Below are 71093 nucleotides of genomic sequence, written 5' to 3'. Positions count from 1 at the left end.
ACAGCGCCGCCGCAGGGCCAGTCACCCCAACATGACAGATCCAAACGGTCTGAAAAACAGAGTCCCGAGCAGCCAACCAGGGCCCGCCAGCAACACGCTGGGCCCGAGGAGCAGGGCCAGTTATCCCAGTAACTGGCCCCCCACCAATCATCTCAGCATAGACAGAACCAGTCTGACCAATCATCAGAACGCACTGAGAAACAGCCAGGGCACAAACCGGAGCAGAGAGGAGGACTCCCTCTCAAAGAGTCCTGGATCTGGCTCCAGTGGAGCGTCGGACTGGCGTGGCGTTCAGACTCTTGGGAATCGTACTGGCAACTCTAAAGGTTCCTCTGTTCCTTTCTACAGCACACTGGGAGCCCCACAGTTTGGTCCTCGTTCTCCGCCCTCTCCCCGCTCCAGACTGTCCAATCAAAAGTCAGTCAGGAACCAGCTGCTCAGAGCCCGAGCTTACCGATTGGCCAGGGAACGCAGTGAGGTCACAACAGATGAGGAGGTGCGAGGAGAGGGGGAGAGGGAAGGAATGGAGGACGTGGACGATGGCCGATGGGCGGGGCGGTACTGTAGCCGGAACGAGAGAAGACGCCACCTGGCGCTGTCACGGCAACACAGAGAGAGGAGGGGAGGGGGGGAGGAGCAGGCCGGTGGACTGCAGGGCTCGCTGTCGTCTCAGACGGTGCTGGAGCTGAGCCACATGAAGCAGAACCGGCTGAGGAACAGCAAGCTGCTCGATGATTGGACAACTGTGGAGGAGCTGCTGACTCATGGGACACGGGTGGAGAGCGACAATCAGCTATGTCCTAGCCCTTTGTTATCTGTTACTACTGTCTGATGGGAAAAGCTCCGACACACTGTCGGTTACTACCCATTGATGGAAATCTCCAATCCGACACTCAGACCCAGATTCACTGAAGGTTTGCGTGGTGAGAAGTGCAGACGTACAAAGTGTACACACTGAAATCACCGAATCAGAAAGACGAGTTTGTGTTTACATAAAATTGGTCATGGTTGTCACCCATCAGTTACATGTACATCACATTATTGTGAACACTGTCAAGATCTGATCCACAAGTTCACGAACAACACAACAACACAACAACACAACAATACACTGGTGGATTGGTTTTATTGCCACAGCAGTTAATGGCAGATATTCAGAAGACGCTTTGCTGGCATCATGTTGACTGACAACCTTCAGTGTCACAAAGCTATGATTATTTTATTTGAGGGTTAAAGGTGTTCGCTAACAAACTGCAACTTATTTAGCTTGTTAGCTAGAGCTGCACAATTAATCGAAATACGCTCGAAATGGTAACCGGACCGGGAGTGCTGCAGAGATGTCCTGGCCTACAAGTCAAAGGGAGTACGTTACTGCAGAACCACAGATAAGTTCAAACTGCTTAGCTTTACGCACAAATACCAGCTGGTTAGAGTTGAGGGCTGTCCACATCAGGAACAACAACTATAGCGATAACGACGTGAGCATCCACACTGATGAACAACAATGTTCTGATAACAGCGGCGCCAAGCACAGACTGCTCCAGCTGTGTCGGCAGCTTAGGTAAATGGATGCTGATGAGCTGTTTCTGTTGTGTGCTGCACAGACAAACAAAGAGAAAACCCCCCAGGACATGGTTTTATGAAATTCTTCAAAGATGAGGAGTTAGAAGAATTCAGCACTCTGTTAGGAGAGTTGTCGTCTTTTGAAGTTTTATTCATACATTTGGCTCAACATCAATTATCCTGGCGATCATTATGAAGGCCTCAAAACAAACTTCAGAGACTCCATCATCACCAAAGATGGTTTGGCAGTATGTCTCAGGTTGTATTAAGAACCAAGACTGCATTATCAGACCATCTATATAGCGTCTCCTCAATGCCATCAATTTGCTTTACATAACAGAGGTTAGAAACTGACATTATAATCACTCCCGTGACATTATTTAGCAGGAAAATTTTCCCAAAATCAAACTGATTGACGGCCTTGTGGCTGTCAGTGTTTCTATCGTTCTTCAAACCGCTCTAAAAGTGATCCCAATGATATCGTTCCCCGCTGTTAATGTCGTTATAGTTGTGACTCTGCCATCCACTGCAGCTGGAACGATTTTTAAAACGTTACATTTGTAGTTATTGTTATAGTTGTGGATTTTGGTGCGGACGGCCCTTTAGGAAGACATCATGTTTTGGCTTAAAATACCTGTCTTAGTCACCACGATCACAGACGGAGACGGTACGAATTCCCAAGAAAAATAGCCAAATTTAACGCCACAAAAACAGCTTGAAATATCTGCAGGTGTCCTTAAAAAATATCCAGTGGTGCGACTCAAACTGCGGTCAGCTGTTTGGCAGCCTTGTTGGATTGTAGTAACGACACCACCTCCATCCCCTCGACCTCCTGATGAGAAAGTCGGCTGATAATCATATAATGTGAGCGTGATGTGACACGTTTGGTACAAATGTCAGCCTCGGATGTATCTGTGGTTTGCAGAAACGTTAACTGACAATATATCCTGCAATTCCGTTATATTACCGTGTGTTGTAGTTTCCGGTTTCACCACTCTGTCGGTGTTATTTTGCACTAGCTGTTGATTAAGGTTGTTTAACCTGCAGTTATCACCTAATCATGATGTTTTGTCTATTACCTTTTGATTGTTGCTTGGTGATTACCGTTAGCTTAAGTGTTCAAAGATTGGGGACAACACAGTAATAAAAAACACATTCAGAATAGTGCTTTTCACAGGAAGTAGAAAAGTAATTTTCTACAAATACTTTGGTGTGAACTTGATAAATCGCAGGCTCATGTCTTTGTGGTGCAAACAAACATCGACAGCTTTATTATCAACCTAGCTTAGTTTTATCGTGTCGTTCAGTGTGAACTTTGCATCCTAACTTGAGAGAGAACTTATGTATAGCTGGTGCAGCGGGCCGCAGAAATAAAATTTTTAAAAAAAAAAGACAATCAAAAACATTCAAGAAACAATATACTGTATCAGAGGCTGTTTGCGAGAAAGAGCTGCTGAGAGACAGACGAGGTGAAGATGAAGAACCAAAACTATGAGCTAAAAGACACTAAACTTTTTGTTGAAAATTTGGGGTGTCTGTGCAATGTTAAAATTGAAAATATATATAAAGGCCCTAATATACACTAAAATGGATGCTTGCAAACTACGATTAAATCAACAAAACTTAACTTGTGACAATATGATTAAACTCGTGCTGCAATCTTAGTGAATCTGGATCTCAGTGATGTTATTTACAGTCTGGCAGGAAGTTCTGACCAACTTGTTCATGTGTCACTTCAAATGGGTTCAAAATGTTAAGAACAGTGGAAGAACTGAGACAGAAATCCTGAGTATGACAATCTCAGCAACCCCGGAGAAACTGACTGAATCTGAGCTGAGTTTAAACCAAACAACAGCCTCTGAACCAACGCTTGTTAAAGAAATGAGTTTCTGCAGGATTGGACACTAAAGAGCTGCATGAGCTGCGGACTCATCAGCGTTAACAGACTCACTGGATGGACCGGTTGGATTCTTCACACACCAGACCGCCTGTGACCGGTCTGAAACCATCACACCATCGGACGTGTTGCCTTGTGGAAAAAGTGTCTCCATCTCCTTTTCTGGTTTTACTGCCTTTGTTTCCGTCTCTGTGCCATAAAACGTCGAGGTCGACTCTTGAGATCACTAAACTGTTGGGACGCTCTGCTCGCTGTGAGCTTGTTAGAGGATTTCTGCACCTTTATGATCAAACAGCCTCTAAATCCACCGAGACGCTCATTCACCAGACGTTTGTTTTTTTAGTCACCACTTGCACCGGTTTCTCCTGAGTGGTTCACCATTTTAATCTCCATGCACTCACACACACTTGGAGTGTAAATAAATGATCCACTACAGAGAGGGCTCACAAGTCTCCATCAGCACCGTGTGCAACCGGGTTTCCATCTGGAAAGACTTCTATTGGTATCCTGCTGCATTCAGTGGGTTTATTGTTTTGTTTAGCAAATGAAAGTTGGCCTGTTGAGCTGTTTTTCAGAAATCACTTAAAAAAATAGTTTGACATTTTGTGCGATGAATGTGAAGCTACAGGTAAGAGACGGTTAGCTTAGACTGGAAGCAGCGCAAAACAGTTAGGCTGGCTGGATCAAAACATGTTAAAAGCACTATGTACTATGTCTACTGTTAACATAATACACAGAGCGAACTGTGAAAAGTATTTAAATTAAGCACCACGATACCTAGAAGCATACGGTAGATAGACAGATTACTGGGGAGCGTACTTATGTTCCCCAGGTCCTATGTTCCCGTTTTTCCCAAAAAAGGTCCTATGTTCCCCGGTTTGTTCATCAACCGGCAACAGTGGGGAACATAGGACCCTTTTTTTAGAAAAAGGGTCCTATGTTCCCCGGTCATATCCAAAGCGGGGAACATAGGACCCGGGGAACATAGGACCCGGGGAACATAGGACCCGGGGAACATAGGACCCGGGGAACATAGGGATGATCCCGATTACTGTTAGTAACGTCAGCTAGCCACATGCTAACGTTAGGTCACTATAACTCCTTGAGATTTTATCACAAATTGGAGAGAATGATGAACAGTTCTACTATTATGTGTATATGCAGAACTTTTCAGGAAGCCAGCTAAGCTAGCTGACAGGCTAACCTCGCTATTTAAAAGGATTAAAAATGCTAAAAACATGATATACAAAAACAAACAGGAAACTATTAAACTATACAAAGTGACCTATGATAAGTGAAGTATTTTAACTAAGTCAGGGATGAAACAGCACCGAGATAACGACAGACTTTTGCACCGTGCAGTTTGTAAAGGAGATATACGTGGAGAAGAGCATATTTTACAAAATGTCGAACTATTCCTTTACTTTATTTCAGTTCCTGACATTTGTGAAAACTAAACATCGACACCTGAAGTGATGAACAGAGTGACGCGACTTGGTTACATATCACCATGTTCAGCTACGAAAAAACAGACATCAGCAGCAAATTCAACCAAATGAAGAAACATTTGTATCTTTAAATGACTGAACGAGACTTTAATCCAGCTCACCGGGTTCTGTGTGTGAAAGGTGAAGGAGTCCCGCATCACGACCACTGGAGGACGTCGGTGACAAATATAAACACCTCTGTTGTCTTGTCACAAGGGCTGCTATAAGCCAATATAGAAGAAAGGTGTGGTTGGATTAATCAGAGAAATATTAATCAGGGTTAAATGTTATGATGTAATAATGTGTTATATGATGAAACTGTTCAATGCAATTTTGTTAAAAATGAGAAAATGTCCATTTATTTTCATATTCTGTCGAGGTTAGAGAGAAATGAAATCCTGAGGACCGTTCAGGTCACAAAGTTGGACTCATCAAATGAATATATTTAATGGTTTCTTTTTCTAAACTGTGTGTGTGTGTGTGTGTGTGTGTGACAGAGAGAGAGTATAAAGTTTGATACAAACTTGTTGGTAGTGTTTAGCCAAAGATATTGTGTGACTTTGGTTTGTGGACAATCTAGAACAAATATCACTGTCTGATGTAAAAGTATATTTTATAATCATATTAGTTTTTTAATATACTTTATTCTTTATTTCGCCTCGAGTAGATTACTTCTGGTTTTTCGCCAACATCCTGCTTTGCTCGTGTAAATACGTAGATGTTAGTGTACAATCTGTCGTTAGCATAAACAAGCTTTATTATTACAGTCTGAACCTAGCATGCTAACTCCTGATTAGCACAGAACAGCATAGCATTCCATTGACTGTCCAAAGAGTTAGAAGTGCTGAAGTCAGTTCAAACTGTTGTTTTTTCCACAGACTGGGTTTTTATTTTAATGCTGTGAAACCACATATAACCTAATCTGAGCCGAGTAACAGGCATGGCGGCTCACTGACTGCAGAATCTGATTGACGAGCAATTGGACTAAATAAATATGAATAAATCTGTGAAGCATGCAGCCAGATAACTACGTATCTTAGCTTGTTTCATCTGTCTGTCTGAGGAAAAAGGGAAGTCTTTTAACAGGATTCTTACAAAAGATATTTCATTTCACTGTGAAAATCCCCGAATATGTTTCCATCTGTTTCTTTTGTTTTTCAACATTTAAGGGTCGTCGTCTTTTCTTTTTAAAAGTCAGATGAAAAGACGGAAATCAGTCTCATGTCTGAAGCTGGAGTCAAGATGTCGTTAGCCTAGCTTAGCATTTTGACTGAAAACGGGGGGAAACAGCCAAGAACCTTCTTTAAAAAACATCAGTGTTTCTATCTGCCGAGGACGTCTGTGCACGGGGAGCCGGACGCCGTCGATGAGCTCGGACACGATGGTACCAAACAAAGACTTCAGATGAGATACAACAGGTTAATTAGGGATTTTTGGAGGTGTTAGGAGGTATCAGGTCAAGCTCACAGCCGCCACTCTTTATGCTAAGCTAGGCTAATTCCAGCTCTGTATTCAACAAACAGATATGAGATTAATTATCATCTTAATGTCTGAACACTTTTATTTCCCTAAATGTTTTAAAATGTTCTTTAAAGAGTTAATCTGAGAGGTTACCTGAGTTTTGAAAAACTAACTTTACTTTCGAGACTTAACATTTGCTTTTTGTCTTCAAGATAAACTAAATGAAAAATATTTAATTCAGAAACTCGTCTCCTGTTATGAAACTTTGAGGCACTTGAGATTACGTTCTTCAGGTCGTGTGAATCTGGTCCTAAATCTTCAGTTTGTTGTCAGTTTCGGGGCTGTGTGCAATAATCAGAGGCGTAGCTGCCGTGCCGCCGGCCTGCAGCTTGTTGTCGGTCAGCTCTGAGGGACTGCGTCCGTCTGAACAACTGCGCTGTACCGTCTCGTGCTCAGGTGTGTGTCTGCGTGTGTGTGTGATGAGCTCATGAGGAGACGGGGAGGGTTGTGTGTGACACGTTCGATTATATTACAGTTTTTGTGTCTGTTTGTTTTCATGCACCCTGTGACCTCACAAATGTACACAAAGTTTGAATCATGATGTCTGTGAAGTGTCGGCCCCGAGCAGCAGCGACAGGGAGCAGTGATGGAAAATGTAAAACAATGTCAGTAAACTGTGAATATTTAAATCTGAGTGTGTCGATTCAGCTTTCTTTAAAATGGATTTTCAAGGTGTCTTCTGTCCCTAAACTCATTAACATCACAGCGGGGAGGCCGACACATCCCGACTGATTGTCTCCAGTACGAGCTCCTGCAGTTCCTTCAGTGCAGCTGGATAGTGTCCTTCATTAGGCTCCTCTCGTCTGGTAAAAAGGCTATAATTTGACTCTGTCAGTGAATAATTGGTGATGGTGATTAATAGGCCCTTTGTACAGAAGACATTCTGACAGCTCGCAGCAGGTGTAAATAATATAATGAATGTTGGCTCAATTTTTATTCAGCTGCTTCAGTTTCAAGGTCCTGATACTGTGCACGCTGGCTCAGCGAGCGCCGACAACAGCGGATAAAAAAAGGACACGGACTGAATGAATGATGACGTCCATGAATGTGTGACTTCAACGTCGCTCGTCACTTCCAGAGGAGAAAACATGAGATGTGTGCGGAGCGACGACGAGACTGTAACCTTCCTCACATTCATGCATGAAACAGAAACAGAAATGTCTGATTGGGCGGCTGCAGGACGAACTTAAAGTCATCTCCTCTTCTTCTTCGGTGGTTTAACGGCACCGACTGGAGAATCGCCTCCATCAACCAATGAACTCATATCAACTTAAAGGGAGTGAATGGAGATCAATCATGTTTTATTTTCCTGATTTTGAGGAAATTTAGTTAAAATTACAGCTACTTTTGGACAGAAAAGCTGCTGCGGTCACGGCTCAGTTTCAGACTTGAATCAACACGTTTATCAGAATCAGAACCAGACAGACTTAATCGATCCCTGAGGGGAAACTGGGTTCGATTACATAAGCTCCTAGAATAGAAATGTCACAGTGTCGAGAAATCATTTCAAAAAGTATTTAAATAGAAACACATACAGATATATGCCTCATACGACACTGTAACTATAGTGTCAATAATATACGGATGTGTAGTCTGTAACCTAAAACCCAGAAATCAGTTAGCAGGTTAGCACTTCCTGTTCCCTCATCTCCAAGTCTGTGAGTCTGTTGAATGTGTTTTCAGTGAAATGTGTCACAAATTTGAGATTATTTTCTGCAATAATTCAAAATGTTTTTCTGGAGGGAACCAGAGCGATGCTAACTTCAGTTAGCCTACAAAAATATGTCATCCCTGCACCGTTCTGTAGAGTAACATTGACAATAATTCATATGTTGAAACAACAGAATAATAACTGCAGGTGGTGTTGCACAATAACAAGCTGTTATGAAGTACTGCAGATATATTACAGCCGGTGTTACACAGACTGAACTTCTCCTTTTCTCACAAATCAACATGTCTGCTGTGAAGCCGTCACCACCGTCACACTAATGATGGTCCTGTGAATTATTTTGGGACACTGACAGCTGAACATGATCGACCTGCACCTGCATCACACCTTCACTGTTTAAATGCCGACTTCAAAGGATGTAGAAATAATAAGAGGATTGTTTGTATCCCTGTCAGACACGAAGTCGTTCCTGTGAACAGATGATCAGAGGTTAACGGGTCAGTTCCTTCAGTTCAGATTAAATTCTGGTTTTGATTCATCTCCTGATCCGTCATCGCTCCATCGTAAACCGAACAGTGACTGACAGCCGTGATGGCTCTTCAGTCCTGCTCTGTGACCGTTACTATAGCAACTGGTGTTTCTACGGCAGCTGATCTCTCAGCTCCTGGCCTCGTCACCATGGTGATGTTTTGTGGAGGACGGTGGGACACTCGTCAGCAGCAGCAGCAGCAGGAACAGTACAGCACCTGGACCGACTGTGAGTGCAGGTGAGTCTCCAGACTGATCTGATGTCAGTGTGGACGCTTTAAAGAACAAATCTCACAATCTGCTGTGATGCTTCAGTAACACACTGGACTCCACACAGCCTCCTGTTGTTCTTCTGCATCTGACCTGAGGAATCCGACAGTAAACTGCGTCATCACTCCAACATGTGGTGAGGCAGGGCGACCTCTGCTGGTCGTTACGTTGAACTACAACCACCGGAAACCAAAAAACCTACAGGATCATTAAAGGAAAGAAAACTGCAGCTGTGAGAGAAACATGAAAAAGAACGCAATCATCTCACAACAGTTTTATCTCCTTCATACAGTCATGTGAAGCTTCAGTCATGGTACTATCACCTGATACCAATGAACCTGTTTACCTGTGGAAAGATCCAATCAGGTGTTTTTGGATTGTTCCACATCTTTCCCAGTCTTTGGTTGCTGCTGTCCCAACTGGTTTGTAACGTACCGCTGCCATCAAATTCAGAACAAGCATTTATTTACAAAAATCAATGGAGCTGATGAGGTCAGACATTAAATATATTGTGTGTGCTGTTTTCCACAGTCCACAAAACATTTCTGGAGCTTCACAGCAACTGAAGTAGCTGCAGACTTGTTTTAAAACAGAAAGATGAAACAGAAAAACATCAAATTCAGATCAGGTTGATCTCTGTGATCACAGCAGACGAGCTGATGGAGACATCTGATGTTTAAGTCGTCTCCAGTTGCTTCAGCTGTTCAGCAGAACGCTGCAACTCTGTTTTACTGTGAAGCTCCAGAAATGTTCTGTGGACTACGAGACTTCACCTGACTTTATATCATCAGGAGGAGATGATGGCTGAGCCTGACTTTATATCATCAGGAGGAGATGATGGCTGAGCCTGACTTTATATCATCAGGAGGAGATGATGGCTGAGCCTGACTTTATATCATCAGGAGGAGATGATGGCTGAGCCTGACTTTATATCATCAGGAGGAGATGATGGCTGAGCCTGACTTTATATCATCAGGAGGAGATGATGACTCCATGAATCTGCCTATAAATCCTCAAAAGAGACGCTGCTTTTATTGCCTGAGAAATATCCGTTTTTTAAGTAAACTGCCAATAGGAGCTGCTAATCGCTAATTCACAACAGAAATGACGAGATGTTTTGTTTTCAGTTCACGCGGCGTCCCAGTGTTTTTGGAATAAGTGTTGTGACAGATATAAAATGTGTCTGCAGTGTTTCTTACAGGCCGACACCTCCACACTCGTTTGGCTTAATTAGACTTCCTCACAGGACTGAACTCACTGAGCTTAAGTGACTTAAACACCTTAAATCTTTATCACCCTTAAGTTGCAGTCACATCATCTTCTGTCCTACGAAGCCGCCCCGGCACCTTCCACCCACGGAAAAAGACGTTATGTCACCGCTCTGAAGGGATAATAAATAAAAATAGAGCTGTAAGGTTGGAGGAGTTATTCTGGGCGTCCTGGAGGCAAAAGGTCTGGTTCGTGTTCCTTTCTCATGTTTGTGAAAGTCTCCTCGCTGAATCATCAGTATAGAAAATCGAAACCGAGAGAAGAGAATATCCCAGATACAGACGAAGTCAAAGGGACAAGAAGAATTAAAACACTTTGTTCTGAACGATCAGAGATGAATTAAGTCGCTGCTGACGGGTTTTGTTCCCTGTGTGAACGTGTCACAGGTGTAAATGATGGCTGAAGTCTTAATGTTATTTATAAAAACCTGTGATTCACCTTCTGAACATGTCCGCTGAGACAACAACAGAGCACGCTCAATGTGTTCTCATTTGTAAGTTAAACAAAAAAAACTTCCAGCTCAGAATGAAGACATCAGACAAATGTCTGAACTCTCCTGACTCGGCCTTATTTGCAAAACCATAACTTCCAGAGGACATGTTAAGATAATTTGAGACTTTTTCAACCTTCTTAGAGTCTCAGTTGAGCTGCATTATGTGATTAGCCTAGCTTAGCATAAAGACTGTAAGCAGGGGGAAACTGCTAGCCTCGCTGCATCAACAGAGAAAAAACAAAACATCATCCAACATCTCCACAGCTGACAACACGGAGCTACAGGCCTCCAGCTCAGCTGCCTGTTACAGCTCAAAGAAATAATGAGAGAGAGAAAAAACGTATTTGTAACAAATTTATTCCATAAAATATACCTGAAAATATACTTGTATGTAGCTCTATGAAGCAGTGCTGCAGGCTGCGTCTCCACTGAGAGCTGCTGAACGAGGACGCTCACCTTCAGATGTTTGTTTGATTCAGTGGAAACGCAGCCGAACACAGAAACACAACAAACACATTCAAAAAATAGAAAAACCATCACGTATCAAAACGTAAGATTCTGATGCTGCAACACATCTTTAATCTGAACTGCTGAATTCTGGTAAATGATTTTTATAAAAGGGTAATCTGTTCGTAATTCAGAAATATTCAGATGTGTCTCCAATGTGATGAACCTCAAACTGCCTTTTCTAACACCTTCAAACCCTGATTCACATTTAAAACCATGGAAACCTTCAGTTAAACACATTAAATTCATTTCAATACGTGTTGTTTCTCGACTGCGTCCAAACCAGCAGGATGATCGTTTTTGGGGTAAATATTGAGCTTCATGCAAGAAACACTGCAGAGTTTAAACGTCAAATAAAATAAAATAAATAACAAATAAAACATAATGTAATATTATTATTTTGTTTCCCTTATCAGGGTGAATTTTTCATTTAAATTTAGATTTTATTGTTTTATCTCTCTCAGATCTGTGTCACTGAAACTCAAAACGAACAGAGCGAATCACTGAGCTCTATGCTGCAAATTGAGGGCGACGATTATGTTAATAATCAAACTTTACAAACAGACTCTGACTTGATGATTTATGAAGTTTGTGCAGTTGAAGTGTTGAATCAGAGAGACTGTATGAACATCTGTCCTGAGTGACCACCTGAGATCTGATGTCACCTCCTGCTCTGTATGAAACAAACCTGTCCATCAGTGGGACAAACAGACTCCATGTTTCTACTCAAAGACAGAAAGAAGTTCATGTTGAACATTTGCTGAATTCACAAGAAGGAACAAATAAGTCAGAATCAGTCAGAGACAGAGTTTCACACAGTTTATAAAGTGTCTCCAACTCAACAACTCACTAAATTGAGAGATTTGTTAAGGGAGTCTGGGGACAAAGAAGTCGCCTATACTGGTTACTGTTTAGTGTATTTGTAAAATGTGACATGTTTAGATCAATAAAATGTTTCTTCTTTCATAAATTGAGTGTAAATGGTGAAATCAGTGTAAACAGTGTGTTCAAACAGCTGCTAAATGTTGGCAGGTAAGACTACCACTCAACTCTTAAAATCACATCATTTGTTAAGGGAGTCTGGTGATGTTGAAACAGAAACACAAACAGCTGCTGCTAACAGAGCCAAAACATGTCATTTACATTCCCAGAGATCGGATCTCAAATGGTTCAGCAAGTGGACTTTCGATCTGTCTACGTGGGATCAGATCACTCAGGACAGATGTTAATATCAGGTCTGAACAGCTTCAGTCTTTTAAAGTTTTCTTGCATGAAGCCCGTTGAACCTTTTTTTTTTTTACTGGCTCTAAAAGTTAAATTTTGGTTTCAGCCTTTGAAAATCCACCTAATTAAAATATAAACTGCAGTAACGGAGGCGACAGTCGTGCTGTTAGAGAAGGACAGTTTGGATTCAGTGTCCTGTAACGAGCTGTGTGATGTGTTTTTAGGTATCAGGAAAAATACAATGTCAGAAATCTCTAACAGTCACAATGTTCTGAACATTTCAGGACCTGTTGGTTCTGTATGGATCCCCCACGGGGTCAAGTAAGAAATAAAAATACTGATGATACTTTTTGTAAACAGAATAAAATCTTTTGTCAGGATGCAGAGAAGAAGAAGCAGGAAAAGAGAGAGCTGCTCTGAAGAAGGCATCGCAGTAAGGCTGAATATATCTGAGTATTATTGTAACTGTGCATATTGTTGCACTTGTATAGTCGACGTCAGTGAGGAGGCGACAGGCGTAGAGGTGACACCGACTTCATATGATGTGAATCGCTTGTATCTGTACATGTGCATAGTCTATAATGTTAATGCTCATTCAATCCTCTGGTCAGATTTAATGCTTTATGATTTTCCCGTGTGTTTCGTCTCTAATGACTTCGTCTCGTCCCTTATTAATCGTTTCATAGCAGCGTTAAAAACCTCGTTCTTAACTCTTCACATCGGATCATTTCCTCCAAACAGACAGAAAACTTTCAACCTATCAGATTATTTACACTCTTCAGACCATTTACACTCTTCCTGCTCGTGTAAATCAAGTCCTCACATCTATATTTATCCCTTATCAGGTCATCCACTCCAAACCACACGCAGAAACACGTATTCATCACTGAAAAGCAGCAGATTTTTACATGAACGTATCTGATGGCGAGCTGAAGTAAAGACTAAAATGTTTTTATCAGATAGAAATCTGTGCAGCTGATGTGATGTGATGTGTGCGACAGGAGAAACGCTCTATAAGTGCTTTAATGTCTCGCGCTGATAAAAGGTTGAACAGTGATTTAATGCCTCTTTAACTGTTCACGTCACAAACTGCACCAGACACGACGCTTCAGTTCAAACTGTCACTGCAGGTGAGAAGAACCAAGATGCTGTTTTATGATTTAAAAAGTGCAATAAATACATTTCTTCCTAAAATCTAAACTGGAATCTTAATCTCAAAGTAAATCCTGTAAATAATCCCGATGATAATAATATAATAATAATAATAATCTGTTAAAAGTTATTTAAGATTTCACAGAAAAGTGCTAAACAGAGACGGAGTGCATCTTGGTTTCCTTCTGAGGATTCACAAGATGCAAAGCCATCTTCAAACTCTGCGTAGTTAAACTGATCAGCGAGAAAAGCAGCTGATCGACTGAAAACAACATTGATTATTCGTGTAGGATCACAGTGAAGTCAGAGCAACTCACACTTTGGAGTAGAAACCTTCTGATCTGAAACATCAGAGCGTGATCGCTGATCTCTGAGCTGCTTTAAGGCTTCAGGAGTGTGACTGAACAGATGAGTGATGCAAAGGTAATGACGAGTGTTACGGCCACTGAGACTCTGAAGAAGTTGCAATATTCTGATAAAAGAAGTTTTAAATTTGAGGAAAAGTCAAAATATGATGAGAAATAGTCATATGTGAAAACTGTTATGCCTTTTTATTACAACTATATTTTTTAAATATGAATTTTTCTGATGTAATGCATGAAACTGACCGAATCACTCGGCCTCTCACAGATATATTAGTGTTGTTGTGTGTGTTGTCTAATAAGCGCTGATATAAAAACTTTTTTTTACAGAACACGATGCAGAAAAAGATGCTCGGTGTAATTTGTAGTTGTTAAATTCAACAGTGATGTTCATCGTTTCACTGCTGATCTCATATTTGACAGGTTGGTTGTTAAACTGTGTCGCTGCCACTTTGTGTTTGATAAACGTTTATATTTTTATACGTTTATATTCTGCTGATATATCAATACTGCCCTAAAAATCCAGTATCGGTCCGACTCTAGTTTAAAGGATTACGTTATTTTAAGCCAAACCACGATCTTTATCTCAACCTGACCGAGTAGTTTTGGTGCCTTTATTTTGAAAGTGTAACAGGACGTTGCATGCTTGTTATGAAAACCACAATATGAGACTATAACGACTTCTTTCTCCAAACTATTTTCATTTCAACTTTTTCTTCATATTGTGTGTTTTTGCAACTGTTATGAGAAACAATATTTACATGTATTGACAAATATGATTTTCTCATGACGTATAAAATTAAAAACTATTTATTCTTAATATTAAGACTTTTAAACTCGCAGGTGTTTCCTCCGCTCAGCGGCCGCAGCACTCGTCTCATAGCGTAGTGATTGTACTCTGCAGTGTGTGTGTGTGTGTGTGTGTGTGTGTGTGTGTGTGCGTGCGTGTTGAGCTAGCCCTCCCCCTCGCTCTCCTCCAGGTTGTGTTTGACCAGAAACTCTTTGATGGTTGGCTGATTGTCTAGCCCCGCCCACTGCTCCTCCAGGTGCTGCAGAAGCTCCTCCCACCGGCGCTTGTCTCTTCCTGTCTGCCACGACAGCCGCACCACCGCCCGTAACAACGGCAACAGGAGGGGGTGTGGCCTGTCTATACGCTGCTGTGATGAGTCATGCTGGTCAGTCTGTGGGTGGGGCTTATCTGTGAGTGGGAGGGGCCTGTCCTCTGTGTGAGTCTCAGTCTCGGCGGGCGTCAGAACACGGAGGGCGTGGTCACAGTGATCCCGGGCCTCCTCCAGCTGGTCCACTTCCTGGAAACAGCTCGACAGCCCCACCAGGGTGAAGAACCAATGGGAGGAGGTCGGGGGTGGGGCCTGAGCCTGGTTGTCATAGTAACTTGCCCAGCCCAGTTTGTGTTGCAGTCTCTTGGCGTTGAGCAGCGGACCCAAGGCCTCCTGGTAACGTCCCACCCTCAACGACACAAGACAAACTCAAACTACCAACAGTGGAGCTACAAGTCAAGAAAACTATAAAGTCTGTCTCATTTATTTATCAAAAATACTCACAGAGATGGAAAAGGACATAACACAAGTTGCACCCGTATCATTTCATTATTCATTGTTTAAGATTTATATTGATATGACCTCTCCTTTCAATACTTCTTATTTGTCTGGTACGTTGTTGATACTTGTTTATTTTTGGGATGCTTTGAATGAAAATGACTAGATGAAGAACAGGACTGACAGGATTTACTGCCCGGCAGGCACCGAGGGGTCGGTTGCTCTAAAAAAAAAAAAAAATATATATATATATATATATATATATATATATATATATATATATATATATAGATAATTTCATGGCACCTGGAATTCAGAACTTTCCCAGTTCATTTCGTGGATTTTCTTGAAAAATTCATGTTGAAATTTTTGACATAATTTTATTTGTTTTTCAAGAAAATCCACGACATGAACAAGGAGGGCCGAGGTGAGTTGGTATGAAACGACCCAAACGTAAAGTCCAGTCCTTCAGAGCGCTGGGACTCATGTGTATCGCAGGCGATTCAGATCAAACTGAGCATAAACATCATTTTAATATTTCAGCTGGTCAGCAGTGTGATGTTTCGATGAGTTTGAGGTTGAGACAAAGTTTCATATGCGTTACCTGATGAGCAGCTGTCCGGCCTGCAGGTCAGTCAGGTAGAAGAACTGCCGGACACACAGCGCCGCCCGCAGGGTATTAAGGGAACACAGGTGATACAGATACTGTTCGAAGGCCCGGCTCCTCTTGGCGATCGTCTCCGCTGTGAAGTTCCTGCGCAGCTTCTTCCCTGCAGGCATTAAAACAGGAAGTGATTTCTCATCGCTACAGCAAACCAGAGACAGTCGGAGCAGCAGAATTCAGGACTTTCCACCTGAACCCTGCCAGGCTGAGGATTCAAACCAACAACCTCCTCATCACCAGCGTGCCTCTCTGAGTGCGAATGAAAACAGCCTCCGTGGCTTCACGGTCAAACAGATGAATTTTAACTTACGTGGGAAACAGACGCGCTCCATCTGGTCTCCATGGTTACGGCGCAGCGTGGCGTGGAGCCTCTGGAAGTCGGAGTACCGGCGGGTGATGATGGCCGGCGTCTTATCGCTGCCGCCGGACTGGATCACGTGGATGGTGTACAGCTGGAGGGAGACAGCGGCAGGCTGAACGGTCTCGTGTGGTTTTCTGTGAGCTGTCTGGGCTTCACATTGTTATTGATGAACGCAGAAAATGGAGGTTTGCGATATCTGTTAAATATCTCCTCTAGGCAGAAGCTACTTAGGCTGCCCAACTTTAAATAAGTCAGCCTGGAGATGAAGCTGAAAGGGCAGACTGACAGAAGTGGTGCATTCAAGTGCAATCGTAAAAATTACATCGTAAGTCAGTTCACAGTGAGGATGTTTGTAGATGTTGTTAGATTTTGTAATTTTTGACAACTAGAAATAAATCAGAAAACAGTCCCTGTGTAATAATCCTGTAACACACACACACACACACACACACACACACACTCATTATCATCATCGTCAGCTGTTTGAACTCACCACATATTTGGAGGAGCTTTCCTGAACCACGCTGGCATCCGTCACCTCGAACAACAAGTTGTCAGTCAGTCGCCTCCCGGCGGGGGTGGGGCTTCCTCCCCCGAGTCCACGAAGGCTCCTCCAGCTCTCCTGAAGCTGCCGCGTCAGCAGGGAGGAGGAGGAGGAGGGAGAGGGGGCTACTGGAGACACGCCCACAGGACTGGTGTCTGAGCAGGACAGGTGAGAGAGGGGTCAGGTGAGTGCCAATCTAAAGTGACTTTAAATCTACTGTACATGAATCTGTTGGTGAGTATGTAAGGAAACGTGTTTTAGAATAAAAAGTGAGCACTGGACCTCAATTAATAGAAACAGATTTGTTCCAACGATACTGTGAATAAAACTGTCAAAACATTGAGGCGCTTGTGTCGTTTGATCTGACCGACAGAATTGGACCTGGAACACTCGTATGAACTAATATCACAGGTAAGATTGTGAAAATGCTCGTACATGAGCATCATCGTGTTAAATGAGCAGAGCTCCACCTCACCTGCGCTGCTGAGCCCCTCCTCCATCGACTCTCCCAGGAAGTCGGAGTCACTGTCCGGCCCTGAGCCTTCGCCCTCAGCTCCATCCTCTCCTGCTCCTCCTCCTCCTCCTTCGCTGTCGAAGCACAGCGTCCCCCCGAGCCGATCAGTCACACACTCCTCCTCCTCCTCCAGCTCCGCCTCCCAGTCGTCCTCTTTAAACTCCTCCTCCTCCTCCTGGACGCCTCCTGCTTCCTGCTCAGGTCCCGCCCCCTGACCATCTTTAAACAGCGAGCGCTTCAGACGGTCCAGCAGCCGGGACGCCATGACGCCGCCTGGCCACCGCAGGGGGGAGGGGCTGAAGAAACAACAGGGAGACGTTAAGAGTTAAAGTTCAGTAATCATCTAACTGGGGTATAATCGAAAAATTGTTTTTTTATAATCGAAAATTGTTCTATTTTTTGCAGTAAAGTGACGTTAGAGTTTAGTTAGTTAGTTTAGCTTAGTTAGTTTAGTTTTAGTTTTAGTTTTAGTTTTTTAGTTTAGCTCCCTCAGGGGATCAGGCCCCTCCAGAGGCTCACCTCATAAATCTGAGGGCTCGTCAGTAGGGGTGTCACGATTCTCCAAATCCTCGATTCGATTTGATTTTCGATTTTAGGGTCATGATTCGATTCGATTCTCGATTTTTTTCTTTTTCTTACAGCACAGACGCCTATGCTATTTTCAGACTAGTCTAGTCTACGATCATTGGTTTTATTCATCAAATTTTGTACAGTAAATCTTATTTCAAAAGTTGGGCTACATGTAAGTGATGCAATTTCCATAATGTATCACATTAGGCACTAATGGTCAAATTTAAATTATTTATTTGCAATATAAAGGTAACAATCTTGTTTTCAACAACAAAAACAAACAACAATGAGACGCTTCCTTTAGCACTTCTGCCAGATTATCACTTGTGTGTGCTTCATAGATGGGGCGAGTTTGAAGGACTGGACTTTCAATCTCCCAATCTTTATTGACGTAGTGCGCTGTGACGGTGATGTAACTCTCAGTTGCTCTTGAGGTCCAGCCATCTGTTGTTAAGGCAACTAACTCTGCATTGCTCAGACCCCTCACAACTTTTTCTTTAACGTCTTCATACATGGAGGGAACCACTTTTGTTGTAAGATGCGACCTGCTGGGCATACTGTAGCGTGGCTCAAGTACGCTAATTAAATGTTTAAATCCCGTGTTTTCCACCACCGAGTAAGGCTGCAGGTCTGCTGCTATAAATAGCCCTATAGCGCTAGTTATAGCTTTTGCGCGAGCTGAGGTCTGTGGAAGTTTTATTGCAAACGAGGATTGAATAGTTGGCTGGACCAGTGATGGTGCTTTCCCAGCTGTCAAATCTACATCTTTGTGATGCCGGCGAATGTGTCCTGCCATGTTCGTAGTGTTTCCCGTGGCCGGGTATGGTACACGCGCATAGCATATCTTACACACTGTGGTCTTCTTGTCAACAACGCGAACGTCGTCGACATAACTCACCGGGAACGCAAAGTATTTCCATACATGTGATTTAAGAGAAGCAGGAGCTCAAGCTCCGGTGCCGCGTCTCCTCCTTTATCTGCACTCGCCATCGTGTCATAACCTGCAGGATAGGTAACTAGCGGCGTCGGCTACAATGTGCTGCGTCATTTGCGTAACTTTGCGTAGTGTGCGTAGCTTTGTACACGGGGAGGGGGGGGATCGTCGATCCTCTCTTTGACTTCGATGCTCGAGATCGTGACGTAATTTCGATCGATTTCGATAAAAAATCGAAATCGTGACACCCCTACTCGTCAGATAATTAATGGGAGAGGAAAGAAGAAAAAACTTTGGCTGATAATGAGTCATACACATCTGAAACGAGACAAAGCACGAAGTTTGGGCCGATCCAAACATTTCATCTCATCGGTGTCCCGTCCAACATATTCTCGATTCACAGTATTATCCCGATAATCATCAAAATAGTCTTAAAACATTAAAGTAAAAATAAGGAAACAGAGGCTTCAAAATAAATCAGGAAACTGATATAGGACTGTGCTTCAGTCAGCTAGACAGCTTTACCGAGTCCTTCATGTGAGGACATTTTATCCACCATGATCAGCTTATTGTTGGTGTTTTCATTGTGATAAAACCTTTTATTGTCTCGTCCCTACAAAGAGACCCAACCAGACCAAACCCACGAGCCAAAAGGCTGTGACTCACCGGCTTCATCCTCTTGTTGTGTACATTTTATTGACACACAAATATCAACAAATGTAAGTTTGCTGAAGTGTTACAGGAAGTTACTGAGGTGACTACATAAAAAATGAAGTTGCATTCAGGCGTACAGGACGCTGCGGGGTCTGATGAATCCTGTGGCATCAGATCTGGACTTAGACTCGTCTACTCGCCGATTCCTGTTCCAGCATTTTAGGCATTTCCGATGCTGGTGTCGCCATCGGAGCAACCCTGGTGCTTAATTACTTTCCACGACTGTCTTTAGGAGAAGTCTTTATCAACACAGAGTATTCTGCAGAGAGCAGTTTCCTTCGGCCTGATTAAAGCTTTGTGAAATCGATGTGTAGTGAGAGCTTTCCTCCACATCGCTGTGTGCAGCTAAAACAAGAGAAAGAGGTAAATGAACACGTCTCTGATGAGAGATCAGAGAAAGTCAGACCAGACACTCTTCATTCTTCATTTTATGTCCACAGTAAATATCAACGGGACGTTCACTTCCACAATCCAGGTCACTGAAAAAAACAACCGGTCACATTTCAGCTCCGCAGACAAACTGATCTACATCGGAAACAAACCGGGCCGAGCAGCAGCAGGCCGAGCTGGCTCCGGTTACAGAGCTGGCGGCCGCTCTGAATGGAAATCATGTCACACATTAATAATGCAGCAGCTTGCTCAGTCAGCCTGCAGCCAGGAGATCCACACACACAGCGAGTTCTCGGCCTGCAGAGCTTCACGGGATCCTTCCGTCACGCGTTCAACATTTTGAGCACATCAGGTGTCTCCGTTTAGGAGGACACACACCTGGCAGCCATCAGAACAGTTTGTCTTCCCTCCAACTCCAGGACACAAAAGTTCAGCCCGACCTGCCGGAAACAAACGTGAACCACCGACCTGCTCACACAACACAGGCGTCAAGACGACGGACGATATCAGCCGAGCACAGATACATCGTATCGGCGTATATGTTGCCTAACATGTGCTGATATGATCAATTTTTTCTGAAAGATCATAATTACAGTTGCACGATATGGATTATTTTAAGCCAATACCAATAACTGATCATTTTCTGCTTCTCGTGGCTGATACAGACGAGATAATCTCTTATACACACTGTAAAGAGAAAAGATGGATGATTTAATATCTAATCTTCTTCGTCTTCGTCTCTGTTTATTTGTTAACCAACTTTAAAGATGCAAACAGCCACATAACGTATCAGAGTTTTTAAGTCAATGAAAACAATCTTCTTCATATCATCAGCTCTCGTTATCAGCTTGAATTTCACAGATACAATAAATAGCGGATAATATAAATTTCCCAAATCTGGGGCCAATAATTTGTTATGTATCGTGCAACCATCATTATAATACTGAAAAAGTTGTTTGGGATCATTTATAGTATCTATTATACGGCTTATATCCTGACAGCCTGTGGCTTTTATATCTTTTTATATATAGTCTATACTGTTTATACTTAAACCTAATAATAAACTTTATTTATAGTCAACTGTCAAATGATGTTCACAGTTATAAGTGTTGTTAGTTATTCAACAGCACCTGTTTTAAATCATAATAGCATTATTTATGGCATCTTATTAAAAGACACACAACTAGAACTAATGTCCAATGTTTTAATAATCTTTTATTCATAAAGATAAATGTAGAAAAACTCTTTACTTCTTATTATAATGAAATCCCACTTTAGAAGATCTCTATATATTGTTAGAAAAAAGAAATCATCTATGTAAGGCCTTGATCCATTTCTATTTTATTTTCCCATTTCCTTTATTTATGATAATAAAACAGGGGGAAAGGGTTTTTAAAACATGTTTTTGCCTCTGTATTAAAGTTTTATGTCTTATTTTATGTGTTAAGAAGTTTCCTTTGTAACTGAATTTAATTGTTGCCTTACAGTTTGTAAATTTGAACACAATCACTACAAATCAGAGGACATGGAGGGAGTTTGGGTGGAAAAATGTAACCCATTATTTTATTACACCTAAAATACAGAGTAAACAAACTGTTGGAGAATATGTGGAAATAATGAGGCAGATCACACTCACACATTTTTGGGAATGTCATGAGATACAATCGTTTTGGGTAAATGTGTTATAATCGAGGACGTTCTGGGATATGTAACACCCAAGGAATGTAAAGTTATGTAACTTGGAAGAATAAATGATTATGTCACTGGTAGTGATCGATATCTAACCAAGATATTATTGATCAGTAGCAACAAACTGGTGCCAGACTGAACCCCCGACTGTGGAGCAGTGAGAAACTGTTAGAGGTCGATGTGGTGGAGAAGCTTCAGCTCAGACTGAGAGGAAATACTGAAGAAATGGATGATTCATGACACAGTGAGTAACTGATGAATTCATCTCAAGATGATGGACTCGTAAACTCCCTTTAGATCATGGACACTGGTAACCACGGCTGTTTGTATTTGTGTTTATTCTTCTCTTTTTACTTTGTCTTACTTTGTTTAATATTTCATATCCTTCCAGTTGTAAATTGACAATCTTACATGGATACTGTTTTTTGTTACATGCTCTGAAATGTCCAATAAAAATTAGAGTTACACATTTTGGGGGGGAAATTTTCTAAAAAAAAAAAAAATCATATATATGTGTGTGTATTATACATATATTTAAGTATATATATATATATATTTAAGTATATAAATATGTATATTCCAAAGCCTTGTTCCAGTTTAGGAGAACAGGAGTTTACGAGGCGTCCGTAAAGGTAGCGCACCGGTCAGTTAACTAGTTAGCTATAAGTATTGCGGTTAGCTAGCTGGTTAACACTCAGATTATAAAAGTAATTAACGTTAAGCGCAGTTACAGAGAAGCATGTTGATGAAGGGACCGTGGAGGTAAAGTAGCGAACAAGCTAACAACTTTGCTCTTTTCCTACCTGTTAATGTTTATAATGGGATGGTGACAGTAACTGACTCACTTAGTTAGCTAGCAGCCAGAGTTCAGTCACTGACCCACTAACCGGTGCCTGAAGCTTGTTCTGACGGGTCCAGTTAATCCTTCTCAAGTAGAACTAAAGTTTAAATCTCAAACTGGCGGATTAAAACCGGACGGTCCTGTTTCTGTTCTGGCTGAATGAAGGGGCTGTGGTGCTAACGGCTAACGAGCTAACAAGTTAGTTTGCTGTCAGTGTGTTCTGGTCTTTATGGACCCAGAACCGACTCACGGAGCACTGGGACGTTTGGATCACTCACCCCGGGCTCGACGCTGACTGTCTGCGCTCCTGTTAGTCCATGTCAGCGGGGGAATGCAGCGCTTGAAGCTCCGGTCAGGACCTCCGGGCTGGACCGTCCTGCTGCTGGTTGTGGGGTCCACAGCTGACTGACTCTGTCCCGGATTCCTCAAACGATCCCCGGCCGCAGCCTGCAGGGGGAGGCGGGACCGGCCGGATGTCCGACAGCCACCATATAAGGAGATGCACTGCTCTACACAGGACAGCAGGGGGCGGTAAGGAACAACAACAACAACAACAACAACATCAACAACAACAACAACAACAACAACAACATCAACAACAACAACAACAACAATAATGATAATAATAACAACTTTATTTGTACGGCACCTTTCAACAACAACAATATTAATAATAATAATAATAACAATAACAACAATAATAATAATAATAATGATAATAATAATAATAATAATAATAATAATACCTTTGTTTGTGATGCACCTTTCATGCCAAGATGCAGTCCAAAGTGCTTCACAAAAGGATCAAAGTAAACAATGACAATAAGTTAAAATAAAGCAACATTAGCAGGAAGTTAAAGAAAAACAAGCAGACATACAAACGAATAATTAAAAATAACTGATCATGACACAATAAAAGAATAGCAGTGATGTAATGAAACAAAAATACTTAAATATAAGTCCTGCTTTGATATCAATTGATATTATCAATGCTGTCAGAAGAACAGTACAGTTACTTATGTCAAATTAGCAATACTACAGTATAAAAATGAGCAAAATACCCAGACAACACCATGTCTGAACAGCTCATCAGGTGTAATCCAAGTCTCCAGACGCCCCGAGGTCACAAACTGATTTTAAAAGATGTTATTTACAGCATTATTCTGTAAGATGAGCTCTTCACTTCAGCTGCAGCTTTGTGATCTCGGGGCTTCTGCAGACTTGGATTACAGCAGACGAGCTGTATGGAGACATTTCATGTTTCTCTGGTTGTTTTCCCGTTTTAAAACAAGTCTCCAGCTACTTCAGTTGTTTAAAGCCGTTAAGGGGACAGTTAAGGTCATGTCACTGGGATGAAAATATCTGAATTAATCCACAAAATTAAACTCAGACACTGTGAAGTGGTCACAGGACAGCCTGGTGTCAGAAACATATACTTACTCTTGATTTACATTTTTTAACTGATATGAAAACGAGTGGACCATTAATCACTGTTTACCTAAAATATATATAAAAAAGCTGTAGTGGCATTTTTTTTTACTAATTAGAACAAATATAACTTTTGCACTGTTCACAGTATGAAATGAAATCTTGTGGGGTTTTTTGTCAGACATGTTCAAACTGGAGCTCAGTGACGTGTAAAAATGTTGATCGACCAGACGTCATCCTGTTCTTCCACTCCGACCAATACAAGAGCCGCATTATGTGATGATAGATGACAAATATTAATTGTTTCTTTTGTATCATGTTTCTTTCTTGATGTCCTCAACGGTCCAAATCCTGACTTCTGCCTCACCTCCTCCAGAGGGATTCACGATGTACCTTCTTCTTCTGTATTTACTCACCTGACAGAAAGCCTCTGAGAGCTGTGTTGTCTCTCCCACAGGCCTTGAATGCAGCAGTATAGGAGGGGCGTGGCCAACCCGACAACCAGGTAGTAGTTCAGGTGACATCACTCGCAGCAGGTAATGAGCCTCCACCCTGCAGCAGCAGCAGGAACTTTCAGCAGAGTTTCAGCGGTGAACACACGGTCAACCCTCCGCTCACCTGAACAGGTAAGAAAACCAGTACCACCAGGACTGTGTGCTGGGACTGGACCAGTAGCAGGTGCTGGGTGGTCTCAGTGTGTGCTGGTTTGAAGCGTTTAAAAGTATTCAGAGGCGGTTTTGAGGCCGGAGGGTGGAGCGTGTGTCTGTGTGTGACCCAGATCAAGGTGTGTTTGTTCTGTGTAACATGGATGTTCTCTTGTCACCTGTGAGTCTTGTTTTCACGCCTTCACTCACCTGTAAACTCTCAATAATCCGTTTTTTTTAATCTACATTCAGAAGTTTTCAGTCTTTATTATTGTAGAAACATTCTGCGTACTTTTATACACATTTCTACTCAAGTCAGCCGGACATTTGGTATTAGTGCAAACTAAAGTTGTTGAAAGTTGAGTGGAGTTCAAACTAACAATTCATTTCATTATTAATTAATCTGCAGATTGTTTTCTTGATTGATTGATTGATTGACTCTTTGGTCTATAAAATATTGGAATGGTGACAAATGTCTAAGATGAAGTCCAGCAGAGTTTAAGAAGCAAAGCCTTTTTAAAAACTCTCTTTTGTTGTTTTAAGTTCTCAGATTTGTAAAGGTCATATTGTCAGTTTGAAATTGTTGTGCAACACATCCAGAAACTGTTGTGTCACGTGATGGTGCAGCTCTGAAAACCTGTTGTCAGTTTAAATACATGAAGATTGTTAAGAGGATTTTCAGGGATGAAGACTAAATATCCAAAACAGACTTTAAAGCCTGGTCATTCTTCATGTCTGAAGTCACCCGGTGTTAGAGACCAACTTGTTTCCTTGTTAATTGGTGACTGAATATTTCAGTTTGGCCTCAACAACCGACACATTCAGAGCAAAGTTAACGTGTCACAGACGAACTGCTGCTGTGTTTCCTGTTCAGACAGGATGTGCCGGGTCATTCACAAATGTTTAAACTGGGAGAGAAAGATGCTGTGATTGGATGGTGGGAAGATGCAGTGGTGGGATTGTTAAACCATTTCATGCATGAATTATTAAATCACAAGGAAACATTTTTCTAAATGTTTATTTTTACTCCAAACAAGTGAAAAATCCTGCCAATTACTTTATTCGGTGTATTTTATTTTGAAAGAGTTGCATAAATGTCCACTGCAGTGGTCACCGAGCACCAACAGTATAAAAAGTGATTCGGGAATAACTGTAAATCCTTTTATTCTCAGAAGACCAGACAGGATGTTGGAAAAACATTTATCCAGAGTTTAATAATGTTTTTCTTCTACGTCTGTTCACTCAGCTGACGTTAAGCAGCAATATTCTGCCTTTCGGACCCATATTTAGATAAAAATGAGCATAAATGTTGATAGACTCTGAAGAGTATTGATTATTACTGTTTAATAACAATATTCAACTGTAAAATGTATCACAAAAAAATACAAAAAGGCATACATATGCAGAATAAACCCTTTGGTGCATAATGTCCGCTGGAGTCACAGAGAAAAATGTGCGTAAAAATCGTATTAGTATTTTTTACAACTTCTCAAGTACAATAATATATTTTTTTTATCTGTCTGGTTTTCTGAGAATAAAATGATTTATAGTGCACCTCCCCTTCAAACCGCCATTTTGAATTTATGTTGCGATATGTGAAAATGACAGTGAGGTACAAGGATACCTGGGACATGGTACTCCAACTTAAATGGATCAAAATGCCCTCCAAATATCCGTCTGGCGTCGTGGACCGCCTGCATGAAATGTCCATCTGACAGTCGTCGACACACATAACGTATCTGTGCACCACTTTCTGTGTGTGTAGGATTAATCATCCAGAATATCTTCTCTATAATCTGCCTGTTTGAAACCATAAACACACTGATCACTGAGGGACACGACTACAGAGTCCTGTGCATGTTGAGATCAACAAGTCAATGAGTTTCTCTTCTTCTTTTCACTTTTTGCTTTGTTGTTGTGGTTTGTTCGGTCTCACGCCGACCTCACTTCACAATGAGACACTGACCACACCGGGTCACAGGACCTGTGTGAACCGGTGGTTCAGGTGTAGGTGACTCATGTCAGATGGTGTATATGTGAACGGTCCCACCTCGTGTTCTCAGACACGTCCAGTTTCTGCTGGCTGACGTCACCGTGACTGTTCGTGTTCGTGATGGCCTCCTCCCATTCAGAGGGGATTTAGGGATCAGACGGGTTTATTGTTTCACATTTTGTGGCCTGTTTAAGTGAAGAATGGGGAGAGATGGTGATAAGTACTAAGTGGCTGTAGCTCAGGAGGTAGAGCGGGTCGTCTAGTCATCGGTAGGTCGCTGGTTCGAATCCCTGGCTCCCCCAGCTGCACGTTGAAGTGTCCTTGAGCAAGATACTGAACCCCAAATAGCTCCTGATGAGCAGTTGGTACCTTGCATGGCAGCCACGCCTTCAGTGTGTGAATGTGTGTGTGAGTCCATTTCTCATTTAGTCCACTTAAGTATTAATTTATAGTTTCTGGGAAAATTCTTTTTAAAGTCTGTCTCTTCTCAGTCTTCTAACCTAAAGGAGAAGTGTGTAGTTTTGGAGAAGAAATTCAAACTCAGAATTTTTAACATTTACAATATTAATCGGGTCATAATTCAAAGTCAGAAATATTTATTTTTGCCGGAATAATCTGTCCCGGTGGCCAAATCTCAGTGAAGGTGAGGTTTATAGGGAACTAATCTACACGTGGATGTTGTGACATCACACTGTGACATCACACTGTGACATCACACTGTGACATCAGTATCTCCTTACAGAGAGACGTTGAGGTGAAAGAGTTGTCAGCTGTTAGTTTAAATGACATTTTGAACGCAGGACTTTTACTTGTAACAGAGTATTTGTACAAGTTCTGCTTTCACGGTCCTGCAGTCAGGACTGTGACACGAGGAGGTTCACTGTGTTGTAACGACCGGACGCTCGAGCAGTGACGGTACAGTTTTATTTCCTGTTTTACACAACGCAGAGGATTAAAATCTGACTCGGTCTGATCAAGCACCACATCATGTTGTGTTACATTATGGAGCACATGAACATACAGCACGTTAAAGTTAAGACGTCGTGTCTCCTGCACACTGTTACAGTTTATGTGAAGGCATCCAGTGTGTACAGGGAGTGTTTGAGCAGAAGTCACTCGACTGGTCCCTCCACCTCCAGGCCTGGGAGGGGCTGTGTGTGTGTGTGTGTGTGTGTGTGTGTGTGTGTGTGTGTGTGTGTGTGTGTGTGTGTGTGTGTGTGTGTGTGTGTGTGTGTGTGTGTCGGCATGTTTTACTGCCGTCTGCTGCAGGAATGTTTGTTATCACATCTGCCCTCATGTGGTGTTTGCAGTGATGGAATGTAACTAAGTACTTATACTCGAGTACTGTATTAAGTGCAATTTACTGCTAGTTTATTTGAGTATTTCTATTTTCTGTTACTTTATTCTTCCACTCCTTTACGTTTTGGAGGTAAATATTGTACTTTTTACTCCATTACATTTATTTGATAACTTCAGTTACTAATTACTTTGTAGATTACAAGCTGATTAGCATGGTTTGGTTTTGATCTGGTTCTGATAATCAGATAAATGCTGAATATCAGATCTGATAATCAGTTGACCCGTAGTATACAGTTTATACATACATGTAGATGTATGTTTATTTTACTGAAGATAATAAATACATTTAATATCAGATACTTTAAGACTTTAACTCGAGTACTATTCATAAAGGTGACTTTAACTTTTACCAAAGTAATATTTTCACACAATATCTTGTCTCATTATTACAACGAGTCAACAGTCCAAACACCCTCTCCTCCAGCAGAAGTTCAGATACTCGTGTAAAAACAGACTCTGGTAAAAGTAGAAGTACTGATTCAACTTGTTTACTCCAGTAAAAGTAATCGAGTACAGGCTCTGACATGTACTCAGAGTATCAGAGTAAAAAGTCTCCCTCTGAAGGACATTTGTGGTCAAAGCTAACTGAAGCTCACGTCATATTAATATAATTCAAAGACTATTAAAGTTAAAGGTAGAGTCAGTAGGATTTGTCCCAGCTGTTCCTGAACGCACCACAAAGATAGTTGATAGTTGAGTCTCATTCCCAGGACGTCAAACAGCCACATGTTGGGTTGGTAAAGCGTCCCGAGCAGCAACAAAGAGAGAAAATAAGAAACTCTCTGCAGATACAAGACACTAACACGCCTTTTCTCCCCATTCAGCCTCCCTCTCTGTCTGTTTACGTCTTTTACGTCTTTGTTTCGTCTCGCTGCGTCTGCCGTGCGTGATGTGCTCTGATAGGTCGACATCAGTCTGGTGATGTTGGGAAATAACAATAATCCATAATTCACCTCAAATGCATCAAACTAAAGTAACGAGGCTGTTTGAAGCTGTGAGGAGGAGAAAGTTCAGATGTTTGTGTTCAGATGTAGAGAGGGAAAGTCTCAGAGATACTCAGGTACAGGACAGATACCTGAAACATGTACTGAAGTACAGGAACAGAGTATTTGTACTTTGTTCACGGAGTCTGTTCAGAGTCAAAGCTTTTCTTCATGTAGGAGTTTTTATTGTGGTCAGGTAATTCTGTACATAATACATATTTCTGTTTGTTATAATGTGGTCGGTCTGATTCAGTTGGTGTTGTCGTCCTCAGGCTCTCAGAGATGCTGGGTTGTCGTCAAAGGGCCTCATGAACAGCTGGCTTGTCTCTGTCTCTCTGTCTGTCTCAGGTCTGAACATGCTCTCACTCGTCCATCAGACCAGTCGAACCACTCCACTTGTCACACAGTCGCACTCTGTTTGTTTAAAGCTGTTAAAGTTCAGCAGCGGTTAAAGAGGTTAATATTTAAATCCTCCTGCTCTGATTCTTGGTTGTAAAAACTGAAAAACGTTTCCCTCCTTTATCTGCTGCTGTGGTGTTGTTCCTGCTTCAGTCCCTGAATCCAGAGGACAGATTGTTTCCAGCCTCCTCGCCGTGAATCAGGACATTTTAAAGTTATACTGAGAAATTACACATCCCACCTTCACTCCAGGTGAATGTTAATTAATCATTTTAATACTTTTACATATGTATTACTCTTTATCTTTTGATTTGTGTCCTTCAGAACAGGGCTGCCCAAAGTTGGTGCGCTCCTTCTCTTTAATTATGTAGGATCCCTAATTTTTAATTATTGTTCATAATCTGAGCAATCAGTGTTCAGGAGGTCAGTGAAGGGAACATTTTAACATCTTAAACAATAAAATAAAAATGTGTTTGCTTTTGGCCTGTGGTCCACCGTTAAAGGTCCGGTGTGCAGGATGTATGAACCCATTGGCAGAAAATAAACAAGTATATTCAACATATAATTAGTTTTCTATTAGTTCAAAATCACCAGAAACTACAAACTGTTGAATGAGCTTCTCAGTCAGTGTCTACAGCAGCCCAGAACGGACAAACCAAACACTGGACCTTTCACTTCAAGTTTTTGCCCTCCAGGGCAAAAATCTTGTCCACGCCTGTTTTATATCCTTTTTCCATTCTTATTCTAGTTATTGGTCTTTATTGCATTTCCCTTCACATATCACAAACACTGCAAACAGGTTTCTCTACATTTTATTTTTTTTCAAATTCTCTTGTGGCATATTTTGCTAAACACAAAAACAACTGGGAGGAGTCGACCGACACACAAAACAGCTCTCACAGCCATTATAACGTCTGTGAGCCTTCTGTTGACTCTGCTGCAGAGAAGAGCTGGATTTTCTTTCTCTTGTGTGCTGAAGTCTGTTGGTATCAGCAGGAAGTATTTCTCCTTTAGTCTTAACTTTGCACCAGCTGTTCCAGCTGCAGTTGTGCGTTTGGAGGTTTCAGGTTTGACAGTCTGTTTGCTAAAAGATAAAACATTTCAATTTAAAGTCGTGGGTGTAAAACAGATCTGTTTGATTTGTTTCTTCTAATTAAACATGAAGCTTTTGAGACATTTCTGGAATCAGAAAAGTTTAAAGATGTTGTCCTCCCGAGCAGAACAGCTCTGAAGTTTGAATGAACAACAAAGAGATAACAACATGGATATTTTGTGTCGCTTCTCTTCTCCTCAGTCCAACCATGGGGTGGCGCTCTCCTCTTCTTCCTCTCCTCCTCCTCTTCTTCTCCTTCATCACCCTCTCGATGGGAGGAGCTAAAGAGTCAGGACTCAGGATCTGTGCCTTCAATGTGCAGAAGTTCGACAAGGTGAAATCTTCAAACTACAGACTGATGCACACTCTGCTGCGGGTAGGACACACACACACACACACACACACACACGCACACGCACGCACACACACACGCACACACACACACACACTGTATAAAGACAGTTGCTCTGATGCTTTCAATCTGTTTGTGTGTGCAGATCGTGTCTCGCTGTGACATCGCTCTCCTGCAGGAGGTGATGGATCCTAAAGCCATCGACGCTCTGGTGAAATCTCTCAACAGGTACAAACACACCTGACGCAGGTCACGTTCATGACACACTGCCTCGCTCTGCAGTGGGATCGATTGGCCCGAGTGTTAACTACCAATCAGAAGTCTCTGATACAAGTCGTGACTCATCTGGTTTAATGAACAAGTCCATTGAAAGTCATCACTTTCTAATAAGGCACCCTTTATAAAAGGTGTTAAAGGAACAGTTCACCCAAAAAATGTAAAGATCCAGTCATCATCTCCTCCCTCCATGCTGATGTGGGGACTTGTTTTAAAACGGAGAAACAACTGAAAAAACCCAAACATCTAGTCCGAGATGTGATCCCAAACTGATTTGAAAAGATGTTGTTGACACCCTCGACAAGGGTGTCAACAAGGGTGTCAACTCTTCAAATCAGTTTGGGATCTCGGAGACTTCTTGAGACCTGGACGCGCTGTTTGTTTGGGTTTTTCCAGTTGTTTCCTGTTTTAAATCATCTCCAGCTGCTTCAGTTGTTTAGCAGAATGCTGCAACTCTGTTTTACTGTGAAGCTCCAGAAATGTTTTGTGGATAAGGACTGAATTTACATTTTTGGATGAACTGTTCCTTTAATTAATCATTTACTTGCGCTTTACACAATTTAAAACCAATATTAAGTGTTGGGTTGCCAGGTTGTGAAACATCCCTTCTTAGCTTTTTTAACTCTTTGTCTACCACTTTGCTTTTATTAACTGTTATTATAAATGTTTTGCTCGTTCTTTAAATGGTTTATTAGAAAGTAAAACACTTCTTAATGGATTATGAATATTTATATAACTACATTATTACCTGGCAGAAAAAACTTATTCCTATTACCTGCTTTGAACTTTACTTTACAGCATTAGTAAATAATGAGTTAAGTTCAACAATAAAAGCTGTTTAAAGGATTAATGATACAGCACCAACTGTGAGCTCTCTCAGCTGTTTGAATGTTAACAAAACGTCATCGCTGAACTGGGGGACTTAAACGTGAATGTACTCAGACAGTCACGCTAACGATACTGTAACCGCATCATGTATTGATACAATATGGTGATCATTACCTGTATGTGTCTGCCGTCTGCCTCCAACAGGGAAACCGAAAGGTACAGTGGATTTTATGAGCATGTGGAACATTATCTAATCATAATTAATCATCCAATCACCTTTATTTACTCTCTTTACTAATCCTAATGCCTGTGATAATTGGTGACACTTTATTTGGGACGGTCACTGTTACAGTAACTCTGCAACATGTCAGCTGACTGGTCGAAGGTCTCTATCAACAGGGTTATCAGTCGATGCTCGAACACGCCGAATAATCCTTTCATTTCAATCTACATGGACTTTTAACAGTTTATGTGACTTGATAAGTTTAACATTTAAGGAACAGTTCACCCAAAAATGAAAATTCAGGTGAAGTTTCATAGTCCACAAAACATTTCTGGAGCTTCACAGTAAAAAAGGGCTCCATACAGCTCGTCTGTTGTCCAAGTCACCAGCAGCCCCGAGATCTCAAAGTGATTTTTAAAAAAAAAACTTTATTTACACCCTCGACGTGCGGTTGAGCTCAGACAGGGTGTACGCTAACCCTTTTAGCTTAGCAGCTACAGTGAAGATTTCAGCTTTAAAAAGGGTGTAAACGACATATTTTCAAATCGATCTGGGCGATCTACACTGGACGAGCTGTACGGAGCCATTTGATGTTTTAAATGTGTTTTTCCGTTTTAAAACAAGTCTCCAGCTACTTCAGTTGTTTAGCAGAATGCTGCAACACTGCTGCAAATGTTTTGTGGACTATGAAACTTCACCTGACTTTCCATCAGCATGAGGGGAGGAGGAGGTAGTCATTAACTGAAGTAGCTGGGGACTTGTTTTAAAACGGAAAAAACAACAGAAAAAATCGCTCATCCAAGTCTCAAGAAGTCTCAGAGATCCCAAACTGATTTGAAAAGACGTTATTTACACCCTCGACAAGCAGTTGACTTCAGATGCAGAGTTTTCCTTTTTGGGTGAACTGTTCCTTTAAGGTTAAAGGAACAGCTCTGTACATCCCTTACAGAGATTTGGATGACTAGCCTAGCTTAGCACAAAACAAAGAGGGAAACCACTCGCCTTGCTGCATCAAAAGTTAAAACATACACCGTCCAACCACTCCAGAGTTGTTGTCTGATTTACATGTTGAATCCTGAATGTAAAACATGTAAACCAGAAGATTACCTTCATAAAGTAGTTCCCAAACTGACTCTAAACCACATCCAGGTGATAATTTTTATAGACAGCTGGAGGAGACAGCTGGAGGAGAAAGCTCGAGGATTGTCTGTTGTCTGTTGAAACTGCCCTTGTTCTGAGTCAGCTGAGCAGATTAACCAAAATAAAGTGTTACATGAAATTATACCGAAGGGTTAAATTGGGATTGAGAGGGTCCTGATGGAGCAGGTCCGACGCAGCTTGTTGTGGCATGATTGAGCCAATAAGCATTAATTAAATAATGAATTTTACATCTTTTGACACAACTCAGTTAATTTATGTCACTATTCAACAATTATTAATATTGTATGTTGTGCACAATAATACATACAAATCAGGGGGTTGATCAGTTACATTCTGCACAGACATCTTGTGTCTTACGCTCATAAAACATAATCATATTCTTACATATTTTAAAGCTATTGCTAAGTTATTGGCTGCAGCAGAAACATAGATTTGAGTGTCATCAGCAAAATATTGAACATTTTTGTCATATTTCATTTCATTTCAGTAACAACACACATTAATCAACATTTCTGTAAATGTACCAGCGTTAGCCAGCTGGCCAAAACCAATCGAGTGTTGTAACTTTGTAAATAATGTAACATACTGTATATCCTGTATGCACACATAGAAACGTCACACACACATCCAGGAAAGTCAGTAAGTAAGTAATCAAGTTACAACTTTGATCACAATTGACCGTAATTAACCAAACATTTAACACTGGTGGAAGCAGTTTGTTGGAGTGATGCTGAACAGATGAGTTACGAAATCATCCTGATATCTAAATGACTGAATAGGTCGTCTGCCACTGACTCCCAAAACAAATGTTGTCGTACGCTCATAGTTTTATTCGGTTTGGACAAGACAAACACTTGGTTAGGTTTAGAAAAGGTCCTGAAAATAAGTTTACTTATCAAACTAAACACATGTAACTTAAGTAACGTTATGTACACGATGTAAGTAATTAGCATTACTAGGTTAAAATAACTCACCGTTGACTCTTGTTTTCACACGGGACACAAACTGAAAATTCCGGGTTTTTTGAAACATCCGTCCGACCCGTCCTCCTCCCTCACAGGTGGGACACGCTGCCTGCTTGTGTCCACACGGGCAGTGTTTCTGCACAGGGGGCTGCTGCCTGGTGCTCTGTTTACATGGAGTTTTATTATTATCAGTAAATATGATGACATGATTTTCCTGAACCCCTGCGAGGAGGGAGGGAGAGAAAGAGAGTGCACAGGAAAAAAACAAGACAGACATCAAAACTGTAGTGTAACGCTGGTATGATGTCGATATGACGCCGTCTGCAAGTCGTCTTCAGGTATATTTTTGAAAAAGAAACTCACGCATGTTGTGGTAAAAATAGGCGAGACTCTGAATCTCTAGATGAAGCACAGCTGCAGCTTCACTTGATGCGCAGGTGAGACGCACTACTCACGCCGGCAGTGTGCTGCTCTAACCTGTTAACATAGACGCTGGAATGAAAAGCAAGATGTAACACCACACACAAGTACTGCTCATGCAGGCCGTGTGTTAGTTCCCGTTCTCACTCGCCACTAATGGCTTCAAAAACACCTCAGAAAAACATGTTTTGGACAAAACAGCGTGGTGCAGCTGTGTAGCGGGTTGTGCAATCAAATATAATTAACTGAAAAAGTTGTGCGACCTTGTGCTTAAAAATGGAGAATATTTCAACTCCTAAAAACGGTTTAAAAAACACGAGGCACAGCACAGGAGACGAGCACGCCGTGGCGTAGGAAAACAATGGTTTTGCTGTCGATGCATTTTTAGTGACGTGTCGCTTATGCGGATTTTGTCACTATACTCGTCACCTGACTTCCTCCTTTGTTGCCTGACTTATTACTATGGCCACTAGAGGTCGCTGCCTAACAATAAATGTGAATATGGATTCTAACAAGCTGCTTTCACAGTCGATCTATAGTGTAGTTTTTCTTCTAGCAGAGTTCAATTTAACGAGCATATTTGAGTTTGTTTCTCTTTGTCTGACTAGTATTCATTCCATTATTGCTATTAAGTATCAAGATACATTTTTTTTTCTACATAAAATCTGAGTCGCTACATTTGGTGCCGGTGGTGTAAATGCCATTTCTTGGCTCCACTTTAGAAATGACCCAATTTAACCCAAATTATCTGAAACTGTGCAGGCAGCTGCTTTCCTTCTGGTGATGTCTAACAGGGAACAACAGTCTCATTTTCTTCTGTTTGATTTCTTGGTGAAAACTGATTTTTCTAATCTTGGGTGGTTGGTTCCAATCTGCTAATCAAGTTCAAGTTTAGCTATCTGATTATGCTAACGAAGAGATGTGGGATTTGCAAGCTCTCTCCTAACAAGTGCATGTCTGCTGGTGTCCCTGGAGCCACTCTGAGGGTCGTGTCACACAGCCAGGCCCGTCTCCACACTGTGTGGAGAAAGGTCCGTCTGAACCCATCATCATTCTGGATCAGGCTCGTTTATTTCCAAACGTCTTGTGTGGCACTAAACCCAGAATGCGTTAATGGTGCTGCTGCAAAATAGTGTCGCAGATAGTGGAAGTGGAGGAGAATACCGACTGAATTATAAAATGTGTTAATCACTAACCTACGTGGGATTAAAAGCATGATTCTTACCTATTTAATTATGTTGTTCACAGTCTAAATCGAGGTCGTTGTGCATGTGTGGATCTGTGGGAAACTTGTCAAACAGGTCGTTTTTAGGGAAAACTAACTGCCGACTGCCCCAGCGGTTAAAGACTGACTCACTTATGCAAAAGTAACCATACAATAATGTCAAAATAGTCCAATATGGAGTAAAAGCACTGGTTGTGCAGTAAAATGTCTCATGCTGCGACTGTGTGACATTATTAGATTGTTAAATTTCAAATTTGTAAGAAATCCCGATTCGTCGAATACCGACGCTCTGGGATGGCGGCCAATCCGACCTCCGTCGGTATTTGACGAGTCAGGAATCAGACTCAAAAATCAACTTTCTCACAAACTGCATCAATGTCAGCGCAGCATGTTACAGGTGGAGACACTCTGAACTGCTTTATAAACAGTTAGCTCGTTCAGTCCAACCTTGGGGTCGGGCCCCTCCTAAGGGTCACCAGATTCCTCTGAGGGGTCGTCACATGATTAATGTGATTCACACATCTGTTTTCAGTTTGTGTGTTTTTTGTTTTTGCTTTTCTCCAGTATTTATATTTAATGTAAAAATTAAAAAAAAAAACACTTTGGACTTAAAACTTTGATCTAAATGAAACCGTGTGAGAGGTGCAACTAACAACACAAAAACATCTTAATCATGACAAGAGGCCCGGGGAGAAACTGCTCTTTTCTCACAAGCAAAAATAAAAGTTGAGAACCACTGGTCTCGAGGTTTACGGTGGTAATGAACAGCAAAAACAAACCAGAGTCAAAACTCAACGCTTCAGATGTCTGCGGTCACATTTCTGCCTTGTGGCTGGCAGCTCACCAGGTCCGAGGACACCTGGCTCCATGTCAGCGATGGATGGTTTCATTTTCCTCCGTAATTGTTTTTTAATTGAACAACATCATAATGTAGCTGTTTATTAATCTGTGGCATTACTGTACACAGCTGAAAACAACAGCCAACAGCTTCCCTGCCTTAAAAGGAGAGTTTACCGTCAGTGATATTTCCCCAGATAGGTAAAGGTTTAAAATCAATCAGAGAGAAATCACATATAAAAAAACTCTTCACATGGTTGTGGGACTGTGCTGATAGTGACCGATGAGCGTTCACTGCTTGTTCTCCTCACAGTTTCTCTGTGTTTGTTTGTTGTGTTGAGGTATAACGGGTACCACTACAAGTCGCTGTCCAGTAAGAGTCTGGGAAACTCTCCCAGCAACATGCAGCAGTACGTGTTCATCTACAGGTAAGATGCAGCGCCGCCATCCACTCACAAACACACCTGTGCACACCTGGACAGTCTCTCAGCCTGTGGGATGTAACTTCAACGAGATGTTTCATGAATGAAAAGACATCAGAAATATTTTTGCATTATTTTGCAACAACTGAAGTAGCTGAGGACTTTTTTAAAGAGAAAAAAAACCCACGTGTTCGAGTGTCAATGACATCTTTTCAAATCAATTTCTGATCTTGTGACTTGGATTACGCTCATGAGTGAACGATCAAGTAAAATCCCTCCACTTTGGATCCAGCAGCAGTTTTATTCCTCTTCCATCTGAACCTCTTCTGCTCTCCAAACAGGGTCGAGACGGTGAATGTGACGGGGCAGCATCAGTACCAGAAGAAACAGTCCTTTGTCAGAGAGCCGTTTGTCGTTGCGTTCCAAAGCAACAGAACCGGTCAGTGGACACAAAACATACAGGAGTTACTGACCCGCCTTGTGCATCATGTACGACTCCTCGTGTTCTTTCTCTCCCGCAGCAATCAACAAGTTTATCCTGGTTCCTCTGCACACTGAACCCAGTCAGGCCATCCAGGAGATCGACCGGCTCTACGACGTCTGTGAGGAAGTCAGCAAGAAATGGAACAACAAGGTGAGGAAAAGGGCTTTGACAGGACGAGAGAACAGCTGGAGGAAGCTTTTCAGACTTCTCGTCTTGTTTACCTTTACACCAGCGGAGGGCGAAGACGTTAGCTGAAGCTGTTAGCTAGCTAGCATCGTGCATCAGCTTGGACCAGACATGTGACTCAAGTAATAAACTAATAGCTTTATTAAAGGTTATTTATTTCATAATTACCTCTCAGTAAGAAATAAAAAATGTCAAGTTTGAGTCTTTGAAGATATAACGTCAGATTTCTGCGTTAAGTCTAAAAACAACTCGACCTTTGTTCTTACGTTATCTCAAATATTTCCAACGATGTTCAAACCAGAAAAATCAACAAGTTTCCTCAAAGGTAACATTTGGTCGTCTGTCACTAAAACTTCTAGAAGAGAGAGGAGGGAAGTTGGAGAACGAGACGAAACGTAACATTTGTGTTTGAGTTGAGGTGAAGCTCTGAGTGAAGTCAGCACTCAGCAGAGACTCTGGTTCTGGTTCTGGTTCTGGTTCTGGTTCTCTCTCTCCTCTCTGTAACGTTACGTTCATGAAGTAAAGTCCATTTCCCCTCCAGCTCCAGTCAGCAGTCAACAGTACAGAACCTGGAGGTCACCTCCGGATCACTGCTGCAGTCAGGCTGATAAACAGGACTGAAGATAAATCCACTTTTTAATCCCACAAGTCACAAAGTAACTCTGAGCTCTGCTCCCGTCGGATCAGAGCAGAATCTGATGAGACTCCTGGAGGTCTGGATCTGCTACCGACTTCTTTTTGATTAGGAGACCTCTAGTGGCAGAAATGACACATTGTGTGTTCAACCTCCAGGTCTCAAGTAATTTATGTTCTGTTGCAAGTCATCAAAACAGACTCGAGCCCACATCTGTGACTCGGACTGATTTTCAAAATGTACAAATAAACTTCCTTTTCTTTTGTTTTTGTTTCCTCCAGCTTCTCTTATTTTCCCATTTCTTATTTTCACAGAGAGTTTTGAGTTTTCTGCCAATGAATAATTCAATGTGTCTTTGCATTAATAACTGTGTGTGTGTGTGTGTGTGTGTGTGTGTGTGTGTGTGTGTGCGCAGAATGTGATGCTCCTGGGAGATTTCCACGCCGGCTGTGCCTACGTTACCCGAGCCAGCAAGAAGAAGATCCGATTGTTCAGCAGTTCAAAGTTCTCCTCTCTGATTGGAGACAAAGTGGACACCACCGTCTCTGATGAGACCCACTGTGCTTATGACAGGTGTGTGTGTGTATGTGTGTGTGTGTGTGTGTATGTGTGTGCATGTGTGTGCATGTGTGTGCATGTGTGTGTGTGTGTGTGTGTGTGTGTACAGACAGGGGAATGAAGATGGAATAAAATGGGGGACGACATGAGGAAAGAATGATGAGAGAAAGCAAAAGATTTCAGCTCACACTGTCTATATTCTTTGTTTGCTTGTTTTGTGTGTGTGTGTGTGTGTGTGTGTGTGTGTGTGTGTGTGTGTGGCAGGATCATAGTCCACGGGGAACCCTTGCTGAAGGCGATCGCTCCGTTCTCTGCAAATGTCTTCAACTATCACAAAGAGTTCAAACTCTCCAGGAGCCTCGTGAGTCTGTCTGTCTGCCTGTCTGCCTGTCTGTCTGTCTGTCTCTCTCTGTCTGTCTGTCTGTCTGTCTGTCTGTCTGTCTGTCTGTGATGTCCTTGTTGTTTGACTCTGTGCTCTGTTGCTTCTGTCTGCCAGGCGCTGCAGTTGAGCGACCACCTGCCCGTGGAGGTGACACTAAAAGGCTCCGCCCTTCTCCTTCAGGCCACGCCCCTCCTGATCCTCCTCAGTGTCTCTGCGGTCGTCCAGTCCTTCCTGTCCGCTCTGTGATCGTCTGCTCCAGTCTTCGGGTGTAAATGCTCTAAAAGCCAGAGAGTCTGTTGACCTTCACAGAGTAATCTGATTACTGGGAGGGATCAGGCTCAAAGTAACATGCATGGTAGTTACTCAGTTGGAATGTAACTAAATACATTTACTCAATTACTGAACTATTTTACAGTTTTTGAGGTTCTTGTACTTTACTTGCGTATTTCCAATAACGTTTTACTTCACTCCACATTATTTGACAGCTTTAGATGTTGGTTACTTTCCAGATTCAGATTATTAAAACCAATTATAAATAAATTAATAAATGATGAGATAATATTACAGATAAAGTTACCCAGCAGATTATAAAGTAGTTAAATTATCTCCACCTTCACCAGCTGCAGCATCACTGATGATTACATATTAACGTTGGGGCCGTTCTGCATAATGAGTACTTTTTGGTACTTTTGATGTTTTTTAATGCAGATACTATTTAAGCACTTAGCTTAGCTTGAGTAAGTAGAACTTTTACAAACAAAGTTCACGTACGCAGTAGTATTTCTTTCTCCCACTACTATCCGACCACAGTGCAGCTGACTGAGCCGCCGACCAGCTGCAAGACACAGAAAGGTCAATGCTTAATTATCTCATTATTATATCGATATAAAATGTGCTTTTAAAAGGAAGGAAAGAAGCCAATATACTTTAAACCCATTGAAGTCCTGATCACCATGAAAATATATCTGATAGGTGCTACATGATCTCATCTGCAGCAGCAACTGCACTGACTACAAAATAAGATCATCAGGAAACTCTGAATGAAAAATCACGAGAACCTAAAAATGATCTTCATTTATTCTGCACGTCAACTTTCCACATTAAAGTGTGTTCGGGGAGTTCGGCTGCCAATGAGGAAAAAGCGGTATGAAGCCTTTTGCGTCGTAATCCGATAACTTGCCTCCAGTGATGACACTCGGCGGATGTTGCATTGTGGGTAATGTAGGCACCAGGTTTTGAAAAGCAGTCCACTAGTCTATCATTGCACTCCTACAGCACTGCTGGACTCATTGTGGACAGTTTAAAAACAAATGAAGCAGAGATATCACCTTGCCTTTCAAAACCTGGAGGCTACGTTACCCACAATGCAACTTAGCCACTGAGTGACATCACTAGAGGAAGTTCTCAGATCGATGCAGCTTCCTGTGGAGCTACAAAAGGCTTCACACTACGGTTTCCACACAGACCTGTGAACACACTTTGTGATCTTATTAACATTATTTTCACTATTTTTGCTGGTGGAGAGTTTTTTGTACCCGGATCAGTAACAGTGAAACTACCTTCTGGTGCCATTTAGACGATGCCAAAGACTTTCATTGTTTATGTGAACAGAAATAATTAAAAGGATGATGATTAAAGGAATTATCTGAATTAATTAGTGTTTATTTATTGTTTAGCAGCGACGACAGAGTAGTTATTCTGGTCCACACAGCTGCTTAGATGAAAAAAAACTGCCTGATGAAGCTGTTCAGCACCACGAGAGTACAAATGCTTGATGTAAGACTTAAGAGTTTAACACTTTCTAAATGAATGTACATACTGTAGATTGAAGTTTAAACCCATTATAGAGCTGTTTTTACAGGTGAGTCAGTGAACACCTCCTCCATGTTTTCATCTTCTTCTTTTCTGTTGCGCCTCAGGTCTGTACAGAAACTGATCGTGTAAATATTTGAAATATGTCAGGAATGTGTGTGTGTGTTTTTATGTTTCTAATATTCAGTCAAGTTTTTTTATGTTGTATTAAAATGCTTCAGATGATGTTATTGGTGGTGATTATTCTCCCGTCTTGTTTTTTTTGTTTTTAACATTAATTATTTCATCTCAATCAGGACATCATTGCTATCGTACAGAATTTTGATATCTTCCATGATTTCCAAGATATTCCATGTTTTTTCTGCCCATTCAAGTAAACGGACGTTCAAAAATCCCACATTTTCCTGCTGCACAGCGACAAGAAGAGTTGATTTATGAGTCTCGTTCAACTTTTCTCACAAATGGCACCTTTTAAACAATCATTCAACTTTCAAATCCCATTAAAACTTTTCAAGATATTAAACTTTCTTTTGAGTTTATTTTTAATGGAAGTCAAATAGAAATCACTTCACACCGGCTCATTTAGAGACTCGTCCGTCTCCTTCAGACATTCACAGAAACTCCATTAAAACTTTGAAACTTGCACAAAGATTTGGACTTTCTCATATCCATTCAACTTTTTCGTATCATTCATGCTTTTTGCACAGTCACAGTTCAGAAGATCATCATTTATTAACCATTTTCAGATTTTTACATTGGTGTGTATGGAGCAGAAGGTGACAGCCAGACTGGAGGACTCAACTGACAGAGGGGAGAGGAGCTGTAAAAGTTTGGAAAATCTGTCTTCAACTCGCTCCAATGTTCACTTCACCATCATAATTTAAACATCAGCTTGTAGGAACATTCATGCTGGTCGCAACCATGAGGAAGCAACCAGACCAACAGTTGTGGGTCGGTGTGCTGAGCAGTGGATTTCTGACCAACTGACGGAGTGGCACCGATTTAATTGATTATGACTAAAACTAAAATCCAACAAAAAGAGGTGTGTCTCATTGAAACAGTATAGAAACATATTTCAGCATTGATATTGAATCAAAAGGTCACATGACCTGGAAGCTATAGAAAAAAACTGCTGCATATACATGAAACCATTTGACAAAAATGCAGATTTTTCATTAAAATATAAATATAAAATATGAGGACTAAAATGCAAAAATCATTTCGAAGATATGTCTGCGTTGATTTTGAGTGAATATGGGTCCCGTGCAGCTTTTGAAGAAAGTTACTAATTTATCTTTAAAAATATTCACAAAAAATAAATATAAATACATATTTTTAAAAATAGGAAAAACACTAAAATAAAAAAAGAGGTGTGTCTCATTGAAACAGTACAGGGAGACATTTCGACATTGATTTTGAATCAATGGGTCACATGACCTGGGACATATTGGAAAAAAAACTGCTGACTATACAAGGACCCATTTGAAAAATTATGATTTGGCATTAAAATATTAACATAAAATATGACGAGGACTAAAATCCAATAAAAAGCCATTTGTCTCACTCAACTAGGACAGGAAGACATTTCGGCATTGATTTTGAGTCAATGGGTCACGTGACCTGGAAGCTATTGGGAAAAAAAATTGCAGATTTTTCATTAAAATATTTATATAAAATATGACAAAGACTTTATTTGAAGCTTATTTATAATGGAGTTAATTAGAAATCCCTTCAAACTCTTTTCCTCGTCTTTCATACATTCTGATCGAAACTGATCATATGCATTGATCCATATTTCCTTGTGTATCAGCTTCAGTCCTCCACACCTGCTGCAGCCGCTCGGAACAACTTGTTCCACCAACGAAGAAGACGCGCCAGTTCCTCACAGCAGAGATCGTCTATCTTCATGAAGATGTCTCACACTTGAGCTCAACACACTCACCAGGTCTGTCTGTCACTAGCAGGTGTTTCAGGCACAGCTGTTGTCTAAGTGTGTTGATCACGCAGTGGCACTGTCACGTTTTCTCCTCTGCAAAGCTACTTGTGATGACACTTTTACATGTTTTATCGACTCTAGTAGCATCCAACACCAGTAGATTGCCACCAGTGTCTTTCAGTTGGATTTTGGGAAAATGTGATTGTGATTTTTACTGTTTTCTGACACGTAGTGGACCAAAGCATTAACTGATTAATCACAAACATAATCTCTGGATTGACCGAGGGAAATTATAGCACCAGCTTCCTTAAATTTCTACGGAAGAGTGCGAGGGCCAGGGGTGAGGAAAAACAATGAGTAGGACGTTTTTTTCACTATGCACTTCAAGAAAAAAAGTCTCCTACATTTAGACTTGAAACATCAAACTTCCTCCTGTCGTTTCTTCCTCAGCTCCGGCCCTCAAACTACATCTCAAACATGTTGCATGGACGCAGACAGGCTGTCAGCGATGATTACGGTCCCCGGTAACAGCAGCAGAGTGAGACCTCGTCGCTGCCGCCTCCTCTGTGCTCGCTGCTTTAGGAAACGTGGCCTTAACGCGACTCCGGCGGCTCCGCGGTGGATGAATGACAAACACACGGCTCCAGCCTCCGCCTCCGCCTGTCTGTCAGCCCCCCGCCGCCGCTCCAGCACTGCCCGCGGTCCCCTGAAGCCCGTATCTGAACAACCATGTCCGAGGCAGAACAAGCTCCGGCCTCGGCCCCGGAGGCCGCCGCCGCCGTGGTCCTGGATGCCCTGAACGCCACGGACTCCAACGGGACCGAGGCGCTCAACGCTACGGCTAAATTCGTGGCCACCCCGGAGGGCACGGCGCTGGCGTACGGCAGCCTGGTGTTCATGGCGCTGCTGCCCATCTTCTTCGGAGCCCTGCGGTCCGTCACCTGCTCCAAATCTAAGGTACCTTTCAGCGGCAGCCCCCCCTGAACGCACCTCGGTGATGCGTTCAGTTAGCTTCTACCGGCTAGCTAGCTCAGCTAGACGGCTAGCTAGCGGCTGTTCAGACGATTTAAACGAGTCTCAGACGTTTTTAAATGATATTTATCAACGTGAACACGGAGAACAGCTCCGACTGCGGGTAAATAAACCCGTATATGTGTCAAAGTTGTTGATAAAATCATAAAAATGAAGTGTTTTCCCGTTAAAAAACACGTTGCCGTTAGCAGGAACGTTACAGCTGTTTGCATATTAACGGTTATTCTCAACAACATGATAACGTGACGTCACAGCTCCTCTGGTGCGTTTGAGGCCTGGTGCTTTTAAAGCGTCTAAAATTAAAGTATTATTCTTTCTTTTTCTTGTACTTTCGGTGGCTTGTCCGGTGACGGTCGCTCCTGATGGACTCCGGCTCTTTATTTACACTTCCGGTGTTTACCTGCTGTCTCACTTCTACCTGGATGAGTGAGCAGGACAGGTGTCACCAGGAGAGGCACGTCACACAACCAGGAATACAAACACGACAGCAACAATAAGTTAACACCTGAGTTTATCATGAGATAAAACATGACAGAGGGAGTTAAACTGACGTGTGTGTGTGTGTGTGTGTGTGTGTGTGACGTGTACAGAGGGATTTATTTGCACTCATTTTGGGGTTTTTGCGGACATGCGCAGTGGTGATACCTCCCTCATCCTGTGCAGCTCAGTGTCATGATGACTGGTAGGAAGTGGTGCAGAGTGTACAGACGTGGACAAAAGTTTACATCCACCTGTGAAGAACACGTTCAGGTGCAATATTAGAATATTACATGAGACCAAGCAAAGAAATGGGTTTATAATACAGAAGTGTCGACCCTCTGAAAATGTTTTTTAATATATTTATTCACTCAATACTTGGTCGAGGCTCCTTTTGCATGACTAACTGCATCACTGCGGCGTGGAGGCCGATACCACGGTCCGCAAACCAGTTACTAGTAGTTTTGGCGCTGTGGGCCGGTACCAAGTGCTGCTGGAAGAAGGAAATCGGTCAAACTAAGTACATTTACTCAAGTACTGCACTTGGGTACAATTCCAAGGCGCTTGCACTTAATAATGACTCGTTCCTGTTAAAAAACTTTAACTTTTATTCATTTTATTGTAAATTTTTGAACACCTGTGGCTCAGTGAGCGAGCACGACGGCCAGCAGAGACAGTTTGACAGAAACATGCATCAGTCTGGGTTTGAATCCGGCTCCTGAACTTTGTTGCATGTCATCCTTCCTCTCTCTCTTCCTCTCTCTCTCTTCCTCTCTTCATCCTTCCTCTCTGTCTCTCTGTCAGCCGTCTTTATTATGAATCTTTAATCATTAATCCGTTTCCCTCTCAGAGTTCGATGCTGATTTGTTTCCTGCCTCTGACTCTTGTTGGGTTGATATGATGATGGACCCTGCCTCCAGCCCTCCTCTTTGTCGCCGATCTGATCCCTCTTTCTCCCTGTCTGTCTGTGCACATCTGTCTGTCCATCCATTCTGTCTGTCTGTCCGTCTGTCTGTCCGTCTGTCTGTAGGAGCTCGGAGAAAATGATTACGATTCTGGGTTCAGAGTGAGTATGAGAGCCGCTGGGAGCAGCAAATACACACAATACTCTACACTGTTTACACCACATTAACACACATTAACACTGGGGCTGTGTTTCTGCTAACGCTGAGGGAGGAGGAATCGCTTCAGACGCTGACTTACATGTAAATGTTCACTGTGAAACAACCTGACTTCACTGTTGACTTTTAGCTGAATCACTGTGTGAAAAACTGACAGAATTATCAGCTGAATCTGCAGCTGCTCTCAGCTTCACAGAGCTCATTGTTTATCTGTCAGCACACAACTTTACTGTTCTGGTTCGTTCTGAGCGCTCTCAAGGCGTCGGCTTCAGAGAAAAGCTCCAAAAAGTCGCCCTACGCTACCTGTAACAGACAGACAGACAGACAGACAGACGGTGGAGTTCAAATTTTCACGATTAATTGAAGAAAGGTTTAGTCTGTAAAATGTCAAAAACAAACTGTGAGATCACAAAACCCAGAGACTCTTAATTTACTGTCCTAAAAGACAAAGAAAAGCAGTGAATCCTCACGTTTAAGAAGCTGGAACCAGACGGTGTCCATTAGTTAAGTAGTTTGCATTTGATTTTCTTTTGATTCACCGATCGTTGCAGCTCTATAATCAATACTCTTGCAGACTTTGGGATGTAAAGGCTTTTAATCAGGACCTGCCAGCCGTTTCCTGTCTGACATGTTCTGTACGTACAGTTCAGAGGACTGAAGAACATCAGAGGGTTTTCTCCTCACTTTGTTTAAACCTGCCTCTGACCAAACACAGCGCTCTGTATTGACGCTTCTCCTCTGGCTGTGTGTGTATCTAATGACATGAACTCTGACAGCAGGGACAACATCCTCCATCTGTTAGACACCTACAGCACCGACACACACAGACAAACACACGTCTGCAGGCTTCTTCTGATGTGTTGAGCTTCATTTAAACTGGTCTGCGTGAGGCGTTTGTAGTCTTTAAATTAGTGATCTGACTGAATGATTCCTTTTAACACAGCGTTCAGCAACAAGGATCCTCTCCTCTTCTCTTCCTCCCTCTTCTGTCCTCGTCTCCTCTGTCCTTCTCCTCCTCCTCTTTCCTCTCCTGTCCCATTTTCTCTCTCTGGGGAGAGGATGGAGGAGAATATAGATGGAGGTGACTCTCAGGCTTCTCGCTCAGGGACTTTTTATAAACCTGCTGAAGTCACTCAGTCTCTTTGTGTGTGTTTGGTAGCAGCAGCAGTTCAGATCTGAGTGTAGACGGACAGAACGACAGTGAAGTACTCACCTGATCGTCAGTAGGAACTAAAGCCACATAATTAATGTGAGATCCAGTCAGCTGTCACCTCAGTATCTGTGACCAGTGAGGCTCAGCCTCAGCCTTCAGTGAAGTCTTTACACTGTCCTGTCAGACTCAGACGAGGTTGTACAGCTGAAGTCGCTCCACTGGTTCCTGGAGTATTTGACGACCTGAGAGTGAGCCTCAAAAATCAACTATCTTTCTCAGAATCGCTCTAAAAGTTTGCCTACATACTGTTGCTTTAACTGTAAGGATACACTTAATAATTAAAATGACACCAGTGAACTGAAGCTGTAAACTTCCCATGAAATTTAATAAATATATCATCCAAAGCATTGTTTCCTGCACCGTGTTCCTTTTTAAGAAGAAAATGTTTTCAGTTGTCTGATATCGACAACATGTACACCAACACCCATATATCTCTAACTGTAACCGGTGTGTCAGTCGTAATGAAATCGGTTCATCGCTGCTTGAAGCTGCTGGTGGGAGTTCTGCAGAGTCGTGTTCTTCAGCTTCACTAGTTTGAGCTCATTTCAAAGGTTTTTGGTAGCAGACTTGAACTCGGTGTTGTTTTTGGTTGAACTGGAGTTTTTTGCAAGTGAAGCTACAACATCCGTCTGATTCTCTGTGTTTTCTCTTTGTGTCTCCTCCCAGAATTCATCAGACATGCCGGAGACGATCACCGGTCGAGACGCAGCCAGGTTTCCCATCATCGCCAGCTGCACTCTGTTTGGGCTCTACCTCTTCTTCAAGGTATCTCGGGGTTTCCTCAGCTGTCCTCCAGGGGCCTCATGGAGAAGAACAGATGGCACTGTGATAAAAGCTTCCTCCACACTGACTTTAATGTGTTTTGACGCAGGTATTTTCTCAAGAGTACATCAACCTGCTGCTGTCCGTCTACTTCTTCGGCCTGGGCGTGCTGGCTCTGTCTCACACTATGAGGTACAGCGACGCACCGATGGACGTGTTGTGAAATATGACAGGTTCACTGAGGTTGTCCGTGATGTTCACTTTCTTTTTGTTTCTGTCCCTCAGTCCTCTGATGTCCAGAATCTTTCCAGAGTCTTTCCCAAACAAACAGTACCAGCTGCTCTTCACTCAGGGCTCCGGAGAGTCCAAAGAGGGTGAGACCTGCTGCAACACACCAGTGTTTACCAAGAGGTCAAAGGACCAGTGTGTCATCATCTGAGCTCATCCTGGACATGTAGTCCAATGCACTTTAGTTTGACTCCACTGTTGAACATCGTACCTCCTCACAAACCTCTAAAGCAACAACTTCCAGCCTTGTTGGTCTGTTAAAATGAAGTGATGTGTCTCCTCAGGTAGCTCCTCAGGCTGCTCCAGTAGTTTCTCTCCATGCAGATAGTTTTTGAGTTTTGTTTATAGTGTTCAGTGTTCATGATATTGAACACGTGTGCGTGTTGCTCCGGATCATCTACAGAACACATTGTTGACAGTTTTCATACTGGACTGTTTCTTAAAAGGAACAGTTCACCCAAAAAATGTACTTTCAGCCATCATCTCCTCCTGATGATATAAAGTCAGGCTCAGCCATCATCTCCTCCTGATGATATAAAGTCAGGTTCAGCCATCATCTCCTCCTGATGATATAAAGTCAGGCTCAGCCATCATCTCCTCCTGATGATATAAAGTCAGGCTCAGTCATCATCTCCTCCTGATGATATAAAGTCAGGCTCAGCCATCATCTCCTGATGATATAAAGTCAGGCTCAGTCATCATCTCCTCCTGATGATATAAAGTCAGGCTCAGTCATCATCTCCTCCTGATGATATAAAGTCAGGCTCAGTCATCATCTCCTCCTGATGATATAAAGTCAGGCTCAGCCATCATCTCCTCCTGATGAAATAAAGTCAGGCTCAGCCATCATCTCCTCCTGATGATATAAAGTCAGGCTCAGCCATCATCTCCTCCTGATGATATAAAGTCAGGCTCAGCCATCATCTCCTCCTGATGATATAAAGTCAGGCTCAGCCATCATCTCCTCCTGATGATATAAAGTCAGGCTCAGCCATCATCTCCTCCTGATGATATAAAGTCAGGCTCAGCCATCATCTCCTCCTGATGATATAAAGTCAGGCTCAGCCATCATCTCCTCCTGATGATATAAAGTCAGGCTCAGTCATCATCTCCTCCTGATGATATAAAGTCAGGCTCAGTCATCATCTCCTCCTGATGATATAAAGTCAGGCTCAGCCATCATCTCCTCCTGATGATATAAAGTCAGGCTCAGCCATCATCTCCTGATGATATAAAGTCAGGCTCAGTCATCATCTCCTCCTGATGATATAAAGTCAGGCTCAGTCATCATCTCCTGATGATATAAAGTCAGGCTCAGCCATCGTCTCCTCCTGATGATATAAAGTCAGGCTCAGCCATCATCTCCTCCTGATGATATAAAGTCAGGTGAAGTCTCGTAGTCCACAAAACATTTCTGGAGCTTCACAGTAAAACAGAGTTGCAGCGTTCTGCTGAACACCTGAAGCAGCTGGAGACGATTTAAACATCAGATGTCTCCATACAGCTCGTCTGCTGTGATCACAGTCTGCAGGAGAGAAGAGATCACACAATGATTTGAGAACATGTTATTTACACCCTCGACCTTCTTTTAGTTCAGCAGCTACAAAAAGGGTGTCAATAACGTCTTTTCAAATCAATCTGGGATCTCGGGGCTTCTTGACACGTTGGCACCACAAGCTAACGTGTCAGAGACAACTTTTGTTGTGAATATATGAAAAAAATTGTCTCTGTGGTGGAGGCAGAAACCTCCACGTTTTTTTTTTGTAATTTGGTTGAACCGCCTCTTCAGCCTGACTCATATCTCTCCGTCTCTCTGCAGAAATCGTCAACTATGAGTTTGACACCAAGAACCTGGTGTGTCTGCTCATCAGCAGTGTGGTGGGAGTCTGGTACCTGCTCAAAAAGGTAAAGTCTGACAGGTTAGAGGTTAAAACAAACATGTGACTGTTTCCATGATGTCACAGCACTGGGTAACCAATCACATGAGTTAAACCATGTTTTATGATGCCAGATCAGTCGATTATGTGACATCACAAACAGCAATTATTTTTGTCTGTGTTTTGTGACATCACAGCACTTTATAGTCAATAACCTGTGTGTTTTGTGACATCACAGCACTTTATAGCCAATAACCTGTGTGTTTTGTGACATCACAGCACTGGATAGCCAATAACCTGTTCGGCCTGGCGTTCGCCCTGAACGGAGTGGAGCTGCTTCACCTGAACAACGTCAGTACCGGCTGCATCCTGCTGGGGGGGCTGTTCGTCTACGACGTCTTCTGGGTGAGTTGAGTTTGAACACATTCACATTCAATAAAAACCATCACATGTTCATTATTTAATTAGAAGAATTTGTACTTTTATTTGCCACTGGACATCAGCAGGCTGATTTAAAAAATGGTCTCTAACATCTGTCTGCTCGCCCTCTCACTCTCTCTCCAGGTGTTTGGGACCAACGTCATGGTAACGGTTGCCAAGTCCTTTGAAGCACCAATCAAATGTAAGTATGTGAGACTGAGACAGGTTGTAATGTCTCCAGTAGAGCTGAATGTCATTGTGTCTTCATTGTCCTCAATCTGTTTGTATCATCACGTCTGATGTGTTGTGATTCCTGCTGTGACCGTCTCTCTCTCTCTCTCTCTCTCTCTCTGTCTGTCTCTGTCTCTCTCTCTCTCTCTCTGTCTCTCTCTCTCTCTCTGTCTGTCTCTGTCTCTCTATCTCTCTGTCTGTCTGTCTGTCTCTCTCTCTCTCTCTCTCTCTCTCTGTCTCTCTCTCTCTCTCTGTCTGTCTCTCTATCTCTCTCTGTCTGTCTGTCTCTCTCTCTCTCTGTCTCTCCCTCTCTCTTTGTCTCTCTCTGGTCCAGTGGTCTTTCCTCAGGACTTGTTGGAGAAAGGACTGGGAGCCAGTAACTTCGCCATGCTGGGTCTGGGTGACATCGTCATCCCAGGTATCTTCATCGCTCTGCTGCTGCGCTTCGACGTCAGGTAACGCCCGCCCTCTCTCTTCTTCTTCTGCTGTGGATAACATCTCTTCTTTAATGTTTAACGGTCATGATGAGATCTTCTTTTCACTCTGTCGTATAAAGTTTAAAGTTTTTGAACTCTCCGTCTTCCTGCAGCTTAAAGAAGAACAGCAGGACGTATTTCTACTCCAGTTTCCTGGCCTACATCTTCGGACTGGGCCTCACCATCTTCGTCATGCACACCTTCAAACACGCACAGGTACGAGGCGAGGTCAGAGGTCGTGCAGGTCGTTGTGATGAATTTGGACTGTTTGAACTAAACTGAACTTCCCTCTGCAGCCCGCTCTGCTCTACCTGGTCCCGGCCTGCGTCGGCTTCCCCGTCATCGTAGCGCTGATCAAAGGAGAGCTCACAGAGATGTTCAGGTGAGTAACCATGGCAGCCGCACGTCCTGGTCATCACGTGATGATTCAGAGTTTAGTCTCCAGTTTTTGGGCTGAGAGTGATGAAACGATCTCCACAGGAGACACTTTATTAATTCCAAAACAGACCTGGGATAACAACATCGAGTTAACATCGAACATTTTCTCAAATACCTAAAAACTTCAACACTTTATGTTAAGTTTGTTGGATTTAGAGCTAAATTAATAAGAAGTATTATTACTGCTGGTGTAGTGAAACCTCCCGCTCACATGATTTTGTCTTTTCCATAAAAGTTCCTTCTGCTGTGTGATTGGACAGCAGAATAAACAGCTGAGGCCTCAAAGTGCCTGAAACACAAAGAGACGAACAGAAACAGGCTCAGTGTTACCATCGTGGAAATCTGTCTGCAAGAGAAAATCCTAAATTATTAATAAAGGAGAAGTTAAAATGACCCAAGACAACAAAACATTTTGTGACCAGATGACATTTAAAATCTACACTGAGCTGTGACTCTGTTGGTAAGTTGATGTGGACTTTGACACAAGATTGCATCACTACATTTAGTTTGTAGTGTTCAGTGTGCAGTCTGTAGTCTTACAGTCTATAATATGTTCAGTAAATACTGAAGGTGTCACCAGTTTGATTCTAGAATGAAAATCAGTTGAATTGAGCTTCTTGTTTCTATCATCAAAATGAAAATCAGGACCAGAGACTCTCCTGTGTGATGACGACGATCAGCTGACTCTGACAGCGTCACACATGTTGGTTTATTTTCTGTTTCAGAGATCCTTTACTGATTTGTTTGTGCAGAGGCTTCACTCTGGACAGATAAGAGAAACTGAACTTTGTAACCAAGTTCAAGAAACTGAAACAAGTCCAGTTGCCTACGATACAGCACCTAGATTTGTAACAAACTGAGTTTCTGACTTGTGGTTTTTATTGTTGAATCACTGAAGGCTGTGATTAGTTGTTGTTGTTAAATACGTCTATCTTTTTAAAAAAAGTTTTCAGGACATTAAACCAACGATCTGTAGATCTTTACTGACACAGAGGAGGTAGTGTAACGATGGCAGAGCCGGCAGTGCTGAAAACAAAATGTTTAAATTGAAATGAGTGAAGAGAATCGTGACGCTCTTTATTTACTGTCCGTCTGTCTCATCTCTTCATCCTCCTCATCACTGAGACGTCTGTGATCGACAGCCGCTCACCTCTTCCTCCAGCCTCACCTTCCTCAGTCTGTCCTCCTCCTTCTCCATCTCTTCTCCTCCTCTGCTCCGTCACTTCATCCTCTTCTGTCTCATCTTCACTCCTCTCGTCCTCTCCTCCCTCCCTCCCTCCCTCCCTCCCTCTCGTTCCTCAGATATTTAAGCAGAAGTTTTCTGTAACTTTAAAGTTTAAGACACAAACTTACGACAGTCTCTCTCTCTCTGTCTTTCCTTCCTCTGTCTCTCCTCCCCTCTCTATGACAATTTATTTTCATTTTATCTTTTCTTTTTCTGATTTTCTCCTCCATCACCTCTCCTCCTCCTCCTCCCTCCGTCTCCCCCGTGGTTAGCTATGAGTCGTCAGAGGAAGTTCTCCCCGCCTCTCCCAGGCTCACTTCCTTCCCAACTGTCAGCGGTTCGCCCGCCAGCCTGGCTAGCTCCATGGATGCCATCTCTATGGCGACAGGCTCCTCCCCCCGCCGCCGCCGGCTACAGCCCACGCCCCACATGTAGAGGCCCCGCCCCTTTCTCTTTACTCTCCCTCTCCTGTCTCACCTGGGCAGGTAATCAGCCCATTAACAAGACGAGTGCTGTCATCCATCCATCCGTCTGTGTGTCACAAACAGCTCTGACCACCTCTCCATCAGCTTTGTCTCGTCCACATGAACAAAATATGTCAGTATTTATAATATATGTAATGATCTCTGCAGCCTGCAGGACAGCAGCTGTATGTTTTTGGAGATTGTAGCCATGTCGCCTTCTGCATCTGTCATGACTCTGATTGAACTAAACTTCTTCACGTCACTCCTGCAACAAGTCACAGTGAGTCAGGGCGACACGTCTGAACTGAGGAAACACCTGGTCAAACATCTAATATATCTAATAGCTGGAGAGTGGAGCGTGTTCGACAGCATGAAAGCTAGCTGACGTTAGCACGTGTGCAGACAGCGCTGTGCTCACCGAGAGATAATCTCTATACGCGTGATCAACGTCTTTGTTAACATATTTAATTAATTAGTTTGTAGGAGAAGTGCTGTTGTTGGCTAAAACTCAGCCCCTGACTACATCCGAAAGTCTTTACTAACATGGTGTTTAGCCTCTAAAACAGTTTTTGTAGTTTCAGAAACCTTAGTATGAAACCAATTGTATTTGAATTACATAATATTTACGGGGAAATATTAATCCAGCGAGCGCTGCTGTAGTGACGACAACAGAGCTAAAATGCTGGTGTTGGACCAGGCAGACGAGACGCTGCAACGGCACATTACTGCTCTCTGCTGTTTGTTACTGATGCTCCTTTTCAGTTTCATGTTTAGATGTTTGAAATGTAGAAGCTGGTGGAGTATCAGCACAGTATTGGACAATATTGAGTCCAGATATCCAGGTTGAGTAAAGTACACAGAGTAAAAACAGTTTCTCCAGCTGCTGCCAGGTCTTTGAACAGCTTTGCTTCCTCATTTGAAGCAAAGCTGCTCTTATTATTATTTTTTTTTTTTACATCTGAGGTGACTTTGCTTATTTCAGAGAGAGTAACGTACAGAAAAAGTAGCTTCGGTTACCTGTAGAGGTTCAACTGTGAATGTTACTCCACCCTGTTATTGACACTGACACACCTGGTCGCTGTGTTGATTTGCTGATCAGGAGCCGAACTGCATCTACACCAATATTCAGTTAATCAGAGGAACAATTGATTATTTGTAGTGAATATTCTGCTGAACATGAAAACATTTGTTTCCCTCCTCTGTCTTTCTCTCTCCTCCTCTGCAGGTACGAGGAGACGCCTCCTGAGGATGAGGACGCTAAAGAGGACTCGTCAGAATCGGATAAAAAGGACCAATAGCATCCGTCGCTGCCTCTCCCTGCCCCTCCCCCAAACACTTTCATCAGCCTGCTGCCACCACATTTCACTGAAGCCCCTCCCACTCCCCCCTCTCCAGCTTCCTGTTTGTCGCCGGGGGAAACGGGGCCCATGTAGCCAGTGTTTGTCTCCAGTAACCATGGGAACGGCCGCTGGTCTCCGTGGTAGCGGTGGTGGTGTTTCTGATTAAAGGTTGTTTCGTTACAACAGTTCAGACTCGGTGCCTACCATGATCCTCTCTGTCTCCGCTGCTCTCACACAGGAACACGACGCGTCTGCGGCGACCGTCAGTCGTCTTTGTCCAGCAATACGTTTGGGAACACGTGTAGAAAACACTGAACACGTGAAACCAGCCGCGGCGGCGTCGCTTCTGATCTTCTTGTGTGTTTGCAGCTCGCTGGCTCAGATAGACCAGGAAGACGTTCAGCTCCACTCTTTAAGCCTTTAAAAGCCTCAAAAGTGGAAAAATCACGGTACATGAACCGATCTGTTTGAACTTCCTGTCTTTAAAGCCTCCGAACAAAGAACCACAACTCTCATTGGTTGAATTCATCCAGCTGTGGTTCTTTGTCTCTGGGTTTCTTCACTTCCTGGTTTATTTGGCGCCGGGCCGACGCTCACTCTGCCTTCTGCTTTCTTACATCAGCATTTTCTGTTGGTTTAGTTTTGTTTTACTTTGTTTGACTTATTTCTTGTAAAAAGGCCAGAATTTTAAGATGGAGACAGTTGTTCATCACCACCTCGTCTACAGACCGACTGTTTCCTCGCCGCTAACCAGGAGATAAATCTCTCTTCACTGACGGTTCATAATAACTGTGTTATTCCTGAAAGGCGGCTCAGGTGTGAATGTTTTAGAGTTCATTATGATCTAAAGGTTAAAATTGTCAACAACTGTAGTTTTAATCAAAGGGACCAAATGTTTCCCGGACCTCAGCTCCAGTCTGTCGGTTCTGTTCCACCTGCCTGTTCACCTGTTGTCGCTCTTAAAGTTCTGGCCTGTGAGGAGTAAAGGGAGGAGGAGGCAGACTGAACCTCCTCTGCTGAATATCTCCAGTCCTCATTCTCAGATCTTATTGGTGGAAAGGCTGCGAGGAGGAGGGGCCCTGTGGCCTCGTCATCCAATCAGCTCTGAGGATGAACCACTTTTTTCCACACGCGTTCTCGGACTGATCTGATCCGGTTTGAACGTTTTCACGTTCCCCTTCAACGATCGACATTAGATTATCTGCGAATTACATAAAATAATAAACCGTTTTGTTGTTAGAGCTTCTCCAGTGTCAGGGTTTGGTGCTTTTCTCTGTTAAACTTGAATTATTTTGTGTTTGGTCAGACAACAAAACAAACGATTGACCAAAAGATTCATCAAGAAAATATTAAGATAAGAAAATTGAACTTACACAACAGTTTTGTCTCGTGGCAAAGTTCATTATTATCCTGAAATTCTGGGAAGAATCGAGTCTGTATAAAAATATTTGAGTTTCAAAATGTAAGTAACAAAAATGAGCTCCTGCTCCTTTGTTTGGTTTAAATAAATGTACGATCATGTCAGAAGCTGATTTTTGTCTGTGGACATTCAGTGTCTTAATACAGATGTGACAGAATCACTTTGGCTGTGTGACTGAGTTCTAAGATTCAGCTCAGAAACTGCAGGAAAATATCAGGATTTGTTGGAAAACTCAAATTTTGGTATTAAAGAGCTTCTTCAGCAATCGAGTATCACACTTCAGACAAGTGTGGCAGCTCACAGGAGAGGGTTCGAAAAGGAAAAGTCAAAGAGAGATATCCCGACGAGTACTCAAGCTCCAAAAATCTTTAATGGGAAATACATTTCCCATGATGCAACTTGATGGAAGACATTATACAGCTGTTTTCTCAGGCTGAGCTCGACTACCCATCACAAGCAAACTGACTTTGATGTCTAAAGTTGCTGGAGTGGCTCTTTTTTAAAGTGAATTTCTACAGCAGAGTTGAGTTTTTGTATAAAAATCAGAATTTCAAAACAAGAGTTTGAATTTAATTGTAGTTATTCATCACAAAAGTACCTTTTTATTATTTGATTTGTATTTGATGGCATTCTGGGAAGTATTTTTTATTTAGGTGCAAAAATCAGAACGTGTCCATTCTGACGTCGTGTTCTCAGATTGAAGTTAACTGGAAAACAGATCTTTTTAAGTTTTTGGACGTTTGAGTAAAAGCTGCTCTGACTGGACGTATTCAGCCTCGCATTATTATTCTCGATGTTATTGATGTTGATGCTTTATTAAGAGATGCACAGTTTTGTATTTTGATGTAAAAAATAAAACTAGACGTATCCTGCTCATATTCAGCTCAGTGAAGTTCAGTAGCCCCTCATCATTTTAAATATAATGTACCTGAAATGGTTTTTTCTTTTTTCTTTCTCTCTCTGATTGCATTTGTGCAGGAGGTCGTTTCACGGCCCCGACTGTAACTATTTTATTTGCAATAAAGTTTTTGGGTGTTTTGATCACCGTATAGAAGCATAACTCCGAGTCAGGCTGCTTCTTTGATGCACACATCGCTGTTTCCATCTTCATTCTTAGCTGCAGTTTGGAGATGTTTTATGCTTTTCAAATGTACCTTTACTATAACTAAACAACTCAGAGTAACACGACTGACAAAAGACATTTTTGTTATATGTCATCCTGGTTAATGGTTGTTATATAATGTTATATAAAGATGTAAGTAAAGGCAGTCCACACTTACATATTTGAGCCTCCCAAAAAATAATTCTAATCTTAATTTATTAATTAATGTGATATTCAAACTGCTGAATACAACATTTTGAGATTACACTTGAGAATTCAAAATTATTTTCTTTAAGTAAACAAACAATAAATATGTGGAACAAATTATCCAGTCAGTCAAATTCTGATTTAAGATTCAATCAAATTCAAAGAGTCAAACACCAGAATTCAAACCTGAATATAATTTTTTACCCCAAATGATCAATTCAGCCTGAACCGGACTTCTACCAGCTGTTATAACAATTACAGAAAAATATCACATTATTACATCCTATTACAACTATTTTTTAAGTCTTTTAATCAAAGAGCAGCATAAAAGAGCGTTGAACCATTTTCACATTCCCACCACCCGCTCCACCTCATCAGGCCTCTGGTACTGCCCGGTTCACACTGGTAACAGAACTCATCTCAGGGTCGTCTCGATTCAAATTATAATTTTCTAGTTTAACAGGACGACTGAATCAGACGGCCGAGGAAAGATGAAGCTGATGATTTCCATGGAAGAAATGTTGAAGAAAAGTTCTCCTGCGGGCGATAAAGAGACAAACACATCCCGACACAGTCGACCTGATGTTGTTACAATATTACCAACAATATTATGTATTTCTTACTTGTTTATTTGTTTGTTTGTTTGTTTGTTTGTGTAGCATGTTGAATGAGGTTTCCTGTCAGATTTCTGTGCTGTTCACCTGTTTTATTCTGAGAAAACACCAAAGTGTTGTTATAATTGCCACTGACAGATTAGACGTTCTTTTATTCATTTATTTGTTGTTTATATACTAAATCATTTAGCAGTTTAGGGGATAAATCAAGGTTTTTTTTTAACAAACTTTATTTCAAACAGATGAAAACAACAGAAATGAAAAAATGGATTGATCGAAATCTTTATTTCGAACATGTACTTTTAAAAAAGACCATAAACAAACAAACCAACAAAGGAATAGCACATAAGAAAAGAAAACAGGCACTTCTAATTACGTGTTCGAAAGGAGCAGGAAGAAATGTGAATTTACAGTATCTAATCCCAACTCCTCTCCATTAATCTTTAGATAATATTTTATTTTTTATATATATATTTATAATTTATAGTCAAATATGTCCTGCAAAATATCATTTAATTTATCAACCATTTGTCTCATGTATTATAACTAATATATAGATAAATAATATAAATATTCTATAAACATGTTCTACTCCCATAATTAATTATAAGTGTTCATAATTATAATAAGTATGTATTCTCCAGCATCCACTAACCTCTCAACATACATATCTACATAGTTACATATATATATACTTACATTCCTATCTGCAAACAAAAACAGAGTAAATAAATAAAGAGGTGAGTTAAAGTAAGCAGAATAAATTAAAAATCTGAAACATATTTAATCTATTGTTTTGATATTTGCTGATATTGTTTTGAGAAAGAACTCGTTGACACATATTTTTTGATTTCCTTCATAAATACAAGAAATTGAGTTTTTGTTTGTAAATGTACATTTCTGAATGTGGAATTCGTCAAAAAGTAAAATTATGTGAATAAAAATCTTTCTTAAAATAAATTCGTGACATTTATTCTGAAAAATAAATGAAAACCCGGAAGTACGCGCAAACTTCCGGTTACCGGCGAAGGAGGCGGAACAAAACAGTCTCGAGACTCCGCTCGAGCTCTGTTAGCTCCGCTAGCTCTGTTAGCTTCTTCAGCCTGTTTCAGCCTGTCGGTGTAAAATGGGGGAAGCAGACGTGACGCTGAATCAGACCGACGAGAAGCCTCCGGACGCGGCGCTGGTTCCCGGGGAGGACTCGGTGGTGTGGAGCCACGAGGTGGAGGTCTGTCTGTTTCACGCGATGATCGGACACAAGCCCGTCGGTAAGAGGCAGCTAACGTTTATTAGCATGTTAGCCGCTGGAGCCGCTAACTGCTACACACTCCGCTAACTGCTACACACTCCGCTAACTGCTACACACTCCGACCCGTTTAACCCGCCGTGTCCCGGACTGGAGGTCCCGGACGCGTCCGAGGGGTCCGTCTAATTACTGGACGCCAGTTTGACTTCTTCTGTTTTTCTTCCGCTAGTTTTTCTAATTTTGTCCAAAAATAAAATAGTTTGAGCTGAAAACAAACCCGATCAGAGACAGATCAGCCTCAGCTGCAGTGAAATCCGACCAGAGCTTAAAATAAGACACTGAGATTATATTTAAAGTTTCATTTCCCCCAAAAATAAACTTAAACTCCAGGTGTCAAGGTGCAGGTCTGTGCCGCGTTCAGGGGTCATGGGAAATGTAAAGATTCACATCAACATCGAGTTAAAATAACCAGTGTGCATTCTGTGTTTACACGGTGCAGTCCAAAAGTCTGACACCACGTTTAAAATCTGTAATATCGTCACATAAACCTGGAATTAATCAGAAATGATCAGATTCAGAAGGTACGCGAAGTTATTCAGTGTCTAATCGTGATTGGACTAAAGGCTTGTCAGGGGTCAGTGCTGGAGCTCAGTTGTATCCAAAGCCAAAGTGATCACACCATCAGTGGATCAACACATGAAGCTCAGTTCACTGAGAGATGGAAAACACTTCACCACAGATACTGAATTTATTGAATAATCAATCAGCAGTCGTCCTGTCAGAAGGCTGTCCTGTAGTGCCTCAGAGGACGGGGAGACGTTTCTGAACCACTTCTCAGGAGGGAAACAAGGACAAACACTTGAGTTGGGCTCAGAAATACAATAAAAAGAGTGTATTTACTGATGAATCCCAGTGATGGATCAGTGTCAGTAACAGGAGGGTGTATGTAAGGAGGCGGACAGGAGACAGAACGACCCCACAGTGTTTCAAAGCCACAGTGAAACATGGTGCTGGAAGATGTTTTCAGACTCCTGCACAGGACTGACTCCACCCTGACCGAGCAGAAGCACCACTCCATCCTTCAGAGACGTGCTCCACCCTCTGGTTCGATGTTTGTGGAGCCCAAACGCACCTCAAAGACCAGAGAAGACCGAGGAGTCCTGACTGTCCTGGACTGTCCTCCACAGTCACCGGACCTCAACACCATTCAACATTTATGGGGGCACTTGGAGACAAAGAAAGCCAAACAAGAAGCTTTGTGGAACCCTGTCACATCATGCTGGGGTAACATGAGTCAGCAGGTTCTACACTCACTTGTGGAGTCCATGCAGCTCGAGTGCATGAAGGAGGACAAACCAGATACTGAGATATTCTGACATTCATGGACATTTTTCAAAGATTCAACTTTTCACTCAAACTGATAAAACTGATATTATTATTTGTATTGAACATTTGAAACAAATAGAAAATAAATATTTATATATTTTGACTCGAGGTCTCAGACTTTATGTCCTCACTGTTCTTCAACATCTTCAGGTGTAGCTTTGTTTTATCTGTAACTGTCTGGACGATAATCAGATAATCATCTGAATTGTCTCTGTATCGGTTTATTTTTTATGTCAGATAGCCTATAAAATACACCAATTAAAACAAATGAGCTACTTTGGCTCTGATGCAACATCCTGCCAGTAACACTGTCTGATTGATAACACGTCACAATTAATAGTCTATAAACAATAAAATAATCTCAATCTGCAACGTAACTAAAGTTATCAAATAAATGTAGTGGAGGGGAAGTATGAAGTAGCAGAGAAGTACCTGAAAATTGTACTCAAGAACAGTACTTGAGTAAATTTTACTTTAATTTTGTCACTGTTTGTTTTTAGTGCAAATGAATATCGGTCCCAAATATTGTTTTTCACACACCTCGATTTTAAAAACCGCTGCTGAACAAGTCGTATCAGTCGACCCCTAATTGTCTCATTTGTATTAAATTCTGCTTCTACCATTGTTTATTAGGTGCTGTATAAATAAAGTTTATTATTATTTATTACACTGTATAGAGCGAGTGTGTAACTGTGTGTGTGTCTCTTCAGGAGTGAACCGTCACTTCCACATGATCTGTATCAGAGACAAGTTCAGTCAGAACATCGGCCGGCAGGTTTCCTCCTCCGTCATCTGGGACCATCTGGGAACCATGTACGACATGCAGGCTCTGGTGAGGACACACACACACACACACACACACACACACACACACACACGAGCTGACTGTGTTCATCACTTGTGAAACCTTTGGTATGTGACTTAGGTGTGTGTGTGTGTGTGTGTGTGTGTGTGTGTGTGTGTGATGCAGCACGAGTCGGAGATCCTGCCGTTTCCAAACTCAGAGAAGAGCTTCTCTCTGCCTGATGACATCATCCAGGAGGTTAAAGAAGGTGAGAGCGTGATCTCTGTTGGGATGATAATGTGGCTCTCTCTCTGTAGATTACCCACAGTTCCTTGCAGTTATTTAAACATTTTACACGCTGGGATGTGACGACATGATGGGATGTGAGGACATGATGGGATGTGACGACATGATGGGATGTGAGGACATGATGGGATGTGAGGACATGATGGGATGTGAGGACATGATGGGATGTGAGGACATGATGTGATGTGAGGACATGATGTGATGTGACGACATCATGTGAGGACATGATGTGACGCCTCCACTAGAACATGATCTTCTTCTGTTCTCTGCAGCTTCACTCACTTCTTCTGTTTATCTCATAGACCACCATGTAAAGCTCTGGTCTCGTCTCGTAGCTACTGTTAGCATGCTAACATTCAGAGCTAACATAGTAAACATGGTAAACATTATGCCTACTAAACATCAGCATGTTAGCATGCTGCCGTTAGCATTTAGCTCAACGCATGTGTAAGTACGGCCTCACAGGAAGTGTTTCTCATGGAACAGACTGTCTCTGTCAGTCAGCGTGCAGCTGTTTACATCACACAGATCAGCTGCTGTTTACGTGTTATTAATGTCAACTTATTAATGGTGTCTGTAATAACTTATCAAGCCTCCCGGAGTGCCCATGAACTCAGCAGCTTCACTGATAGAATCAAAAGGGTCAGTCAATACAAACAGTGCTGAGCCTACATGTAAACACAGCTCTGTTCAGTACATTTCTCCCGTAAGTCGTCCTGCTGCCGAGGACAGAGACAGGTGGGTGAAGGTGGAGTCACATTTGATTTGGATTCCCAGTTAGTGTCGATACAAACACCGACAGTCAACGACGTCTGAAATGTTTAAATTCTGCTCATTGATGCTTTGAAGGCACAAACACTTCTCTGGACGTTTCTCTCTCAGGGAAGCTGGGCTCAGAGGAGGACAGCAAAGAGGAGTTCAGGATGGAGAGAGAACCTCCGGCTACACATGAAGAAGGTACCGTCTCTGTTCACGGTGCTCAGACGCAGCGGTTCTTTGTCTGTCCTGTCATTTCTGTCACACTGTCAACTTAAAGATAAGTTTTTACAGTATGATGTCTGCGTCGTGTATCGCAGCATGCTAACTAACTAGCCCTGACCTGCTCCAGTGCTAGTGGTGTAAACACCGACACTCCCCTGGAGTCCCCGGTACTCAGAGCTCTCATTCTAGACCACTACTTACAAGGCTAACTGAGCTAACTAGCTAATGTAAGCTACAGTACAGAACTTAATCTAGCAACATGCTGCCTCCTATTTGTTTTTAGTATGAGTTCGACACATATTACACCTTTAAACTGCCCTGTGTCACTTTGCTGTGAACAGATTTTCTGTCTGTTAAATAAAACATTGAATCAAATCGTAACCTTAAAATCAAAAGTCAGATCGAATCAGGGATGTGCAGAGTCGTGAGACCGGACAGGAAGCCGTCTTTGAAAACATCGTGCCGTCGTTTACCTCCGCTGCCTTGTAGACATGAAGCTTTTCTGTTTTAATCAGGGCTGTCAGATATCAGTTTCACTACATGATTATTGTGGCCGAACAAATTTGCAATAATATCTTATCATGAAACAAATTAACGATAATATCATCATCGTTAATTAGTTCAGCCTCAGTATTCTGTAGAAATTTGGGGAAAAATGCAATTCAATCTAATTTTATCTTTTATCTTTACTGTGAGTTTCGTCTCTTGGTTCTGTGACCACAACTGTAAAACAACAACAACAACAACAATGACTATCAACGACTCAGTTTCTAGTGAAACAGCAACCAGATGAACTCATGAACCAAAGATGCAACAGGTCCAACTGTGTTATTAACATGATATGATGTGACGTACAGTTTGTATGACTCATTTCCTGTCGCTCTCTCTCGCTCTCTCTCTCCAGGCAGTAACTCCTCGGTGAAGATGTCGGAGCGAACGAGCAGCAGTCGGGACAAGGAGAGAGAGCGAGACAAAGAGAAGGGAGGCAGCGAGGGAGGAGCAGCGGGAGGAGGAGGAGGAGGGAAGGAGGCGGAGAAGAGGAAGAGGAGTCGAACGGCCGACAAACTGCTGTCGTCTTCCAACCCGGCGAGTCCGGGAGGCGCCAAGAGGAGACGCACCTGAGAGACGGACAGAGCGAGCGAGAGAGAGAGAGAGAGAGACATAGTGTGTGTGTGGAGGAGAGAGAGAGGGAGGAGGAGGAGGAGGAGAAGCTGCCGTCACAGGAATCAAACCTGCGAGTTTTGTGTGGATGAGGTCGAGGAGGCGCTTCATGCTGCCTCGTGTGAGCTGCTTCATCTCAGCGCAGTCGTCATCATGTGATCCCAGCGGCAGGAAGTGACATCACTGCCGCCGCAGCCGGAGGACACGACAGACACGATCCTGAGTGTCACCTGATGTCCGACCACAACGTCGTCCAGATCTCTTTATCTTTTCATTATTGTGTTGTATTAGAAGGTTACAGTGTGTCCCGCCTAACGTTTTAAAACCATCCTGTGTTTTATATAAAGTGTAATTTATCATCTCATCGCTCGCCGTCAGACTCATGATGGCCACCTTGAAGAAGAAAGGGTAACGATCGATGCAGCAGAACCAGAGATATCGCCATTTTTATTCCCTTTTCTTGTCGAAACCTGGGGGCCTACATTACCCACAATGCAACTCCACCACGGACAATCCGATCCGAGGTTTGTGTGTTATGCTAGTAGCAGCTAATGTAGCCTGCGGCAGAGATGAGGAGCAGCTACAGACGTCTGCTCGGCTAACGTCTTCGTTTCAGTTTCAAACGTGTCGTCTTCGGCCGACGCCGACTCGAGCGACATCACTCGAGGCCGTCTGACAGACTTCACACAGCTCCTGGAGACACTGAAGGATTTATACCACTGTTAAAATATACGTATGCAGTTGAACTCTGAGGTGTAAAATCTGAGCGGAGCCTGATCGCAGACAGACTCGTCCTGTTCTGGACATCAGATGTAATTAAAGGAAAAAGCTGAAAGGTTGAAAACACGACGTGTCACAACAGACGAGCCGTATCATCAGGAAAACTACGGTTCAGCTGGTGTTTCTAGCAGCGAGTCTCTGTTAGCGTTGAAACAAGTGCTGCCGTCACAGCCTGGTAGCAAGTGTCGCGTGCGCAAGTATGTCGGCCATCTTGGACAGCCAGATACGGCAGTACAGCTCGGACAAACCTCATACAGACCTGCAGTGAAAGTGACGGTGTGACGGAAAAAGAACATAGTAGAAGAAGCATTAAATAGGATATGATATTAAATTTACACGAGTGAGATTGAAAACTAAAATAAACTAGATATGTTATTTTTGTTTGTTTAATGGGCAGTAGTGGAGATCTTAACGTCTTTCTCGTTTGTTCTCGTAGAAGATTTGCAAATATAATCATAAATATAAACTAACTTTTCTCTTTTACTGCAGTTTTTTTTATTATTTGTGTTTTATTGAACAGGGACGATGCAGTTTATCTGGATCCAGTATAAAGAATGTAACTGACGCGCTGCACCGACAGGTTGTTGTTATTGGTCATTTTCAGCTCTTGTCCCTGGTTGGGTTTTTACATGTAAGACATAAAACATCCAGTATCATAAAGTCACAGTACAATAAACTATAAATACAACAATACATCAACACACACACACAACCTGCATCACACTACAATAAGCTAAACATGAGTACGGCTCCGGTTTTCTTTCAGCCTGCAGTTAACTTTTGTTGTCAGAGATTTTATTTCTGAAGCGAGTTTGTTTTCAGCTGATTGTCCCTGTTTCGATCCACTGTGGTGTGTTACAGTCGCTCCTCGTCCCTCTGTCTGTGGATGCTTCTGGAAGGAGGCTCTCAGGGTTCCCATGTGTCCTGGAAAACCTGGAAAACAGTTGACCAGTTTTCCAGTCATGGAAAATGAGATTTTGAGACATTATATAAACTCCCCAAAACTACACAATGCAGTCTGGTATTAGTATTATACTGTACAATATTATAAAAAATATAGATTTTTCTTAAACGTATTTTATCTTTGGTATATTTACTGTTGCTCTTCATGGAAGCCGTGGTGACTGGTGTTCAGGCAGTCGTGATGAAACACTGTAGTTCACAAGAGAAATGTCGGTGGGGTTATAAATTAATTAAGGAACATAAAAGTGTGGCCGCGGTCCCTGCCGGTCATAACAGCTGGTCCCTGCCGGTCGTAACAGCTGGTCCCTGTCGGTCGTAACAGCTGGTCCCTGTCGGTCGTAACAGCTGGGCCGACTCTGAAAAGGATCTCTAGAGAAGAGTGACCCCTGGCTCTGTCACATTTAAAGACTCTGTATGTGGTTTGTCCAAGTCGTGTTGCCGTACCTGTCTGTCCAAGATGGCGGACGTACTCGTGCATGTGCCCCTCACATCGGTAACGACACCTGTCACCTCCCCTTCATGTAAAACAACTCGTTAAATCTGTTGTTACTTCCAGAGAAGCTCAGTTAGAGAAGAAGTCTCAGACCGCCGCTCTCAGCAGGAAGACGAACATTGTTTTATTGCATTAATGGTGCTTCTTTGTTTTAATTTCTTTGTACTTCATCAGGTGAATGTGGAGCAGGAGGTCCGGTGTGATTGAGACTAGAGTTCAGACTCGGTTCATCTTGAAGTCCGAGCAGCTGAACAGTTAGAACCAGAACAGAACCTCTGCTGAACAGAACCTCTGCTGAACGTGAAGCCGCGACATGTTTTTGTCTTCTGACTGTTCAACAGAACGCAATAAATCTCAACGTCTCCACGATGAACGTGAACACAGTTTCAGCTTCAGCGTGAGGAGTCGAGCAGGAAGTGCTGAACAGGGAATCAGCTGATTGGTTGAATCAAATGTTCCCTTTAACTTCTCAACGACGTGTTAATTTATTGATGTTCAGTGAGGCTGATCAGCTGTTTGTGTCATTAAAGATGAACTCAGATCAGAAATGTCTCCTCTTCTTCTTCCCCAGCAGTGGAAAGTAACTAAGTACATTTACTTAATTACTGGTACTGAGTTCTTCAATTTGGTGCTTCTTCCTACGTCTGCTGCATTTTCCAGATTTAGTGACGTTTTAAAGATTTTACGATGACTTATTGATCATTTATTTACACATTAATGCATCAGTGGTAGTAAATCAATAATGTAATATAGACAGTAAGGTAACTTCCTTGACTGGGCTCTTCTACATAAGGATTACTTTAACTTTTGATACTTTGTTTTAATGTGAATATTTCTGGACTTTCTGTTACTGTAACTTTATGGCTGTAAATGAATGAATAGTACTCGAGCAAAAGTATCGAGTATCGATATTAAATGTACTTAAGAATAAATTGTAATTTTCTGACAATAAATGTACTCGAGTATCCAGTGGCAGAATGTAACTAAGTACATTTACTTAAGCACTGTACTTAATTTTGAGGTACTTGTGCTTAACTTGAGTTTTTCCCTTTTCTGTTACTTTATTCTTCCTCTCTACATTTTGAAGGCAAATATTGTACTTTTACTTGATCACTTTAGTTACTAGTTACTTTACAGATTACATGCTGCATCAGAGACAAAGTCGTCCCATAGTGTTCAGTTATACTGTGTGTACATGTAAATATATGTATAATTTACTTGTACTCGTACTTTTGATACTTAAGTTCATTTGATATCAGATATTTTAACACTTTTACTCGAGTATGACCTTTGGAGACCTTTTACAACTCTGGTCAGAGTTTGTTCTTTGTTTTATTTACAGAACATGATGAAGACAATTTGTATGATGGAGAACAGCATATGGATAAAATGAGGTAAACATATTGATATTGAGAAATAAAGTCACAAACACACATAAATCTCACTAACGTGCAGATTACATGAAGGAGTGTTGCTGAATTTCACAGCTGAACTCAGGACTGAGAGGTTTTTATGTTTCAGGCTGAACTTCTGGACGATGGTGATGATGATGATGATGATGATGATGAGGTTGAGGACTTCCTGTTTGGTTCACTGATCACATCAGAGTGAGGACATCAGATTTATTAACAGATGAAATCAAACTTTATTTTCACAACAGATGTTTTCATCCACTGTGGCGACAACCTGCAGTGTGTTGATGTGACCACAGGGGGGCGCTGTCCTCCTGCTGTGGGACAACCCACCACTGGCACCAGAAAAATCATCTTTCACAAGAATAACTACAATTTATTTTTCATTTCTTTTTGTGAATTCAATATATTTGGCTTCTCTCAGTCTGACTCCATTCAGGCCGTCAGAGGTAAAGTGCTGCTGCATCATAAATGAGACCTGTCAGATGTTTCATAGTGAATGAAGCCTTCATGAGTCCTGTGAGTGCTTCACAAAATCACAAAGAGAAAATTACAGAGATAAATAATGTAGCGTGGAGAGAGTATTGATCTGGACTGATCCGTGTGTCTGTCAGGTAAAGGTCAGCTGAAGGTCACAGTGTGAACACACAGTGATGAAAGTCTGAAGCTGCAGACGTTCAGCTTTTATCTTCGTTTGGCTCGTTCACGTCTTCGGCTGTTCGTCCTCAGACGGTTTTGTGCTCAATCTGCTTTTTATTGACACGGATTGTAAAATGATTGGTGCTGTTATTAGCAGGAGACCAGCTCCTGAACCTGCTGTCAGCCGCTGTGTGGCAGAGAGGAGAATAATAATCGTGTTGTTGTGGAGTTGACTTGATGAGGAGTGAAAAGTTGAGGAGCAGAAACAGAAGGAGGACAGAGGAGGCTGAGGGGAGGAGGAAGGAGATGGAGGAGAGGAGGAGGAGGAAGGAGATGGACGAGAGGAGGAAGAGGAAGGAAACGAGGAGGAAAGTTTTAAATTACAATTTTTTTTATTCATAGTGTAACTTTAATCCACACAGCAAAAAAATCAGCTCAGCCTGGTTTGTAAAGTGTTGTGTTAAATTCAAAATGTCCCCCGTACAATTAAAACTGACCACATGTGTCTGTACTTCTCATATAAAATGATATTTCTGCAATGAGAGATATAGTGTGAATTATCAGTAAAGATTAAAATCATATCACCCCAGAAGAGTTAAACAAACTCATTAGTAATAAACCCGACCTGTGTTTTAAACGTGGAGGATTCAAAGGGACTTTTTCTTCATTCTGCTCGAGAGGTCAAATAAACGACGGAAGAAATTTTATCTGTACAAATAACTTTGAAACACGAGTTGTTCTGATCCGGGTGTGATGATCCTAACGCACATCATTTTGGAAAGAGTAAATCTGTTTGGATTTATGTTTGTTACAGGCAGAACAGATGATAGCACTATCATGGAAAAATGTATGTAAATGTAATAAATAAAAGTTTGGGGCACTTTTATTTATTATCTTGAGCATCAGTGTGAACCTGGAGACGACTGATTACCAACTGTAGGACTGTTTTTTTTAATATTTATTATTTTCCTATCTCCTGTCTATTGAATTTGTAATAATGTCCATGTTTCCTTCTTGAAAAGACAATAAAGAAAGTTCGTCATCTCTGCTTTCAACATCTCATTTCTTGATTTAAAAAAATCCACGTTATTCCAGATTTTGTCTTGATGAGGCGAAATATTAAGTGTAAACATCACTTCCATGTTAAAACGATGGTAAAAACAAACTGTAGCCTGTTATTTCATTACACCTAAAATAAAGAGTAAACAGACTGATGGAGAATATGTGGAAATAATGAAGCAAATCACACACCTGCACACTTTTGGGGAAAATGTGTGTGTTATAATGGAGGACATTCTGGGATATGTAAGGAAAGTAAAGTTATGTACCTTAAAATGATAAATGATTATGTCACTGGCAGTGATGGATATCTAACCAACATATTACTGATCACAAGGAGCAAGAAACTGGTACAAGACTGAATCTGTGTTCTTTTTTTAAATGTTATTTTACTTTGTTTCATTTTTCGTATCCTTCCGGTTGTACATCGACAGTCTTACACGGATAATGTCCGATAAAAATTATGGTTACAAAAAAGATGGTTAGTTTAAAAAAGGAGCTGAATTAAATGGAAAAATAATGTTTTTTAAAATAACATGACAGATATTCTTTTAAAATTACTTTTAAAAATGATCTTTTAATCTACCTGTTGTTTCAGGTGTGTAAAATGTCAACAAACTGTGAAAAATTCCCATCAGAAGTTCCGGATAGTGAAGTAAGAAACACCAAACAGACTCATTTTAAACCTGAAGTCAGCCTGTTCCTTTCAAACTGATCGATTGGTGATTATCTTAATGATCCTGGTCCATCGCCTCTCAGTGGTGAAACAGCGCCCCCCCGGCTCTGCATGCTGGTAAACGACAGTCCGAGTGTGGTGAAACCAGGACATGACACCCTGACTGCGGGGAGGAGACGCCAGGTGGAATCAATAAGTATCGATTAGCTATCAGCTCAATCAGGCTGCTGTCAGGCTGCTGTCAGGCTGTGAGTGCATGTTAATGTGGAAAAACTCAAGTTCAGCCGGTCAGAGACTAAATGAAGGTACTGTCCTCCTGAACACAACTTTATTAACACCAGGCAGTTAGCAGCTAGCTGCTTTTAGCTAGTTAGCTACTTTTAAAGTGATGCTTCTGTCGGTTCATCAGGACGGAGCAAGATGGAGGAAGATGAAGAAGATGGAGGAAGATGAAGATGGAGCAAGATGGAGGAAGATGAAGAAGAGGGAGGAAGATGAAGAAGATGGAGGAAGATGAAGAGGATGGAGGAAGATGAGGACATGATGGCGACCAGTTCACCTCCATGAAGCTTCAGATGAGTGAGTCAAATACATCCTGTCTGTCTGTCTTCCTGCTGCTGGTGTAGTTTGTTGTAGTTTGTTGTAGTTTGGTTGTAGCTTTGTTGTAGTTTGTTGTAGCTTGTTGTAGTTTGTTGTAGCTTGGTTGTAGTTTGTTGCAGTTTATTGTAGCTTGGTTGTAGTTTGTTGTAGTTTGGTTGTAGTTTGTTGCAGTTTATTGTAGCTTGGTTGTAGTTTGTTGTAGTTTGGTTGTAGTTTGTTGTAGTTTGGTTGTAGTTTGTTGCAGTTTATTGTAGCTTGGTTGTAGTTTGTTGTAGCTTGGTTGTAGTTTGTTGTAGTTTGGTTGTAGATTGGTTGTAGTCTTGGTTGAAGTTTGTTGTAGTTTGGTTGTAGTTTGTTGTAGTTTGTTGTAGTTTGGTTGTAGTCTTGGTTGAAGTTTGTTGTAGCTTGGTTGTAGTTTGGTTGTAGCTTGGTTGTAGCTTGGTTGTAGTTTGTTGTAGTTTGGTTGTAGTTTGTTGTAGTTGATGTAATGGAGGCTACATCCTGTACTGTGGCTTGTTTGTCTGAAGGTGGAGGAAGTATTCAGATACTTAAGTAAAAGTACTGATACTCATATTACATTT

At 42.0% G+C, this 71093-nt stretch overlaps 4 protein-coding genes across 6 annotated transcripts; 3 read left to right on the top strand and 1 right to left on the bottom strand.

Annotated features, from left to right (window-relative positions):
- Positions 1-11038: 11038 nt before the first annotated feature.
- snx21 (sorting nexin family member 21) lies at positions 11039-23100 on the bottom strand. The gene is made up of 6 exons (XM_073469918.1): positions 22998-23100; positions 17543-17877; positions 17017-17222; positions 16473-16614; positions 16103-16268; positions 11039-15409 (listed from the first exon to the last, which is right to left on the bottom strand). The coding sequence occupies exons 2-6, from the start codon at positions 17844-17846 to the stop codon at positions 14896-14898; spliced, it is 1332 nt and encodes a 443-aa protein (XP_073326019.1). The 5' UTR covers positions 17847-17877; positions 22998-23100; the 3' UTR covers positions 11039-14895.
- A 57-nt stretch (positions 23101-23157) lies between these two features.
- On the top strand, positions 23158-41608 carry LOC140999498 (deoxyribonuclease-1-like). 2 transcript variants are annotated; one of them, XM_073469919.1, is made up of 11 exons: positions 23158-23250; positions 24605-24773; positions 30820-30994; positions 31116-31198; positions 32279-32290; positions 37247-37333; positions 37669-37766; positions 37849-37961; positions 39047-39204; positions 39454-39550; positions 39686-41608. In XM_073469919.1, exons 3-11 carry the CDS (start codon positions 30827-30829, stop codon positions 39815-39817), a joined length of 948 nt encoding a protein of 315 aa, XP_073326020.1. In that variant the 5' UTR covers positions 23158-23250; positions 24605-24773; positions 30820-30826; the 3' UTR covers positions 39818-41608. The 2 variants fall into 2 exon arrangements, with proteins under 2 accessions (XP_073326020.1, XP_073326021.1); XM_073469920.1 differs by lacking the exon at positions 32279-32290.
- Positions 41609-43929: 2321 nt separating this feature from the next.
- Positions 43930-57163, top strand: hm13 (histocompatibility (minor) 13). Of its 2 annotated transcripts, none has more exons than XM_073469803.1 (11): positions 43930-44276; positions 47829-47927; positions 48034-48116; positions 48210-48298; positions 50032-50117; positions 50369-50494; positions 50654-50711; positions 51075-51195; positions 51330-51432; positions 51513-51598; positions 54569-57163. In XM_073469803.1, the coding sequence occupies exons 1-11, from the start codon at positions 44049-44051 to the stop codon at positions 54639-54641; spliced, it is 1152 nt and encodes a 383-aa protein (XP_073325904.1). In that variant the 5' UTR covers positions 43930-44048; the 3' UTR covers positions 54642-57163. The 2 variants fall into 2 exon arrangements, with proteins under 2 accessions (XP_073325904.1, XP_073325905.1); XM_073469804.1 differs by lacking the exon at positions 54569-57163 and adding an exon at positions 53152-53329 and having other exon boundaries at positions 43963-44276.
- Positions 57164-59059: 1896 nt separating this feature from the next.
- On the top strand, positions 59060-65153 carry mrgbp (MRG/MORF4L binding protein). The gene is made up of 5 exons (XM_073470554.1): positions 59060-59294; positions 61369-61490; positions 61629-61710; positions 62631-62705; positions 63634-65153. Exons 1-5 carry the CDS (start codon positions 59153-59155, stop codon positions 63849-63851), a joined length of 639 nt encoding a protein of 212 aa, XP_073326655.1. The 5' UTR covers positions 59060-59152; the 3' UTR covers positions 63852-65153.
- Positions 65154-71093: the final 5940 nt, after the last annotated feature.

This window comes from Pagrus major, chromosome 7 (genome assembly GCF_040436345.1).
Source record: "Pagrus major chromosome 7, Pma_NU_1.0".
Classification (NCBI taxonomy): Eukaryota; Metazoa; Chordata; class Actinopteri; order Spariformes; family Sparidae; genus Pagrus; species Pagrus major.
This window is presented reverse-complemented; position numbering and strand designations above follow the sequence as displayed.

Coding starts and splice junctions, on each gene's coding strand:
- snx21 (XM_073469918.1), bottom strand. CDS start 17,846: ATGGCGTCCCGGCTGCTGGACCGTCTGAAGCGCTCGCTGTTTAAAGAT. Junction 17,223..17,542: donor GGAGGGGCTCAGCAGCGCAG/GTGAGGTGGAGC, acceptor TGTCCTGCTCAG/ACACCAGTCCTGTGGGCGTG. Junction 16,269..16,472: donor GGAGCGCGTCTGTTTCCCAC/GTAAGTTAAAAT, acceptor TAATGCCTGCAG/GGAAGAAGCTGCGCAGGAAC.
- LOC140999498 (XM_073469919.1), top strand. CDS start 30,827: ATGGGGTGGCGCTCTCCTCTTCTTCCTCTCCTCCTCCTCTTCTTCTCC. Junction 37,767..37,848: donor GTTCCAAAGCAACAGAACCG/GTCAGTGGACAC, acceptor TCTCTCCCGCAG/CAATCAACAAGTTTATCCTG. Junction 39,205..39,453: donor ACCCACTGTGCTTATGACAG/GTGTGTGTGTGT, acceptor TGTGTGTGGCAG/GATCATAGTCCACGGGGAAC.
- hm13 (XM_073469804.1), top strand. CDS start 44,049: ATGTCCGAGGCAGAACAAGCTCCGGCCTCGGCCCCGGAGGCCGCCGCC. Junction 47,928..48,033: donor GGCTCTACCTCTTCTTCAAG/GTATCTCGGGGT, acceptor GTTTTGACGCAG/GTATTTTCTCAAGAGTACAT. Junction 51,196..51,329: donor CTGCTGCGCTTCGACGTCAG/GTAACGCCCGCC, acceptor GTCTTCCTGCAG/CTTAAAGAAGAACAGCAGGA.
- mrgbp (XM_073470554.1), top strand. CDS start 59,153: ATGGGGGAAGCAGACGTGACGCTGAATCAGACCGACGAGAAGCCTCCG. Junction 59,295..61,368: donor GATCGGACACAAGCCCGTCG/GTAAGAGGCAGC, acceptor GTGTCTCTTCAG/GAGTGAACCGTCACTTCCAC. Junction 62,706..63,633: donor TCCGGCTACACATGAAGAAG/GTACCGTCTCTG, acceptor CTCTCTCTCCAG/GCAGTAACTCCTCGGTGAAG.